The sequence below is a fragment of the Ictidomys tridecemlineatus genome, chromosome X (genome assembly GCF_052094955.1).
Source record: "Ictidomys tridecemlineatus isolate mIctTri1 chromosome X, mIctTri1.hap1, whole genome shotgun sequence".
Lineage (NCBI taxonomy): Eukaryota > Metazoa > Chordata > Mammalia > Rodentia > Sciuridae > Ictidomys > Ictidomys tridecemlineatus.
This window is the reverse complement of record NC_135493.1, coordinates 7,823,871-7,895,959: the sequence shown is the minus strand read 5'-3', so window position 1 is coordinate 7,895,959 and position 72,089 is coordinate 7,823,871. Positions and strand designations below refer to the sequence as shown.

The 72,089-nt window shown below is 36.1% G+C and overlaps 1 long non-coding RNA gene and 1 other non-coding gene across 3 annotated transcripts; both read right to left on the bottom strand.

Annotated features, from left to right (window-relative positions):
* Positions 1-14,980: 14,980 nt before the first annotated feature.
* Positions 14,981-15,054, bottom strand: Trnat-ugu (transfer RNA threonine (anticodon UGU)). Its single transcript has one exon. It is a non-coding gene; the product is annotated as a tRNA-Thr (tRNA).
* Positions 15,055-24,859: 9,805 nt separating this feature from the next.
* Positions 24,860-30,840, bottom strand: LOC144371680 (uncharacterized). Of its 2 annotated transcripts, XR_013431655.1 has the most exons (3): positions 30,116-30,475; positions 27,358-27,425; positions 24,860-25,665 (listed from the first exon to the last, which is right to left on the bottom strand). It is a non-coding gene; the product is annotated as an uncharacterized LOC144371680 (long non-coding RNA). The 2 variants fall into 2 exon arrangements; XR_013431654.1 differs by having other exon boundaries at positions 27,358-30,840.
* Between the last annotated feature and the right edge of the window lie 41,249 nt (positions 30,841-72,089).

Genomic DNA, 72,089 nt, shown 5'->3' with positions numbered 1-72,089 from the left:
CCTTTTGGAAATAGGAACCAATAGCTTCATTGACCATCTACCATAATACCTGCCAGTCCCCCACCTACATGCAAGTCTAGCCAACCCTGGCATTTTCTTATTATATTATTTAAATAAACAACTATGTGTGACCACACATTTGAGGAAAGCCTGCAACATGTCTAAGAAAGACAAACATGAAAGCAGAACAATTTAGGAAGAAACAGAAAATTTGAGCATCATGAAGAACCATAAGAGACTCACTAATTAATATTGAGAGAACATGGTACTTTTAAAGATATGTCCACAAACTTTTGATACCTTTCCTCTTCATTCCACTTCCCATGTATGTGATCTGGATTTAGTAAATCAACTCCTCACCTGGTGCTGTAACACATGCCTGTAATCCAAGCATCTCTGGAAGCTGAGGCAGGACGATTACAAGTTTGAGGCCCACCTTAGCAATTTAAAAAGACCATGTGTCAAAAAGAACTGGGGTTATGGCTCAGTGATAAAGTGCCCCTGGGTTCAATTCCCAGTAAACTCCCCCCACAAAATCAATTCCTCTTCTCAAGCAAACAGAGTATGGAAGAAATGTCAGGAGATCACTTTTCTCTATTTACCCATCTCTGTCTCTTTCTGTCTCTATCTCTCTCTGCCTCCTCCTTCTCGACACTCCTTTAGGGAAGCCAGCTGCCACATTTTTAGCTACTTTAAAAGAAGGAAGCCAGCATGCATGTTGTGAGATAAAGGTCCATGGGGGAGGAACTGAGGCCTGTCAGCAATCACATGAGTAAACATGAAAATGCGTCTTTTGCATTCAATAATACTTCTGTGTGTAATCTTGGAAATGGAACCTCTGTCAGCTAATCCCTAAAATGACTACAGATTTGGCAAATATCTTGATTGCATGCTTGTGAGAGATCCAGAGCTAGAATCACCCAGCTAAGCATCTCCTGGATGCTTGGTTCACAAACAGTGGCAGATAATAGATGCTTATTTTTCTGAACCACCAAATTCAGAGCATTACTACACATTTATAGTACACTGAAACAAGTGACTCAAGAAGAAAGTATATAATTGCACAAGAACAGGATAATATGAACAATTAAGAAATAAGAAAGAGTTCTTGGAAATTAAAACATGTTGCCATATTTGAATTCAATGAAAGGATTAGATATAGGAAAATAGAAAAGATAAATTACAAAAGTAAAAAAAAAAAAAAAAAAACCTCAGAGGCTCAAATCATGAAGTCTGAAATCCAGCTTAAAAGGAAAAGGATCTCTCTAAAAACAAAAGAACAAAATAAGGAAGAAGAAATTAACTTAGAAATAAGACAAGTCAAATGGAGAGGTGAAATTGTTAAATTGAAAGTTAAATTGTGGGAAGGAGAAATTGGGAAGAATGAAAAAAGACTCATGAAATTCAGAACCTCAAAGATAAATCAGTTCCTTGGATCTCTCAGAGAGGAAAAAAACAAGTCTCATGTAAGGAATTAGAACTGTTTTTTTTTTTTAATTTTATTTTTTTTTATCTACAACATTGGACAATAGCAATCAGGGTAATAATGTTTTTTATATTTTTAGTGAACACAATTTCACCATAGCTTTCTATACTCAAATTGTTTCACCTAGGATTAGATGTAACTGTGTCAGAAATCCCAGAATAACAGTGGCTTAAACAAGTTCAATTGTATTTCTTAGCTGCTATGACATTGAGAGACATGGGCTTTTTTTGTATTTTGTTGTTCTATTATGCATGACCTTGATTGTATGGCACAGGCAGCTGTCTAAAAGAAGGAATGATAAGGTAGAATATAGGTGATTCATGTGGGGGGTTTTTTATGGATAATTACAGAAAGCCACCACATTATGTGGCTTCTCATATCTAATTGACCATTCTTACTTGCAAGGGGGAATAGACAATGTCTTTATTCTGGACAACACTGAGACAAGCTAAATATTTTAGTACTATGAAAGAAGGGAGAATAGATAATAGTAGACTATTGATAGTCTTTGTCACCTCAGTTAACGTTTTAATTAAGTGTAAGGGTACAATATAGGCATTTTTCAGAAAGGATCAGAAAAACTCACTTTTGCTCTCTCTCAGGAAAGTTGTGAGGAATTTAAGACACAAAAACAAGGAGGTAAACCAACAAAGAGAATAAATATACAAAAACATTAACTCCAGATTTTGGAAGGAGTAAATAGAAGTTCCAGTATTTCTGTAGTAGATAGAGTTCTAGTAATAAAAACAGCATGGTACTGGCATCAACATTGACATAAAGACCAATGGAATAGAAGACACTGAGACAAACCCACATATGTACAATCATCTGATTCTTGACAAAGGTGCCAAAAATGTATATTGGAGAAAAGACAACCTTTTAACAAATAGTGCTGGGGAAACTAGATATATCCATATGTAGAAGAATGAAATTAGATCCTTATCTTTCACCCTGCACAAAAGTTGAATAAAAATGGATCAAAGACTTAGGAATTACACAAGAAACCATGCAACTGATACAAGAAAGCGTAGGGTAAATACTACATCATCTCAATATAGGCATTGACTTTGTCAACAAAAACCTCCAAAGCTCAAGAAATAAAAGCCAAGAATCAATAAATGGATGCCATCAAACTAAAAAGCTTCTGAACAACAAAGGAAATTATTAAGAAAATGAGGAAAGGGCCTACAGAATGGAATAAAATCTTTGTAAGCCACTCCTCTGACAGGGATTAATAGCCAAACTATGTAAAGAAATCAAAAACTTAATTCCAACTCCCCAAAATGATCCAATTAATAACCGGGCAAAATAAACAAATTTCTCAAAAAAGGAAATACATATGGCCAACAAATATATTAAAAAATGTCCAATATCTCTAGCAGTGAAATGCAAATCAAAACTATACTTTTGCCTCATCCCACTGAAAATGGCAATGATCAAGAATAGAAAAAATAATACTGGAGAGGATGGGGTAAAAGGTACATTCATACATTGCTGGTGGGACTGAAAATTAGTACAAACAGTATGGAAAGCATTGTGAGACTCCTCAAAAAACTAGGAATGGAACTACCATGTGACCCAGGTATCCCATGCTTCAATATTTATCCAAAAGAACTAAAATCAGTGTACTATATTGATTCAGAAACTTCAATGTTTATAACAGCACAATTCACTATAGCCAAATTATGGAACCAACCTAGGTGCCTTTCCACAGATGAATCGATCAAGAAAATGTGGTATATATTCACAATAGAGTCTGACTCAGCCATAGGAAAAAATGAAATGAAGGCATTTGCTGGTAAATGGGTAGAAATGAAGAACATCATGCTAAGTGAAATGAGCCAGACTCAGAAAATCAAGAGTTGAATGAATGTTTTCTCTCATGTGTGGAATCTAGTAAAAAAAAAAAGAGGGAAAGATGGAGGAGATTAGATATCATAAATATATAATGTACATCAGAGTAGGACAAGAACAAGAGGGAGGGAGGAAATAAGAGAATAGGGTAGAAATATGGAATGAATTTACCAAAGGCATGCTATATACATATATAAATGTACTAAAAGTATTTAACTTGTGTGTATGTGTGTACCAATAAAAATAAGGAATGAAAGGATGATCAATAGGGCTGAGGATGTGGCTCAAGCGGTGGCATGCTTGCCTGGCATGCGTGCAGCCCGGGTTTGATCCTCAGCACCACATACAAAGATGTTGGGTCCACAGAAAACTAAAAAAAAATAATAACTATTAAAAAACTTCAAAAAAAAAAGAATGATCAATAGAGAAGAGGAGAGAGAATATGGGGGAGGGAAGAGGGACGCGAAATGGGAAGGGGATAATGGAGATTGAAATCAAGTTCCTTACATGCATTATTTTGTCAGAATGAATCAAATACTGTGGATAATTATAATATTCTGAAAAAAATCTGTAGTAGAACTGGCAGTGTTGGCACATATGGGTAGCCGCAGTGACATGGGAGGCTGAGGCAGAAGAATTACAAGTTTGAGGCCAGTCTGTGGAAACATAGCCAGGATCTAAGAAACTTATTATGACACTGTCTCAAAATAAAAAGGACTAGGGATGTAGCCCAGTGGTAAAGTGCCCCAGGGCTCAATCCCCAGTGCCAAAAGAAAAAAAAAATCCATAGTTGACCTGCAGGGCAATCAGTGCAGATAAGATCAAGAGAATGTAAGAATGGGAAGATAAGCTGGAATTCCAGAAGCTTTGAGGTTACACTGTTTCAAGAGGGGAAGTATTACTCTTGGATTTTGTGGATGGGTGTTCTGGAACTGTCAGAAACACAGATTATCAGGTTCTACTTTTGAGCTATTGAAAGAGAAATTCTGTGGGTAGGGCCTATCAATCTGTTATTAAACTTACTTTTCAGAGAAGCTTTACATGCACAGAAGATAATGAGCACCAGATTTAGATCAATGAACAAAGCAAGGTAAAATAAGGAAAAATAAAAGCCATCATTCAATATGTTCAGTGTTCAGTGGCAGGTGTATACAGGGATATCCACCTATTGATTGCTATGTTATTTCTATCAAATAAATTATCTGAAATAAGAACATTAACTTGCTGCAGTGCTTTATTTCAACATAAGAAATATTATTTCCAAAGAAACAAAGAACCCAGAAAACTCTTCTGGAATGCAGCATCTCATTGAATGGTCCTTGTTTATAGAATATTCACTGGATCTGTGAACCTGGAAATTCATTGGCTACAAATGTTCCACTTCTCCCAAGGTGATATGGGAAACACATTTTGGATACGGAATGGAAAGTATTTGCCTACCTTCATGGGCTTCTCCTTTAAACCTCTTGTAATAGTTAAATTTTCAATTTGGACATTGGTGTTTACCCTTATCATTCTCCTGGGCATGATCAGGAAAATACAACGTCTCTTTCATTTCCACTCCTTTGTAAATATGTAATTGTTCCTGTAAGATATGTTGCTTTTCTCTTCTTAAATTCTGAGGAAGTCCACTATGTGCTGACTCCACAGATGGCCCCCGAAATGCATTCTTTCTAGGGACTGGCTAATTATCTGAATTTCCTACCATGACCCAGTGGGACAGAGAAGATCCAAAGAGCTATATCTTAGCATATCCTTTCAACCAAGCACACAAGATGAGGGAAACCTGCCCATGTCACAGGTGAGCAACCCTGATCTAGAAAATCCCCATCTTTGAGATCCTGGTTAATTGTGCATTAACAACAGTTTAAAGGCCTCCTGCTTCTGTTTAAGTAAGCATTGTAAGTTATCTGCTTTTCAAATTACTTTGGAAACAAACTCAAATAGAAAACATCATCATATCTTGGGTCTAGGGTAGTACATTAGCTTTGCCATTGCCCTGCTGATTTAATTGGCCCAGTAAGCATGCTTGAGGTGTTTGGGATTGTAATTAAAGTTGTGGTGCCTGGAAAATCCTCCGTCTGTTATTATGTTTTTTTTCTAAAATAAACTATCCTAGCTCACCAAACTTGTGGGGCTAATTAGAACCTAATTAAAGTTACTTGTTTCTATTTTAAATTCTGCCCACTGAGAGAGCCGCAAGGCAGGAGGGAACATATTTTTAAAGTGACAGTTCTAAAAATGCTTCTCATCCTGGTCCCTGAGCTGCATTGCTCTGATTCATGCATTGATTTATTTCCAACGAAAATGAGAGCCTGCCTCCTTTTTTCATTGCAGCTTTGTATCATCCCCCCAGCCCCTTCCCATTTAGCTGTGAAAGGATTTGTTTAATGAACAAAAGACCTTTCTTTGTCATTCATCCTCCAGCTGGGGAAGCTGACCACTGCATTCAGAGGGGATGTCATCTAGGAAAGGGCTCATTACAAAATCTGGAGCGGGGAGAACAGGGATTGGTACAGTACTGAATCTAAAAAGAAGTGTGTTTGTTGAGGAATTACTACATGCTATATGTGTTTATGAACAGTTTATACCTTATTTCTACCTTAATATAAATCACAACCTAATAAGCTAAGGTTTTATCTCATAGGTTTTACAGATAAGGGAATAGCAAACATATGTGAATCTGGTTGCCTGATACTACCCAGCTAATAGTGTGGAAACAAAGCAAGTCTGATTCAAAATCTCAGCACTTTTCCTCTTGAAAAGCTACATTTTCCCATCACTAAGTGACTAATTGCCTTTTTGCCTCAGGTTTCTTCCTCTGTAAAATGAAAATAATACAGTACCCAGGTTACCACTTGTCTAGGTTGTGAGGAATCGATAATTTTATGTATAATTTTCTTGTATTTCTTTGCTTTCTTCTTCACCTTTTCATTGTTTAGCCTTAATTGGACTTAGGTGGGATATAATTACATGTGGATTTGAGTTGCTTTGATCTTACATTTGTATGTTTATTTGTACCTTGGTTTTTGTTCTTCCTATTACCCCTTCTTTACTCTTTTCCTAAACTAATAGGCACATTTTTCTGTTCCCTCTTCTTCTCTTTCATTTATTAATTACTTTCATTTTTGAGTATAATATGTTCTTTATGTTTTGGCATTCTAATAAAAAGGAAAGCAAAAAATATGTAATACTAATGATGTGACCAGTCCAAAGTGATTCCTTTTTGCTGTCAACAATATTTTAGAGTCTCTTTTTTATTGGTTGCTTTTTTTTTATTAAACATAACAAGATTCATTTTGATATAACTGTAAAAGCATGAAATGTAATTCATTTCCATTTAGTCCCCAATACTTCCCCTTTCCCTCATCTGCTCCCTGCTTCTCTTCCCTCTACTCTACTAATCATTCTGCTGTTTAGTCTTTTATTTTTAAACTAGTGTCTTGTGGATGTACATGATGGTGATATTCATTGTGGAATGTTCATATATGTATATAAAAAAAGTTAGGTCAAGTTCATTCCATTGTCTTTCCCTTTCGTATCCTCCTCTCTTTCCCAATTCAAAATAATGGAAGGATAAAAATAGAAGAACAATCAGTGGAATAGACTTTCATTCATCCTTTATAGCCATCATCTGCTACCTATCTCCTGCCTCTCCTCTGTTATTTTATTTATTTATTTATCTATTTTTAAATATTTACTTTTTAGTTTTAGTTAGACACAATACCTCTATGCCATTCATTTATTTTTATGTTGTGCTGAGGATTGAACCCAGGGCCCAGCACATGCTAGACGAGCTCTCTACCCCTAAACCACAATCCCAGCCCCTCCTCTGTTATTTAAAAAAAAATCAAACTTTCTTATGTTTTTCTACTCTATTTTCTCTTCACTTAAGAAACTAATCCCACTATCTAACAGAATTATGCAGTTTGTATAATTCTTACATCATTCCCCATAGGTGGAAATAAGTGTTATAGATGTCAAAGTAGGCACTAGACATTTATCTTAAGGCTGTACATCTGTTGATAACACTAGTGCTATTTCTGATTCTTCCCTTCTAAAATGCACTGGAAAGTGAGACACTCTTCAACTTCACTGAGTAACCTATTAACAAAACTAGACAAAGTTCAGTATAACCCTGATTTAAAAAAAAAAAAAAAACGTGCAAAGACACATCTGGGAAAGAAAACTATAGAACAATATTCCTGATGAACATAGATTGCAAAAAATCTTAATAAAATATTAGTAAATTGGGGCTGGGATTGTGGCTTGGCGGAAGAACGCTTGCCTAGCAAGTGCAAGGCCCTGAGTTCGATCCTCAGCACCACATAAAAAAATAAGTAAATAAAATAAACGTGTCCAACTATTTCTAAAAAAAATAAATGTTTAAAAAATATTAGTAAATTGATAAGATACCATTATCAAGTTTGTTTTATCTCACAGATGCAAGTTTGTTTCAACATACACAAAATAATAGATGTAATTCAACACATAAATATAAGAATCATATGATCATCTCAATAAATACAGAAATGAATTTTGAAAAAAATCCAGCAGTGATTTTTGTTAAAAACAGTGGAGAAACTAGGGTAGAAGGAATTTACTTCAACACAATAAAGACTATATGTGACAAACCCAAAGCTAACATCATAATGAAGAAAAACTGAATATTTCCTATACAGTCAGAAGACAAGGATTTCTACTCTCATGACTTCAATATAGTTCTTGAAACTCTGCTGGAGCAATCAGGCAAGAGATGGAAATTAGAGGGCTACAACTAGGAGAAGAAAAATTCAACTGTCACTGTTTGGTAATGACATATATCTACAAGACTCTACCCATGAATCTAGAGCTGATAAATGAATTTAGCTAAGTAGCTGGCTATAAGTTAAACACTCATAATTCAATAGCTTTCCTATACTCCAAAAGTGATTCTGCTGAGAAATCAGGAAAACCATCCCATTCACAATAACCTCAAAAAACAAAGAAAAAAAACTTGGGAACTGATCTAACCAAGGGGGTGAAAGATCTCTACAATGAAATTTATGGAACTCTTTATAAGAAAGAAATTGAGGAAGACCTTAGAAGATGGAAAGACCTCCCATGTTTTTGGATAAGCAGAATTAATATTGTCAAAATGATAATAGTGCCAAAAGCAATATACACTTTCAGTGCAATCCCCATCAAAATACTGATGACATTCTTCAAAGAATTAAAACATACAAACAAAATAGTCCTTAATTCATTTGGAAAAATAAGTGACACAGAATTGCCAAAGCAATTCTGAGCAAGCAAAGTGATGCAGGAGGCATCATAATACCTGATCTGAAATTATACTACACATCTAAAATAAGAAAAACTGGCATGTTATTGACATCAAATTAGTCATAAAGATCAATGGGATAGAATAGAAGTCACAGAGATAAATCCACATATTTACAGTCATCTGATACTTGATAAAGCTTCCAAAAATGTGTGTTGGAGAAAAGATAGCCTTTTTAAAATATAGTGTTTGGGATGCAAGATATCAATATGTAGAAGAATGAAATTAGACCCTATCTTGCACTCTGCACAAAAGTAAAATCAAAATGGACTAAGAAAGACTTGGGAATTATACCAGAAACCATGCAACTGATAGAAGACAATACAGGGTCAAAACACAATGTAGGCACTGACTTCCTTAAGATGCATAAAGCTCAACAAATAAATAATTATCAAATTAAACAGCTTATACACAGTGAAGGAAACCATTGAGAGCATGGAGATAAAGCCTACAGAATGGGAGAAAATCTTTGCCAGCTACTCCTCTGAAAAGGGAAATATTATCCAGAATATATAAAGAACTCAAAAGATTAACACCAAACAAAACAAAACAAACAAAACCACAAATAATAATTGGGCAAAAGAATTAAACAGATATTTCTCAAAAGAAAAAAAATACAGATTGCTAAGAAATATATGAAAATTGTTTAACATCTTTACCCAAAAAAATGCAAATCAAAACTAAGATTTTATCTCACTCTAGTCAGAATGGTAATTATCAAGAAAACAAATAATAATAAATTCTGATGAACATAGGGTAAAGGTACACTCATATATTTTTGGTGAGAATAGAAGTTAGTACTACCACTCTGGAAATAGTATGAGTTATTCCTCAAAAGATGAGGAATGTAACACCCAGATCACCCAGCTCTCCCACTCCTTGGTATATATCCAAAAGTACTAAAATCAGCATACTATATCAATACAGCCACATCAATGTTTATAGGAGCATAATTCACAATAGCCAAATTAAAGGAAGCAGCCCAGGTGTCCATTAATGGATGAATGGATTATGAAAATGTGGTATATGTATATGAGAATAGAAGTTAGTACTACCACTCTGGAAATAGTATGAGTTATTCCTCAAAAGATGAGGAATGTAACACCCAGATCACCCAGCTCTCCCACTCCTTGGTATATATCCAAAAGTACTAAAATCAGCATACTATATCAATACAGCCACATCAATGTTTATAGGAGCATAATTCACAATAGCCAAATTAAAGGAAGCAGCCCAGGTGTCCATTAATGGATGAATGGATTATGAAAATGTGGTATATGTACACAACAGAATGAGTCTTAAGGATGAATGAAATTATAGCATATGCTGGTAAATGGATGGAAGTGGAAAACATAATGCTAAGTGAAATAAGACAGACTCAGAAACTCAATGTTCTAAATGTTTTCTCTCATATGTAGAAGCTATATCAAAGTAAGGGGCAAAGTGGGATTGGACATCATAGAAATATAGAAAAGATCAGTGGGGTAGAAGGAGATCAAGAGGGAGGAAGGATGGGGAAGGGGATGAACTGAGGGATGAATTTAACAAAATCATGTTGTGTGCACATATCAATACACCACAGGGGATTCTACAATTATATAGAAAACACCAATGAAAAATAAATGAGTGCAAGAAGAAGATGAATGGAGTAGGGGAGAGAGAATAGGGGGAGGGAAAAGGAAAAGGAAAACAGGGGAACAGGGACTGAAATGGAGTAAATCAAATTCTATGCATATATGGTTTTGTCAAAATGAATGAAACTATTATGTCTAACTATAATTCTAAAATAATAAAGGAGCTGGATATACTTCAGTGGTAGAGGGACACTGGGTTTAATCCCAAGTATCAAAGGAAAAAAAGACAGAGCCTGCACTTGCATAAGGAAAATGAAATATCTAGGCAGGGCATGAAAGGTAAGGAAGCTGTCACTTTCAGCATAGTGCAAGTGCAGGGTCAGGATCTAAAACTAAGTCCCTCCCTAAATCCTGTGCCCTTGGTGACTCACTTGTTTTACTCTAGAGTCAAAATACAAAAGTCTTCCAGTCATAGGTGCCACATACATCTTGAAACATATTTGTGAACATTTTCTGAGGGTCTGATCCTCATCACAGTGTCTGCTTGTGGTTTTAATTAAATTTGGATATTTATTCCTTGTCTAGATTGTGCCAAGTTTCCATAATATATACTATCCCAGTAGGGAATATAGATTATAAACAAAATAAAAATAGTTTCAATTTATTGATTGCATACTGAAAGGCAGATATGCAATTAGCAACTTTGCAAATCATTTCTAATCATCACAGCTACTCCTACATAAGGGAACTGATGCTCAGAGAGGCTGCATTCAGTTCTGCAAACTCCATATTCATTTCAGACCTACAAAAGATGGTTTGATTGGCTATAGCTAGAGGGAGGTTGATGAAATCCTCAACATCCTCCTTGACCTCTCTGGTTCTTTGAATCATAATTTAGGGATGTTCTAAATGAAGAGTAGGGTTAAGTGCAGGAAAGATTCTCTGTTCACTTGATTAGTAATGGCACTGCAGTTCTTGGTTAAGTTTATGTGTACCTATCTCTACTTTAAACTATGTTAGGAGTGCAACATGAAGTATATTAGTAGAACTACTCAACCTGTTTTTCCTGACTATTCTCTAGTTAAAGGCATTTTACATGAGATAAAGTGAAGTGTCTATGTACACACAATATAGGAATTAATTTTTGTTATGAACTCATTACTACCTATTATTCCTTTCCAATAACTGGAACCCTACAAATTGTGACACAGATTTGATAGACAAACGGTATGGCAAAATATATGATTTTCAGGTGTAGCAAAAAAAAATGTGTAAAGCAAAAGGCTTTGAAAGTATTATTTATATTCTGTCTGCATTGACGTAAAGCTGCAGTATTTATCAGCAATTCACCTGTGTATTTTTCTCTGTTGCCACGGCATAGAAAATTGAGTACTGCAATGGTCACACAAAGAGCTTTTTATGACATGCTGGGTTACAGTGTTAACAGGGTGATTAGACATGGCACTCTACATAGTATTTCTCAGGACTAAGTGGACATAAGAATGTTTTCCCTTCCATCATAGGGACAAACCTAAAAATTGCATTATATTTAATTGCTTTATTTGGACAATAATATTGTGATATCATTAAAACTTTACAAAAAAACTATCATCTTAGATAGCATTTTTATCCTCAATATTTTCTAGGCATTGACCATACATGTACTCTTCTCTCCTTAAGGCAAAATTATATTTCCAGTGAGAGGTAAGAAGGTAATGTTGGGTATGGAACAAGATCACCAGTGCCCAGTATGAGGAGGCTTTGTGTTGAGTGGCAGTGGATATAGAACTGACCTTTCTTATCATTTTCAGCACTGACTTCAGCAGTAATAATGGGGCCATAGTTTTAAGAGAGAGCAGTAATTTGCATGCAACTTTGGTGGACATAAAATGAGCAAGAGCCATTTGTATGTATCTCTGACTAGGAAAGTGGGCAACTCTAGATTGGATACTCTGTTTGATTTCATTCAGTTTCTCAAATCTGGTTGTCACAGTAACTAAGAGCATTGCTGGCAGGTATGGCTTCCTCTTTTCTCACCTTCTCTGCCAGTCAGTGCACAGATTGAATTTAATTACCTATTCGATATTCGAATAGTCATCCAGAGCATGACTGCAAGCCCTGCTCATAATGCAGCATCAAAAAAAAAAAAAATCTGGATCCACTAAAATTCTCTGAAAACTATTTTGTTGTTATATACAATGTTACTACCTCACATTGGTATAATTGTTAGAAAATGTAGTTTCTCCTTTCAGGTCAAATTGCCTATCTAATTAACGTTAGTGAAATTGTGACAACTACATAGATTTTGCAGAAGTGCTGGGGTCACAAAATATAAAAAGACATAATTACATTTATTTTTCCATTATATATATATATATATATATATATATGTATATATAGGTATTATCAATATGTACACATGAAATGAAGGTAAGCTAGCTACAATATTATCTTGAGATCAGAAAGGAGAGGTACTCTTTGTGTTATTATTCTCATAATCTCTGGTAGTAGCAGAAAAGGAGCTATTTGAGGTTGGAATATATAAAACATGTTTTGTCACTTAGACACACACATACACACATATACACAAATTCTAAGGGGCTGAGTAAGTGTAAATTGGAACCAAAACTACTATAACATAGAGAGGATGACTTAGGCATTGTAAAGGTCGGGCGAACGTCGGAGGAAAAGACCACCAAGAGACTGTCTCATGCAACAGCAAAGGGTTTATTGGGGGTCCAGCATGCTGGGGCTCAGAGCTCACTTCAGAGGAGCAGAGAACAAAGAGTCCCGTGAACAGCTTAAACAGAGCTTATATACATTCTTTGGAAAGGGCAGGGACTTCATATACATCATAACAAATCATCACACGCCGCGGGAAAATCAAACAACAACTCTTAACTATGATTAGTACATTCACTGGCGGGAACAAGTAGGGTAGGGGTGATTGGTCAGCACAAAGAAGGGTATACATTCTAACTGATTGGCTTAAGCCCTGAGGTGTATACGTGCTGGACTGCACGGTTTCTTTCTGGGAGGGTGGGTTGTTTTTACAGAACAACCAGATAGGGGAGATTTCAACATAGATTTACTGGTCTCTCCAGGAGTTGTTTTAACTGCCACATGAATTTCAGGTTCCAAATGCAAATTAACAGAACTTAAAAACATTACAGGTCTTGAAACAAACCTTATCCTTTACATTTCAATTTCTTTATCCTTTCAGCATATATAAATAATATATTGGTAAAAATCAGGGTAGATAATTCCCTATTATTAATTATATTAAATGCATTGTGGGGAATGAATAATGGTAAAAATGAATGTTTTAAAATTTGGATGAACAGAGTAAGAGAGATGCCTGTGTCATGTCATCTGTGGGCAACCTAAATAAATAATTGTCCAAGATTATATGTCGGGGCTGGGGATGTGGCTCAAGCAGCAGCGCGCTCGCCTGGCATGCGTGCGGCCCGGGTTCGATCCTCAGCACCACATACAAACAAAGATGTTGTGTCCGCCAAGAACTAAAAAATAAATATTAAAAATTCTCTAAAAAAAAAAAAAAAGATTATATGTATGTGTCAACTTTAATAAGGATAATATGGACTATTACTTCTGTTTTGTTTAAAACCATGGTTTTGAACTATTATTGACATGTAAAAATATGCATATGTAATGTATATAACCCAATATATTGGGTGGTAAGTCGTGAAAAAATAATCATCATTAACGCTTTTGAGAAATCCATCACTTCCCAAAGTTTTCTTCAACCCTCTTTATTATTTTCATTATTTTTGAGTGTAATAAGGATACTTAACATGAAATATACTCTCTTGGAAAATTTTATAATACAATACAGTCTTGTTAGCTCTAGGACTGTGCTTGATATTAGCTCTCCAGAAATTATTTATTTTGCATAACTCAAAATTTGTACCTTTTGGCTGTCACTTCCTCATTTCTTCCTCTCCCACTAGCTGCTGGCAATCACTGTCCCTCTCTGTGCTCTTATAATTTTGACTAGTTTAGATTCTACACATAAGTGAGATCATTAGTATTTGTGTTTTGTGACTGACTTATTTCACTTATCATATTATCTTTCAGTTCCACTCATAGTTGTTGGAAATGACAGGTTTAACTTTTTTAAAAGGTGAATAATATTTCATATATTCACACACATAGATATATATGCATACACACCATAACCATATTTTATTTTTCCATTCAGCTGTCAATGGATATTTAGTTTGTTTCCATATCTTGTCTATTGTGAATAATACTGTAATAAACATGGGACTACAGATGTATATTTGAGATCCTTATCTCAATTTCTTAGGATAAATAAATGTACATTCAATTGCTTAGTGGTATAGTTGTTACATTCATTTTGGGGTGCTGGAGGTAGATTCTAGGGCCTCCAGCATGCTATATCCCCAGCCTATAGTTTTCAATTTTTGAAGACCCCCTCCCGTACTGTTTTCTATAATGCTGTACCAATTTACATTCCAACCAACAATTTAAAATGATTCTTTTTCTCCACATCCTTACAAAACTTGGTCTTTTTAATGAATTCATTATTTAAATTTTTTTAGTTGTAGATGGACATGACACCTTTATTTTATTTGTTTATTTTTGTGAGGTGCTGGGGATTGAACCCAGTGCCTCACACATGCCAGGTGAGTGCTCTACCACTAAGCCACAACCCCAGAACCAATGACTTACCTTTACTCTGTATATTATCCTTTTTTGTGTGTGGTACTGGGGATTGAACCCAGGGCCACATGCATACAAGGCAGGCACTCTACCAACTGAGCTACATCCCCAGTCCTGGTGTCTTTTTAAATACACACAAATACACACACACACACACACACGTATATTTAACAACTATCCTAATATATGATGAAACATGTCATTGTAGCTTTAATTTGAATTTCCTCAGTAATTAGTGATGTTGAACATTTTTTCCTACATTCATTTGCATGCCCTTTTTCAACAAATATATATTGAGATTCTTTGCACATTTTAAAATCTGACTATTTAACTTTTTGCTTTGTTTTCTTTGTTTATACTGTTGTCACAGTTCCTTTTATGTTTTGGGTATTAACTTTGATGAAATATGTGGTTCTTAATTAGCTCAGACTCTGATAACAAAATAACATAAATTGAATGGTTTATAAATAATAAGTTTTTTTTTTCCACTCTTCTGGAGACTGGAAGTCCAAGATCAAGGTGACAGCAAGGTCAAGTTCTGAGGTGGGCATCTTCTGTCTAGATTTTAGACTATCTGCTTTTCCTTGTAGCCTCACATAGTGAAGAGCACAGAGAAGGAGCAAACTCTCATCTTAACCCAAGGACTATAGTTCAGTCTCATTATGTTTTTTCAACATTAGTCATATGTATTTAATCAAGTCTTTAAACAGTATTTATTCATTTACTTATGGATTCATTGATTCAATTAATATTTGGTGAGTAGCTTCTATGTTCTAGGTATTTTAGAGCAGTCAAAACATCTGTCTTCATGCAGCTTATATGATACTAGAAGGAAATATAATAAATAAATAAGTGAATAAGTAAACAATGCAGTACATCAGGTAGGGATAAGTGCTTTGGAAAAACAATATAAGAAAGTGGAGCTGAGGCTGTAGCTCAGTGGTAGAGTGCTCACCTAGCAAATGGGAGGCCCTGCATTCCATCCTCAGCATCACATTAAAGTAAAGAAATAAAATAAAGGTATTGTGTCCATTTACAAACTAAAAATATATATATTTTAAAAACTTTTTTAAAAGGCGGGGCCTGGGGATGTGACTCAAGTGGTAACGCGCTTGCTTGGCACTCGCGGGACTCTGGATTCAATCCTCAGCACCACATAAAAATAAAGATGTTGTGTCCACCGAAAACTAAAAAAAAAAATATTAAAAAATTCTCTCTCTCTCTCTCTCTCTCTCTCTCTCTCTCTCTCTCTCTCTCTCTCTCTCTTTCTCTCTTCTCTCTCTCTTTATAAAAAGGGGGAGGGACTGTTGAATAAGTGTTGATGTTTTATGTAGGTTAGTTAAAGAAAACCTCACTAACAAAGAACCAGTTGACTAGAGACTTGAAGTAGGTGAGGGATTGGACTATGTAGATATCTGGAAGACCAATGAAAACAGAGGAAGAACAAGTGCAAAGACCATGATTATGACTAGGTTTGATGTATTTGAGGAATAGAGGGAGGCAAGGACCCTGAGTAAAGTAAGTAAAGAGGAATATTAAGAACTGAGTTTCGAGAACATACCATGCAGGGCCCCAAATTTCAGTGTAGAGGACACTAGAGGAGGACAAGGCTTGAAACATAGAAACCAATTAAGTGATATTTACAATAATGTGAGTGAGAGTGGTATCATCTCCAATCATTGTGGTTGAAGTGGAACTGGTACTTCTGACTCATTAATGTCTACCTCAAACTATCTTAAGTTTTCCTTTGAAAACCTCCCTAAATTATTTACTCCTGTTAGCATGTTAATCAGCTTTTCATCACTGTGACCAAAATACCTGATAAGCACAACTTAAGAGGAGGAAGACTATATTTTGGACTAATAGTTTCATTGGTTCAGTCCATGGTGGACAACTACACAGCAGAATCATGGTAGAAGGGCATGGCTGAGGAAAGATGCTAATGTCCTAGCAGCCCAGGACAGGGAGAGGTGGGGATGGGCTGGAGCCTAGATAGGTCACTGTTGACATGCTCTTGAAGGACCTATCTCATTCAATTATCAGTGGACTAATCCTGCAAATGGAGTAATCAATTTATGACCTCAAACCCTAATTGCTATAGTGAGAACCATAATTCTTTGTTTTGTTCTTTTTAAAATTTTAATTTGTTATACATTACAACCGAATGCATTTCAATACATATTGCATATATAGAGCACAATTTTTCATATCTCTGGTTGTATACAAAGTATATTCACACCATTTGTGTCTTCATACATGTACTTAGGGTAATGATGTCCATCTCATTCCACCATCTTTCCTACTCCCATGCCCCTTCCCTTCTCCTCCCTCCCCGTTGTTCTATCATCTATTCCTCCCATTCCCCTGCAGCATATTATGAATCAGCAACTTTAAATTAGAGAAAACATTCAGCATTTGTTTTTTTGGGGATTTGCTAACTTCACCTACAATTATCTTCTCTTACTCCATCCATTTACCTGCAAATGCCATGATTTTATTCTCTTTTATTGCTGAGTAAAATTTCATTGTGTATATATGCCACATTTTTTTATCTATCCAAACACATTAGCTTGTGGGGGACATTCTAGATGCAAAGCATAACAGACATGTGTATTTGCATCTGTGTGTGTGTGTGTGTGTGTGTGTGTGTGTGTGTGTGTGTTGTTATATGGAAAAAGAGTCAGAATGTAAAGGCTTTTACATATTCATTCCCAGGTCAGTAATTAGCAGCTGCAGACAAGAGTATTTGTCTCTGCCCTGAAGCCAGATAAGAGATGAAAGCTTTGAGGTGATTACCATACAATAGTTGAATGTGGTACTTGCAAGAACAGAGCAACCTTTTTCCAAAGAGCAATGTGGCATACTGACTCAGTGGATGAGCAGATACAACTTTAATCATTTTGGGAATTGGGGGAAAATTTAAAAATATAAATATTGTTTAGCAAAAATCTAGATATTGTCCACCAATTTTGCAGATAAATTGGGTCATTGTTTCTCTAAAAAATAAGTTGATTTAAGTAGAGTCTTATTTTGAGGGAAAAAACAAAACAAAAGATAATAAAAATAAAACCTGAATTTCACGAATGAGCTCTGTTGGCAGTTCATCTAGGTTATTTTGATTCAATGCTTTTTATCTATTGCCAAAAAAGCTATGGGAAATCTTTTTTGCTTTCAAAACTGTGAAACCCATTACTAAAACCCTTCTTTGATGTTTAAATTACTATATGTCAAAGGTGGAGATCAAACTGTAGCTCTTTCATATTTTAGGGGGAGAGTGAGAAATGGGGAAACTTTGAGACCTTTCTATTGATCATGCAGTCCATTTACATACCCTCTACCAAGCTCTGACTTACCCTCAAGAAAGGCTGTGGGAAGAATTTATCATTGAACTATAGTTATTGAACCCATTTCATCTTTTCTCCTTTGAGTCTATGTTAACTGGGAAGCAAAACAATACAATATAATGAAATAAAAGAAATATTTGCAAGAAGTAGCTGGATAAAAGTAATATAGAAATTCATTTTAGAAAAGTTTTAAAGTGTAATTCTAAAAACAAAGTATATGAGAGTTCAAGATAATCATGATTTTATCTACTGTCTTTAACAACTATTTTTAAAAATGTAATTGGGTTAGTGGTTATAAATGAATGTTTAATACTGGCATGTGATAGGTCTCAACATTTATTTGAATTAAATAGTATCTCATTGTTACGGGGCTATGATCATGTCAAAGATAGATTGTTTTTAAATAGGTCAGCTTCACATGTCATGTATAGACTGAACTGTTATTACTGTGGTAACAAAGTTCACTGAAACCAGAGGGATAAAAACACCTACTTAAATTAACAAGAAATCAATCAATTCCTACTGTGTATTTACCATTGTGCTGGGCATAATAGGATGCACAAAAGTGGTAACCATATTTATAGATATGGCATAATTAACAATATAAAAGCATGACAAATAAGTCCTAAATTGTGTATGGTCAGGAACAAGGATGTTCAAATATTAAGTGCTTTGAGCATTCAAGAGGAGAGAGGAAATCCGCTTTGACATGATTGCTTAGGCATTTTTTTTTTTTTTACCTCAGATTTAACAATTCAGTGTTGATTAACAGTGCACGTGTTGTGTGCTGGGCAGCGAAAATGGTATTGGATATTGAGCTATGACTAAGATCCTATCCCAGTTCTGTAAGACAGCACTGTAGAGGTAAATGTACTGTGAACTACATATCCAATTTTAAATTTCCAGTAACCACATTACAAAAGATAAAAACTAATAGTGTAAGAGTAAAAGAATTTGAAGTTAAAGTGTAAACGACCAGGCATTGTAAAGTTTCCAAGCTGCAAGGCCTGAGTTAAAAAGTGAAGGACCAGGTATTGTTAAATTCCTCCACTACCCCCAAAACCTGGAATTCCTGTAGCTGTTAGGACAATACCCGAACTGTCCAGTAAATATTCCTCCTTATCCTCTGGTTGTTCAATAACTTAGGACCCTGTGTAACCCAGCACGTAGGCATCCAGGCCCCAGAACCAATCAGTTTGAATGTGTACCCCGCTTAGAAGTGACCAATCACCCCTGCCCAGCCTGTTCCCACCAATGAATGTACTAATCAAGTCTAAGAATTATTGTTTGATTTTCCCGCGGTGTATGGTGATTTTTTTAAAGGAGACTATGATGTGTATAAAGTCCCTGCCCTCCCCAAAAAGTGTACTTAAGCACTGCTCAACCCTTGCCCAGGGCTCTGGGCTGCTCTATCTTCCTGAGTGAGCCTGGAGCCTCAGCGCGCTGAATCAGGATCCTCAATAAAAATCCCCTTATGCTTATTGCATGAAGCCGGTCTCTTGTGGTCTCTTCCTCCAACGTTTTGCCAGTCCCTTACAATAGATATGATTGATTAAGATATTTATTAACCAATATTATCAACATGTTATTATTTAATATGCCATAAATATAAAACAAATAATGTGATATGTTGTATTTTTCCCTTTTACATTTTATAAATATTTAAAAAATTATATTTTGAAAATACACTCTGGGTTTTACACAAATGGCACATCTCAATCTGGACTCACCTCATTTCCAGTGCACAGTAAGTATTGTCCAATGGGAGTGGAGGACACAGGTATTTCAGGAAATAAGACTCTTCTTATAGTCACTATGTTGTAAATTGTTTAAATCACAGATAATAGGGGAAAGAAATTATTTCTAAGATCGGCCTCTTTAACTATATGGAAAAAATTATTTAGAACAGTGATATCTATATATAGACCACATTTCTTTATCTCCCATTTATGGCTTTCTTCTTATAACCTATCTTCATTTTCCCCATAAGATCACTGAAGATCTTTTCCAGAACAGGAGTTCTTACCTCTATAATTGCTATGTAACAAAGCCTTTTAAAATTAAATTCACACCAATCACTTGGTAATCTTGCTAAAATGCAGATTTGAATTCAGTAGGTCTGGGATTGAACTTGAGTTTCTGTTCCTAACAAGCTCTCAGATGATGCTGATGTGGCTAGCCCAGGAATGATACTTTGAATAGCACATGTCTGTATGAATCAGAGTTTTATGGTTAATCCAGAAAATAAGTATTTTAGTGGAGGGATAAAACCCTGGGAATTTTATTGTATCATAATAGTTGGAATGGAGCAAACATCAGCAAGGTTGAGGAAATAAGGAAGTACAGTAATTGTAAGAAGCTGTTCTTAGCAACTTGCAGCATCAAAGAAAAATTGTTCAGAAGCCACTGCAAAACTCATGACTGCCATCTGCTCTTGTTTCTTCTTGTATTTTCTCTTCCAAATCCCAATGTACTACTATCAGTATCTGAATTAATTGATTCTACTAGTGAGATTAGCAAATTTATATATTGATGCTATAACAAACATTGTAAACATTGTTTAAAAGGAGTGCTCAAAATAAGAACCTTAAATACCTTCTAGAATATATTAGGGTGCAGTGGGAACAATGTGAGCCTTGGGACAGACAGCCTGGGGATGTATCCTCTTCTGCTCGACTTTAGATAAATCACTTCCCTTTTCTCTGCTGCCTGACCTCCTAATATAAATAAAGTGAGGGGGATAGACTAAACTACCATTTTCCAACCTTTGTACCCTCTCTGTTAACTGATGATTTAACAGTACACATTTCATAGCATGTTTGGATTGGGGACTGAATATATTTTAAAATGACCCACTTAGAAACATCAGTGTTCTCATTCATCTACAAAATATAACAGGTAATTTATTTCACTTTTCTTGTGATAATAAATTAAACAATTGCATTTCCACCATATATATTTTGAAATCATATATTATGGAAAAGGGTGACAAGTCTAATTGCTTCATGAAATTATCAACAGAAGACCAACGATACATTCTTTCTTTTTAAATATATATTTTTTTAAAATATTGATGGACCTTTATTTTATTCATTTATTTGTGGTGCTGAGAATTGAACCCAGTGCCTCACACATGCTAGGCAAGAACTCTACCACTGATCCACAACTCCAGCCTGCAACAATATATTCTTTAAATGGCCAAATAAATTTTATGCAATAATATGGCCTTGCAGTTTTCTCCCAGTTTCAGTTTTCTAGATCACTGATTGAAAAATGCATGTTTAAAAATGTATGCACTCTGTGCTTAATAATTAGTTAATTTTTATACAGTGGAATGATTGCTAAATATTGTCATGAGAGTTTCTGGTTGCTATTTGAAAGGATTTCTCCACAAATAACACCTTTTGGGGGTAGTTTTATTCTTAATAAATGAATATTCAAATAATATATTCAGCCAGGTACTGTGCTAAACATCTGTAATGCCAGGAACTATGGAGGCTGTGGCAGGAGGATTGGATCAAAGCCAACCTCAGCAACTTAGGGAAATACTATCTCAAAAATAAAAAGTTCAAAGCCAACCTCAGCAACTTAGGGAAATACTATCTCAAAAATAAAAAGGGCTAGGGATGTACTCAATGGGTTCAAAGACTGAACACTTGAGAAATGCCTAGGTAAGAGTAAAGTTTTATTTAAAGTGTAGGTAGGACAGAGTCAGAGACTCTTCCATAGAAACAGAGGAAGGGGTTCAAGTTGGAACTTGTTGCCTGAGGAAATAGAGATGTCCTGCCCTTTCTGTATATTTTAGGTTTCTTTTATTTTCATGCCCCATTCTTCACCCAATATCTTCCTGTGTGACCAAAAGGTGGAGTGATCAATAGGTAGAGTGATCCAAGGGCAAGAGTGAAGCCTCCCAGGGATACCAGCAGTTGAGAGGAACAGTTCCCTGGGGGCAGGTAAACTTGCAACAGGTTGGAGGTGGAGGAAGTGTCCTGAAGGTATTAGTATTTTATTTTCTTTCCTTTCAAACTAGCCCCCATCTTCCAGATCTGACTCAATCATTCATTAATATACTCAATGTCCTTTTGCTTCCACCCCTCTTGTGAGAATGTTGATGAGCCTTGAGTCACAGATCAGCAAAGGCAAATTGAAAACTTATTACCATTGTTTTCAGACTCTTAAGTCCCATGCTGCATATCAGCATCAGTTTTAAGTCTTTAGCTGGGTCTACTAAGGGTTAAAACTAAATATAGATGGTACTGTGGAAAACCAGAGTTTTGAGATGAGACTGAAAAACCAGCCTCTATCTCAGAGCAAAGCCTGTCCAAGGAATGGACATGGCCCTTGTCCTTGGAAAAACCCACAGAGCACTCCTAGGCACATTCCCACCCTGCTGAGTTGTTTATCTACAAATAACAGGAGAGATCTGCAGCACCAGGTGTCCCTGACTCAGTCAGGCTAAGTGGGGACCCATAGCAACCCCCTAGCAGCCACCAGTCAGCATGGGACAGGGAAATACCTGGGATGCCAGATGACCCTCCCAGTAGTTTATGGTGGTTGATAACATATTGGGAAAGCATGTAGTTCAGCAGGAACACCCCTCTTGGCCTAAACCAGTCAGTTCAAAAGAATCCCCCTCTTGTAGTAACCAATCACCCCTACCCAACTGGTTCCCGCCAGTGAATGTGCTAATCATGTTTTAGAGTTGTTATTTGATTTTTCCGCGGTGTGCGATGATTTGCTAAGAGATGCTATGATGTATGTGAAGTCCCTGCCTTCTCCAAAGAATGTTTAAAACTGCTGCAAACCCTGGGCTCGGGGCCTCTCAACGTCACCAGTTGCTGTGTGTGTGTGGGCACGCACATGGAGGACCGAGCTAGCTCGCAATAAACACCTCTTTGCTGCTAACATCAATCTTGGGTCTCTGGTGGTCTTTGGGGGTCTCGAATTTGAGCATAACAACAGTAGATTCCTGCTTCACAAGTTTCCTTCTGGATTCTTGTCTCACAAAATTTGAAGAATAAAATCCATAGACAATCATGGAAGGGAAAAGTAAACAGTATAGGATTTGTTTAAGTGAGAAGTGATACAATTCCCATCATGCAGGAGGGGGCCAGATAGCAGAAAAATCCATTTTGGTGTGCCAGTTTAGGAGATTATATGGTTCTAGGTAGAGCATGGAGCAAAATCTATGTTAAACAGGCATTGAAAAGAGCACCAGGGCTAGAGATACAGCTGGGTTGGTAGAATTCTTGTCTTGAATGCACAAAGCCCTGGGTTCAATCCCCAGCACCACACACACACACACACACACACACACACACACACACAAAGCAAACAAAAAACCCCACAAAAAACTAAAAGACCAGCACCAAAGCACCTTCCTATAATTTCCATCTGTTTCATCCTCAGCTTCCCTTCCCACATCTGGGGCAAAGGAGTTTGTTGGAGGCACAGTTGAATTACAATGGCTTTTACATTTGAAATAGGTCTTGACATTTCCCATTAGTATTTCTAGCAGTTAGGGCCAAGTGTGGTTTTGTTACCGCTGTTGACTGGTGAGGAGTCCTTGCTTCCCCAATGTTGAAGAATAACACCAGAGAAGTACTCAGAGGCAAGGTCAGAGTGGAAAATTAGAAGTTTATTAAAGGACAGCAGAAAAGACTTCTCCGGGAGGAAGAAGGGGAGCCAAGAGATGGAATCCTTGGAAGTGTGGTTGTCTCTCCATTTTATAGTCTCTTTCAGTGATGGAATGTAGGTTGGAAGGCGCAGGGGTGGGACACAGGTGGGCCAAAGAAGTAATCTGGGCAGGAAGGATTTCTGAGGCAGCATCTTCAAGTTTGCTGGGGGCTGTTCATTAATACTTCTTTGAGGTGGACTTTGGCCTAGGGCTGTTTCGGACTTCATTATTATCCCTTTATGTTCAAAACTCTAGAAAAACTAGGGATAACAGGAACATACCTCAACATTGTAAAAGCAATCTATGCTAAGCCTCAGGCTAGCATCATTCTGAATGGAGAAAAATTGAGGGCATTCCCTCTAAAATCTGGAACAAGACAGAGATGCCCTCTATCACCACTTCTATTTAACATAGTTCTCGAAACACTGGCCAGAGCAATTAGACGAAAGAAATTAAAGGCATAAAAATAAGAAAATAAAAACTCAAATTATCACTATTTGCAGATGACATGATTCTATACCTAGAAGACCCAAAAGGGTCTACAAAGAAACTATTAGAGCTAATAAATGAATTCAGCAAAGTGGCAGGATATAAAATCAACACACATAAATCAAAGGCATTCCTGTATATCAGCAACAAATCCTCTGAAATGGAAATGAGGACAACCACTCCATTCACAATATCCTCAAAAAAAAAAAATACTTGGGAATCAACCTAACAAAAGAGGTGAAAGACTTATACACTGAAAACTACAGAACCCTAAAGAGAGAAATAGAAGAAGATCTTAGAAGATGGAAAAATATACCCTGTTCATGGATAGGCAGAACTAACATCATCAAAATGGCGATATTTGTTAGACCAGGACGCAAGAAAAGACCACTGACTCCAATAAAATCAAATTAAAGCAAGCTTATTATTTCGACCGGCCGGACTGCCTTTTCCTCCCAAAACGGCAGGAACAAGACAGCCCCCCAGCTTTCCTACAGCCCAGCTTTATAGCCCAGAAAGTTACACAAAAGGGGGGTTACAGATAACAGAACTTTGACAAGCATCACACTAATGGTAGTTTACATTTTTTGCTGGCTCCAACATCAGAATTTATGAAGACCATTAGAGCCTCAGAGAGGGTCGTTGTCTGGCCAGGGAAGGCCAATATTTATGAGGTGTCACTAAAGTTTCAGAGAGGGCTGCTATCTGGTCAGAGAGCCAGGCATGGGTGAGTTCAAGGCACGGGCAGGCATTCCAAGCAGGTTCAGAATTTGCAGTAATTTATAGTAAAGCCGAAATTAGCTTTTCATGGCTTTGTGGTGAGAGGGCTCCCAATTTAATAAAAGATCAGGTTGGGTTTATCATTCCCCCCTTTTCTTATGTGTCCCTTTCAAATCTTTGATAGGGTAGGGGAAGAGCACTGAGGGAATTTTAATCCCTCAGGTAACAGTCTCCAAATTTTTAGAACTCACCCAAAACCGGTCTCCCTGATTTTACCTGACTTAATTAATTACTTATATTGATAATCTATTTATTTTTGGCTCCATTGTTGTAAGAAGACAGGCGTCACTCATTTTGGCTTCTTCTGAGCTGAGAGAGGGTGACGTGAGGGAGCACGGCGTGAGGGACATGAGTTGCCTTTTAGAAGTCAGTTCGGTTTGAAGTCTGGTTGGGGAAGAACAGGTTGTAAAGTCATCTGGGGATGGGTGCTTCTATGAGAGAAATAAAAACCATGAGTACTGAGTAAATGTTGTAGCAGCTGGAACGTGTCACTGTATAGAAGTTCCCTCACCAGGCTTTAACATTTCCAGTTATCAGGCCTGTAAATTTAACATTTAACTTTTAGTGTTACAGATGTCCTTCCCCATAAGATACAGTTTAATAATTTAATGCCATCTGATCTTGCAAAATTTTTTACTAGTATGAGCTCTGTGTCTAATAGAGAAACCTTTAATTCTGTTACTCAGGGCTGGATAATCATACTAGCAAACACGAAGCCTACCTGTGTAGGTTAGGAATAACTGTAGGCCTTAAACTAAAAACTTTTGTCTCTGGCAGCTCCTCTTGATAGTCTCTTTTTATAGTTATCAGACATTTCTGTCTGAGAATCCTTCTTTGTAGCCTCCAGTCTTACTTATTTTGGGAGGCTAACATAAAGTGTATACCTTAAATAATAATAATAATAATTATTATCATCATTATTATTATTTAAAATGCCCAGGAATGGCTGTATTTTGGTTTTAACTGTCTTTGCTAAGTGTTTAAGATGAAGCAGTCAAACTGACTTTTGTTTCTATCTATTGTTAACAGCTGAGCTTTTATGGGAGTCATTCCTGGGGAAACTTCTCAGTTCTGCTAGTGCCATTTGCGCTAGGATGGGTCTAGGTCTTGCTTGACCATGTGGCTTCCCTCGGAAGCACCAGGGATGTCTCCCTTCTCTGATGACCCTCCTCTTCACAGCAAATGCACTGATTGGCTTTCTGTTCTCCAGTGGTCTCATTAGTCTCCCTGATCGGGAGGTTATGTGGCCCAGAGTTGCAAAGCTCTTTAGAGAAGTCCCCTGTTCCCTGGATTCAGACTGACTCAGAGGGCAAGAGCCGAATATTGGTTTTTCTGGCCCTTTTAATTTAACTTTAATTTTAAAACTTAATCTTAAACATCCAGCAAATAAATTTTAACAGCCTTATATTAAGAGTACTGGGCTTTAATGTCTATAACTTTATAATTATTTATCTTTTTATTAATTGGGATCTGTATTATCCTATCTGTCTTGTAGGTGATGGCTTATTATCTCAAACTAACCCATGTTGTGTTTTTAAAGCAACACTTCTGTAAAACACTAACAGGGAATCTTTAGATCACTTATAAGGAAATTACAAAATAAAATTAACAAGAGTAAAAACACTTAGTTCGTGTAACAGCTACCCTGAATTTTTGGCTGAGTTATACATTATATCCCCTGTTTGAGATCCTAGTAATCTTGACAGAAAAAAAAAACAACAAAAAACAAATTTTTGAACATAACTTTAAATGAACTAAAATCTGGCCTACTGTTTTCATAGTCTTTCTCACATGTAGTAAGATGGGACACAGAGCCTCATCTCAGGTAAGGCAGGGCTCTTTATAAATCTTAAGTGTTTTAGTTCTAAAGCTGATCTTTGTATTTTTAATTATCATTTTACAAAGTTTACATAAATTGTTTGAGGTCACATGAACATTAGCTAACACCATTTGATATCACATTTAAAACATGAATTAAAGAAAGGCTGAAAGTTTTAACCTTTACATAGATTAGGCTCTCATTAACTTAAAAATACATTTAAATTGTTCCCCAATGTAAGAAGTAACAAAACTTTACATATCTTATTGATAACAGGTAAATAAATCCCCAATATATTTTTTACCATACAACTTCCGAACACCAGCTTGATATAATGCTCTTTCAAAGTTTCTACCTTACAGACTTGTATACCTGGAAGATATGAGCACATTAATAGCATCACAATTACATTAATGTTTCTACATTAACCAAGCTTAGCTTTTAAAGAAATGGCAGTACAGTGCTCTAAAATAACAGTTCTTATTTAACCAGTTGTTTAATTTTTATGGTTGCTTGCTCTAGAAAAAAGTAAAACTTAATAAACACAATGTTATGGGTAAACTTATATTTTAAGAAATTTTTGTCTCTTTAACACATGACTGATTTTTACAATCTTATACAGACTTTAGTACAAACTTATACAGACCTTAGTAAATCAATCAGATATCTAACAAAAGTACTCATGAATAATCCCATATCAAATTTTTTACTTATTTATCAAAATATTAGACAAATGTATTGAACAGTGTAAACCATTTTTTGTTGAAGGAAAAGTCCTAGAACCAAGGCATATTAGACATTTTATAGACATTAATATTTTATGAGTTTTTTGAACACCTAGAAAAACTTGTAAGTTAAATTTAAAGACATTTATTTTTATCTGTTTATCCAATTTAAATTGAACCATTTAAATCACATGAATTAAAGATCTTTGGATCCATTTTTTTAATTTGTTTTTATGAGCGCTCCTTATATATGTTAATTTGTATATCATATATATGATATACGGACATATGTATATATAGACATACAACACATAACAAAAGTGTGCACACATAACAATAGTAAAGGCCTTAGTAACTTTTCGCAGGTGAAATCTCCATTGCAATGTTTCAAAAACTCCACAGTTGGTCAAAGATAGGACTGATCAGAAAAACATTAACCTAGGTCTGTAGGGTCAAAATCATGAGCTCAAAAAAATACAGAATCTAAGGAAAAAAACAAGAGTCCTAGTAAAAATGACTGGCCAGTAATTAGTAAATACCATACAATTTACTTTTTTTTCCTTAGGTCTCAGATCAGTCTCCTACTGAGCTTGCAGGCTTCTTTCATTTGCATTTCAACATAAGTCCTGGCTGAGGTCTGGAAGGAGCAGGGGAAAACTGCTATTCTGAGCAGACACCTCAGGCCTAAGGCATTTTAACTATAAGTCATAATTTTCAGGTTCCAATGTTGAAAATTATGATACAAGTTTAAGATACAATTCACAAAATTTTATATCTTTACATCTTGTTTTGTCAACAGATGCCATACTATGATTTACTATCCTTGTCCAAATTAATGCACTGGTACACACAGTAACATTTTCCCAGGCTACCCAATTCAAAATTGGTGAAAAAAGACTGAATGATTGGGAAGTTACTTGCCAACTTGGAAGTAGAGTTCTTTAGTTTTCCATCCTAAGTATTTAAGTTCTCTGACATGAATTATCTGAAATCATAAACTAAACAACTACCTAAACCCAACTTTTAACTGCAGCATTGTGCAATGCATCAAAAACCCATTCAGATACCAGATTGTTACAATAAAACATCATCTTTTAGATACACATTCAGCCAAGATCATTGCCAAGAAACAATTTATAATATCAACACACTATTGCACATGTCTTAAAGGGTCAGAAACAAAGACACAGGACAGACAGAGAGGAGCTCCAGACTATGGCTGACAGACAGAAACCTTTTAAAACAGAGCAGATAAGAGAAAAATCTCCTACACCAGTGGCACCATAGATGTCCCCACAAGGGGACCAGATGTTTTCACAGAGGGGCAATCTGAAATATAAAATCAAGGGTCTCCATGGCGACTTTACTGCATTAAGTGTCTCCTTTTTCTTTTTCTCTTTTCAAGAAGACAGAGGTGGCATAATCCTTACAGTGCAGGGAAAGAAGGAGGGAATCCCCGAAGCAACAGGGATTCGGCAGCTGCTGGGAGTCCCTCAGTCCCTCCTTTTACTTACAGGATTCCACCCCAAGCACATTTCATCTCCTAACATTTCAGTAGTCAGTTCTCAAAAAGTTCTGGGGGTGGGGGGGTATCAAAATTTGTAACTGAAAGTTCGGTTCCTGACCTTAGAGCCAATTAATGCCAATTTAATAATGAGGACAGGGTTTTGAGAAAAAGAAAAAGGGAGTTTTATTGTTTTGCTAACAAAGGAGAAACACCGGGGACTCTGCCCAAAGGTTGTGACTCTCTTGATCTGGAGGGATAAGGGGTTTTAAAGGAGTCTCACTTGTTAACCTGGGAGATACTCAGTTCTTAGGTCCCCAGCAGGCATTGCCCTCTGCACTGGAGGTGCTTCAAGCAGCCAGCTAGGGGCTTCTCTCCTCCTGCTTAACAAAGGGGGGTACAGTTCATCACAGTTCCTTAAAACACAGTCCAAAGGGGTGTCAGGCTGACTTGCTTTATTACCCATTTTCACGTCCAATATCCTTAAGTTTTTATCACTGAAATCACACAACAAAACGCACAAAAACAAACAAACAAAAAACATATAGAACACAGAACAAAAACAAGAAAACAGAAACCCCAGAAACCCGGCGCCGAAACAGAAACAGAGGAGCAATGCAACGTCTTGCCAAAGCTCCGGGGTAGGAGTGCGTGCGTGCCCGTCGGCACCTCTCTACCCTTCCAGAGGAATTCCCTACAGAACAGAACAGAAGACAGAACGATTTCTCGTACTGTCCGGACAGGAGTATATGTGAGCCTCGCCAGGCCACCTCTCTGTCATCAGAAGAGATCTCCCTTAACCGGATATCAGATGTTATAAAGGCGCCACTTACCTATGGAGGCCTCCTCCACCAGGTGCTTGCTAATAGTTTTAGTGCGGCAGTTCACTGCAGGGTTCCGGGGACCGAAGGCTCACTCCGAGGCCTTGGAACGTCTCAAGTTGCGCACCCCCTAGAGTGGCTCTCCAGCCCGGAGCCCTGGAGCGAAGGCCGGCTTCAGAATTTCCAGCAGTCTGGTCTTGTGGTCTGGTCGGGCAGGGTCATCTCGCTGGGGAACTCCAAAATGTTAGACCAGGACGCAAGAAAAGACCACTGACTCCAATAAAATCAAATTAAAGCAAGCTTATTATTTCGACCGGCCGGACTGCCTTTTCCTCCCAAAACGGCAGGAACAAGACAGCCCCCCAGCTTTCCTACAGCCCAGCTTTATAGCCCAGAAAGTTACACAAAAGGGGGGTTACAGATAACAGAACTTTGACAAGCATCACACTAATGGTAGTTTACATTTTTTGCTGGCTCCAACATCAGAATTTATGAAGACCATTAGAGCCTCAGAGAGGGTCGTTGTCTGGCCAGGGAAGGCCAATATTTATGAGGTGTCACTAAAGTTTCAGAGAGGGCTGCTATCTGGTCAGAGAGCCAGGCATGGGTGAGTTCAAGGCACGGGCAGGCATTCCAAGCAGGTTCAGAATTTGCAGTAATTTATAGTAAAGCCGAAATTAGCTTTTCATGGCTTTGTGGTGAGAGGGCTCCCAATTTAATAAAAGATCAGGTTGGGTTTATCAATATTACCAAAAGTTCTCTATAGGTTTAATGCAATGCCAATCAAAATCCCAACGGCATTTCTTGTAGAAATAGAGAAAGCAATCATGAAATTCATATGGAAAAATAAAAGACCCAGAATAGCAAAAACAATGCTAAGCAAGAAGTGTGAATCAGGCAGTATAGCCATACCAGACTTCAAACTATACTACAGAGCAATTGTAACAAAAACAGCATGGTACTGGTACCAAAACAGGCGGGTGGACCAATGGTACAGAATAGTGGACACAGAAACCAATCCACAAAACTACAACTATCTTATATTTGATAAAGGGGCTAAAAGCATGCAATGGAGGAAGGATAGCATCTTCAACAAACGGTGCTGGGAAAACTGGAAATCCATATGCAACAAAATGAAACTGAATCCCTTTCTCTCGCCATGCACAAAAGTTAAATCAAAATGGATCAAAGAGCTTGATATCAAATCAGAGACATGGCATCTGATAGAAGAAAAAGTTGGTTACAACCTACATACTGTGGGGTTGGGCTCCAAATTCCTCAATAGGACATCCATACCACAAGAGTTAATAACTAGAATCAACAAATGGGACTTACTCAAACTAAAAAGTTTTTTCTCAGCAAAAGAGACAATAAGAGAGGTAAATAGGGAGCCTATATCCTGGGAACAAATTTTTACTCCTCACACTTCAGATAGAGCCCTAATATCCAGAGTATACAAAGAACTCAAAAAATTAGACAATAAGATAACAAATAACCCAATCAATAAATGGGCCAAGGACCTGAACAGACACTTCTCAGAGGAGGACATACAATCAATCAACAAGTACATGAAAAAATGCTCACCATCTCTAGCAGTCAGAGAAATGCAAATCAAAACCACCATAAGATACCATCTCACTCCAGTAAGATTGGCAGCCATTATGAAGTCAAACAACAACAAGTGATGGCGAGGACGTGGAGAAAAGGGTACACTTGTACATTGCTGGTGGAACTGCAAATTGGTAAGGCCAATTTGGAAAGCAGTATGGAGATTCCTCCGAAAGCTGGGAATGGAACCACTATTTGACCCAGCTATTCCCCTTCTCGGTCTATTCCCTAAAGACCTAAAAAGATCATGCTACAGGGACACTGCTACATCGATGTTCATAGCAGCACAATTCACAATAGCAAGACTGTGGAACTAACCTAGATGCCCTTAAATAGATGAATGAATAAAAAAATGTGGCATCTATATACAATGGAGTACTATGCACCAATAAAAAATGACAAAATCATAGAATTTGCAGGGAAATGGATGGCATTAGAGCAGATTATGCTAAGTAAAGCTAGCCAATCCCTAAAAAACAAATGCCAAATGTCTTCTTTGATATAAGGAGAGTAACTAAGAACAGAGTAGGGACGAAGAGCATGAGAAGAAGATTAACATTAAACAGGGATGAGAGGTGGGAGGGAAAGGGAGAGAGCAGGGAAATTGCATGGAAATGGAAGGAGACCCTCAGGGTTATATAAAGTTACATACAAGAGAGGGGGGATAGTAGAGGATACAAAAGGCAGCAGAATACAACAGACACGAGTATGGCAATATGTAAATCAATGGAAGTGTGACTGATGTGATTCTGCAATCTGTATACGGGGTAAAAATGGGAGTTCATAACCCACTTGAATCAAAGTGTGAAATATGATATATCAAGAACTATGTAATGTTTTGAACAACCAACAATAAAAAAATGAAAAAAAAGAAAACAGTATATACTATCTGCTATATAAATTACATATGTATATATGCATATAGATAGAAAATACTAGCGGAAAATACATCAAAAATGCTTATAATCATCTTCTTTGTTATAATAATTATTTTATACTTTCTGTATTTTCTATAATGAGTATGTTACTGTTAAAATTTTTTAATAATACAAAATTATATTATAGCAAAGATGGGGTAAGATAAAAAGAGAATGTTATCTAATAAATGTACCAAAAGTCAAGATCACTTCATGGTACAAAAATCCCTAGAGATATAAAGACAAATTACAAATTAAAAGAAACAAACAAACAAACAAAAAACCAAACCAAAACAACAACAAAAAAATTCCATGAGTTGTCCCGAGTTAGACTGGATATTAGACCAGATTTACCTAACTACACTGACTACCTAACTTTAAATCTGGCTTCAGTTTCTGCATATGAACAGACCTTAGTAGGGAGGGTGGAACCACCTCTGAATGCTGATGTGGAATAGTATTATTATTATGGGTTGAATGTTTATTTCTTCCCAGAATTTATTTGTTGAAACCTAATCCTCACCATTAATATATTTGGAAGTCAGACTTCTGGAAGATGATTAATGCTCTTAAAAAAGAAGCCTGAGGGAACATGTTGGCTCCTTAATCCATGGGGGGGGGCAGTCTATGATGAAGTAAGTGGGTATTCACCAGACTCTGAATCTTCTAGAACATATTTGACTTCCCAGCCTCCAGAATGGTGAGAAATAAGTTAATCTTATTTATCAGATACTCAACTTCTGTTATAGCATCGTAAACAGACTAAGACATATGATAAGGATAAAAAATAAGTTTCTGTTATGTACAGTCAAAACTCTGAAACCTGATGCTAATAGGTGAAAATGTATCCTGAGCAAGTTGATCTTTTCTGTTAAACTCTTGATTGATACATACTGAAAACAGAAAACAAATGTTGAAATCCTTATTTTATAGTCAACTGATTTTTTTTCAGAGAGAGAGAGAAAGAGAGAGAATTTTTTAATATTTATTTTTTAGTTTTCAGTGGACACCAACATCTTTATTTAAATTTTTATGTGGTGCTGAGGATCGAATCCACCGCCCTGCACATGCCAGGCGAGTGCACTACTGCTTGAGCCCATCCCCAGCCCGTTAACTGATTTTTTAAAAATAAAAATGGAAACAGACAAAATGACCACTATTAGCACTTAACCCTCAAGAGACAGTTGCAGATCTCTGAGTGTTTACAGGAAACACTGACCTGCAGGATCCCTCAGGGCTCTTCCATCTTTTGACATTTTATTTCTATGGGAACAATGACTCTAGGGTTCCATGAACTGGTAGATGCAAATTACTATACCACACAGGATGTCTGGTAGTTATGGTTGTTGTGACTATAAACACTAAATGTTTTAGAACACTTAATCTCAGTTTTCCTGAGAAATAATATGTGTTTTCCATAATGCCATGGCTTGCTGCCTCTCTCATTTCCTCTAGTTTCGGTCAAGCTATTACACTGTATTGAGAAATTCTAGGAGGGGAAGAGCAGTTTTTTAAAAGAAAGCAGGGAGGACATGCTAAATAAAGGAGAAAAGACCAGTTGACATTTCTAAAAGGTAGATTAAGTGTTATAAAAATGTCAACAGGAAGTAATACTTTATCTCATGGTTATTCGATTTCTGTCTTCAATTCAAGGATACCTTTTCCCTCATCTTCACATTCTGAAAAGACAGGATTATATTGAACATTTCACAAGAAATGTCAATTCAGTGGTTATTTTCATTTATATGTTTTAACATAGATAACTTGCAGAAAATGTAAGAAAAATCTTGGCTATTTAACTAAAGTCTCAAAATAAACCTAGCCAGACTGAAACACATAGTAAGTAAATAAGCAGAGACAAAAACATTCTTGACTTCTGTACTTCCTCATGTATCTGTGTTTGTTCTGTGTTAGATTCTGTATTTGTCATTTTGGCATCTATTAATCTCAGGGACAAACTAATGAGCAATGTTGTTTACTTCCCCTTTGCCATTCATTTTTTATGGGTATGTAAAAATCATATTATAAACCTTTTAACCAATCCTAAGTGCATACCCTAGGTTACCTCCTTTAGGTGATTCACAGAACAAACCAATATGTCTCCTGACCTAAATCAACTAGAGCCAGGTGCTAGACAACTAAAAAGCAGCCCTATACCTTGGAGCCCACTGACATTATTAAAACTAGCAATGTCTGAACTGCTTCTCCATTCTGGAAAACACAATAAAGGTTCTGGACCTTGCTTTTCCTTACTCCTATTTCTATCTCTTGACCAAATCTGGTGCTTCCCCATGTGGCCCTAGATGGTGTGGCATAATTTCTCATCTTGGAAAATGTAAGTAATAAAAATTTTTCAAAGGTATTAGTGAACCTCCCTATGTAATTCCTGAGTCACCTCCATAAATAAAATCCTGTGGGAATATTTCAATACAGCCTTGAATTTATTCTAGACAGTGTTATACCCACAACACTCCATTAAAACTGTTCTTGTCAAGGTCACCAAGGACTTCCATGTTGTTGAACCTAATGGTCGTGTTTCCATCCACAATTTACTTGAACATCCAGCAGCATCTGTGCGGGTGCATTATTTCCCTCATAACCTTTTTTCATTAGGACTGGCATCAGGGAGAGACAGATTAGTACTTTACTAAATTCAGGCACAGAATTTCAAGGGCATACCAGAAACTCAATAATCAATGTAAATATTATTCTAATGCAATATTTCAAAAAGTTAAAATCATTTAGAAAAAACTGTGATTAAAATATTAAAATTTTAAATAAAGATGGGCTTGATATTGCTATGCTAAGCCATAATGGAGCCATGGATCCTGAGGCACTGTGTGTGTGTGTGTGTGTGTGTGTGTGTGTGTGTGTGTGTATTTTTATATTTTTGTATTTTATTTTCTGAGCCTTTCCTTGGAGGTATGATTATAAGCATGTCCTCCCATCTTTCCATAGAGGAATAATTTAGGTGCTGGCATTTCCCTAGGCAAACTGAGCTTGGGACAAAATTGAAGGAAATACAGCACCAGAAAAGAATGTCAGTACTAAGACAAGCTAGTTGCATAAATATGGAAGCCAGGTTCTGAAAGTCCTTGTGGATAAGGTTATAAGATGTTTAAAAAATCACAATTGTAAGGATTCTTTCCATGGAGGTGCAAGAGGGAGTAAAAGGAAAACATTCTGTGTGTTTTTAAGTTTTTAAACATTCAGAATCTATTCCTTTCAAGAACCATCCCCCAAATGTTCCCATTTCCCACATGTGCAGCAACCTCCTAACTTCTGTATACATGTGTGCATATACATTTTTTAAAACAAGTACTCTACTGACTAAGCTATATTCTCAGCCCTGATCTGTAATCTTTTTTTAAAAAATATTTTATTTACATTTTAGTTTTCCGCAGACACAACATCTTTGTTTGTATATGGTGCTGAGGATCGAACCCGGGCCGCAACCATGCCAGGAGAGCACGCTACCACTTGAGCCACATCCCCAGCCCCGTGTATATACATTTATATATATTTGTACATTAAATATTTATATGTATGTATACATATATGCATATATAAATATGTATTCACATATGGTGAGAGAAAATATGTGTTACAGGGAATGAGGTCTTCTGCAAAATTGAGAGAGACCTCCTTTAACCCTCATTCTTATGATTAGGCCAGAAAGATTAGGAATGATAGGCATGAGTTTATTAGAAGAAATAGGGAAGAAAAAGAGGAGATACTCTCAAGTTGGACTTCTCAGGAGAGGGACAACATGCTTCTCTTGCCCTCCAATTTTATTGGGTATTCCAGGGAAGTTTCTAGAGAGTCCTTCCCAGATCCACCTCTGGACTTTTGACTGATTACAGGATGACATCAGACTTTCAAGTCCTTATTGTATATGACATTTTTAGGTTACTTTGGCCCATGCTGAGCAGTTCTAATTGGAAACTGTTCTTAAAGATTTTCTGGTTATGGAAAATTATCTTTGTCTTCCGAGTTCTAGAATCTAGTCTGCATAAGGGTTACAGAATTCCCCCTTTTGGGGTAACTTATGTTGTTCTTATCTGCATTTCATTTCAGGCTTGTGTTTTATCTGCAGATAACAGGTAGTTTGCTGAGGAATGTAACATATCCCATTGACTTAAGCCATGCAGGGCTGCAGGCAAATTGATTTTTTTTTAAGAAAAGAAAATATGTAGGAATCAGTACAGTGGGTCCAGTTTATAGAATTATTCCCTTAACCTCATGTTCCCACCCACCACTCACATCTGTTTCCTATCATATGTATTTTTTAAAAAATATTTTTAGTTGTAGATGGACACAATACCTTCATTTTATTTATTCATATTTTATGAGGTGCTGAGAATTGAACCCAGTGCCTCACATGTACAAGGCAAGTGCTCTATCACTGAGCCATAATCCCAGCCCATCATATGCATTTTCATTATGAATGATATAGAGTTTAGAAAAGTAGATAGAGATATATTTTTAGGAAAAGGTATGACTATATTTAGTCCTAAACTGCTTCCAACTCAAATTCCTTAGGCACACTAGCTGATTTACCTATTTTCCTACCAGATTTCCTAAATATACTGATGTCCTTTTTTTTTAAGAGAGAGAGAGAGAGAGAGAGAGAGAGAGAGAGAGAGAGAGAGAGAGAGAGAGAGAGAGAGAATTTTAATATTTATTTTTTAGTTCTTGGCGGACACAATATCTTTGTTGGTATGTGGTGCTGAGGATCGAACCTGGGCCGCACGCATGCCAGGCGAGAGAGCTACTGCTTGAGCCACATCCCCAGCCCCTGATGTCCTTTTGATCTAGTCTTTTATAAGTGAATTTTTATTTAATATATTTTAAACTTTGGCATGACTTCAAGTTTACTGAAAGATTGTCTAAGATAGTCAGCTGTTATATACCCTCACCTGGCTTACCTAATGTAAATATCCTTTTAAAAATATTTTTTCTTAGTGCATTATACTTATACATGATGGAGGGTTCATTTTGACATGTTCATACATGCATATAACATAATTTACTCTGCTGTAATCCTCAGCATTACTATCTTCTCTCTCCTTCTCTTTTCCATGGATCCCTTTCCTCCACATTTTTTGACTTTCTTCTATTAATTTACTTTTAAAGTTGGTGCAGTATAGTTACACATAAAAATGGAATTCATTGGGATATATTAATACATGCACATAGCATAATTTGGTCAATTCCATTTTGCAGTTTCTTCCCTTTTTCATTCTTCCTTCCTCCCCCTTGATACCTTTCCTCTACTTCAAATTGTTCTCTATTCTTTTTTCATTATTAATTCTTGTTAGTTACACATGACAGTAGAATCAATTTTGGTAAAATTATATAAGCATGGAATGCATCCTATTTAATTAGGACCCCATTCTTGGGGCAGGTACAGTGTTCTATATTTATAATATCCCTCCCTTTAAAGTCCTTAATTTTCTCTACCTTCTGCATATGAGAGAAAATATTTGACTCTTCACTTTCTGAGTTTGGCTTATTTTACTTATCATGATGTTCTCCAGTTTCATCCACTTACTGGCAAATTACATAATTTCATTTACTTCATGGATGAACAAAATTCTTTTGTTAATATATACCACACTTTCTTTTTTTAAAAAAATATGTATTTTTGTAGTTGTACTTGAACATAATAACTTTATTTTATCTATTTATTTTCATGTGGTGCTGAGGAATGAACCCAGGGCCTTGCACGTATGAGGCAAGCACTCTACCACTAGGTCACAACCCCAGCTCCTATACCACACTTTCTTTATCCATTCATTTGCTGATGGAAACTTAGGCTGGTTCCATAACTTGAGTATTGTGAATTGTGCTACTATAAACAATGATGTCCCTGTATTACTATAGTAGGCTAATTTTTGTTATTTGGGATAAATACCAAGGAATGAGATAGCTGGGTCATATGAGGTTTTCATTCCTAATATTTTCAGGAATCTCCACACTACTTTCCAAACTGGTTGTACTAGTTTGCAATCCTACCAATAACGCATGAATGTACCTTTCCCCCACATCCCCACCAGTATTTATTGTTATTTTATTCTTGATGATTGCCATTCTAACTTGGTAGGATGAGATCTTAGTTTTGATTTGATTGCTAAGAGTGTTGAACATTTTTTCTATATATTGGTTGGACTTTTATTGTTTTGAAAAATGCCATTTTCCCATTTATTTATTGAATAATTGATTGAATTATTTGTTTTTATTTTGGTGTAAAGTGTTAATATTTCGTGTTAATCTCCTGTTGGAACATTAGCTGGCAAAGATTTTCTCCTGTTCTGTAGGCTCTCTCTTCATGCTCTTGTTTCATATGTGGTACAGAAGCACTTTAATTTGATGTTACTCTACGTATTGATTCTTGGTTTTATTTTTTGAACTTTAGATGTCTTTTTATGGGGGTACTAGGGATCTAACCTAGGGGCACTTAACCACTGAGCCATATCCCTAGCACTTTTCATTTTTTTATTTTGACACAGAGTCTCTTTAAGTTGCTTAGAGCCTCATTAAGTTGCTGAGGCTAGCCTTAAACTTGCAATCCTCCTGCATCAGTCTCCTGAGCTCTTGGGATGGAAGGCATGCGCCCCCTAGTGGGAAAGCTTTAGGAGTCTTTTTAAGGAGATTGATAGTTGCGCCAATATGTTGGAGTGTTGAACCTATATTTTCTTCTAGCATTTACTGCGTTTCTGGTCTAAGTCCTATGTTTTTGATACACTTTGAGTTTATTTTTGTGCAGGGTGAGAGATAGGGATCTAGTTTCATTCTTCAACATGGATATCCACTTTTCCTGTGAGCATCATTCATTAGAAAGACCATCTTTTCTCTAGAATATGGTTTTGCAATCATTTGTCAGGTATCAAATGACTGCATCTATGACAATTTTTTCTTTGTCTTCTATTTTCTCCTTAAGAGAATATTATCAGGTATTATAAAAGTCTATAAAGACAGATATGGCCACATCCAGATATTTCAGGTTATTTAATTGGCACTCTACTGAATAGGATTCTCTTCTTCTCCACTTAGTTTTTTTTCTTATACCCCATGTTGGCTTTAGCTGAGTGTCCTCTGGTTAGAGAAGGTGGCCCACAACAGCTGAAGAAGCAGCCACAGTGGCCATGTACTTTATTTAAGAGAACAAGGGACTTGCTCTCTCCTAGTCATTCCCATCAGTGTATGAGCTTTTGTATACCCTAAACTACAGCGCTTAAATTTCAATGGATTATAGTAAAGGAAATATTGTTCAACATTAGAAGCATTCAAAATATCACAAATAACTCAAATTCAAATTTTCTAGATATTTTTCAAATCAATTAAAAAGAAAAAAAATGTAGTTATACTACAACACTTACATCTAATACTTTCTTTTCCTATTGTGTTTTTCCTTGCATGGGATTTTTTTCTCTGGACTGTCATTTCAATTTCCCAAGAAAAATAGAATGAACAATAATATGATAGCTAGGTGCTATTCAAAGTTTACTGTGCAGACTGGACACCAGAGTATGAGTGGTCAGAAGTAGGGTACTGGGGAACATGCCCATGTTACAGGAGATAGATACTAGGAAAACTATATGCACTGTGGGAACTGGGCACTAGGGTTGGTGCCTACACTAGAGGACCTGGATAGTGGGAAGGTGTAAAGCAGAAGATACCTGTACTATAGGAGTTGCCAAGAGAGCACACAGGAAACAGGAAGCAAAATTCCTTTCTCCTGTGATGTCTTTTCTGCAACCTCTATGGATGAAACTGAACATCATGCCAACGTAGAGGAAAAATAGATAATGGGCTTATCCCCATTTTCATAGGTCAGGCAAAAATGGTCAGTTTGGAACTAAAAGATAATAAGTCCTTAGCCAGCATAAAATCTTACACTTAATATGACCAAAATAAGACTCTTGATTCAATGCTCACAATGTACAATCTCTTTCTATGCCTGGCTTCCACATCTCTGTAAATGTTACTTCTGTTCATTTAGTTGTCAAGCCTGAAAACTCAATTATTTTGTATTCTTGTGTTTTTTTCCACCTTCAATAGACAATCTATCACAAAAGCACTCTCAGGAAAATCTTTGCAACATGGCTTGAATGTAACCACTTTTTTCCAATTCCCCTACTCTTACCTTGTTCTAAACTTCTATGACCTGTCCTATACTTTTGAAACAGTTGCAAAAACTCTTCTCCATACTTCCAGTCTTCCTTCCTCCACCCAACCAACCACTGTCTCCACAGAGGAGAGAGTGATCTTTCCTGTAGTATAAATCAGATCATGCCATTCTCGTAGTGCAAACTCTAATTGGCTTTCATTCCCCAACAGACCAGATGGAAACTTCCAGAAATGACAAAGTCCTACATGATCTGATACAGTGTTCTCTCCTTTTTCCTACTCATTTCTCCATGTCTCACTCTGCTCCTGTCTCATTGTCCTCCCTATATTCTTCAAGAAGCCTAGACTCCTTCCTACTTAAGAGTTTTGCACTTGCTGGTTCCTTTGCCTTGGTATAGCCATCCCCTATTTTGTCACATGGCTCACTTCTTTGTAGCATCCTTGCATACACTCATATATAATCTCTTCAGCTAATCTCAAATAAATCCTACATAGTCATTTATTATCCTCTTATCTGCCTTTATTTTTCTCTATACCACTTATTATGATTTAAACTACTCTATACAATGTACTCTATGTATAACCACATTATATATATATATATATAACCACATTGTATATGTTATTTCTTTATTTGTTGCTTGTCTCCCACCACTACAAAATAAGCTACATGAGAACAGTGTTTTTCTCTATCTTGTTCATAAGATGTATTCATCACATTTAGACTATTGCCTGAAACATGGTAGCTACTCAATAAATATTGACTAAGTAAATGAACAGAACTATAATTTATACCTTTATTTTAATGTCTTCCACATATATAGGCTTTTATAGCAAAGGGGAAACTTCATTAAAATATTCCATCATGATGAAATATTTGGTCAAATGATTTTCACCAAAGAATCATCAAAGCTGACCAAACATGCTTATTCAGAATATTAGAACATAGTATAATTTGTTATCCATGTTCTGGAGCATGTTTGAGATCTCTCTACAACATTACCCATAAGTTATTGTCCAATGTATTCTTGAATACTTCTATTAAGATTTCTATTAATAAGCAACTTACTGCCACACAAGGTAGTCCATTTCACTAATACAAAACTGAGGAATGGAAAGTTATTTCTAATACTCATCTTGGATACCTCTTTCTTCAACTTTCACCAGTTTTGTTGCCATAGTATGAAACTTAGCTCTGATACCTACTACTTTTTATGACATGGTCCAATTTAGTAACCATTTGGAATTTCTGTATTTATCTGTAAAACGTGGGTATTCTTACTACATGAATCATTGGGTAGATTAAATGAGAAAAAAAAACTACAAACATCTAACATGGTACTCAGTTCACAGTAGGCACTGAATAAATGTCACTTGAATGGATCTTTTTCTCTTTTCCAAAATTTATTTCACTCTGTTATGGCAGGTATATTGTACAATATGCCTAGTATGTGCCCACTATCTACCCACTAACATTTGCCTTAAAATGAGGGCATATGTTTCTATTTCAGTGACTATAGCTAATTATACTTTTTAACTAACTGCAGATGGAACAGAAGCATACAAGGCCAAATAAAATAGTAAGTTCCATGAATTTTATCATACCTTCTTTGTTTTATTGATTAAACCAAACATATTAAGAATTTGCTTCCACGTTGCTCATCAAGTAGACAATGCAGTTCCTTTTATTTGAATGTTAGGTGAACAAGAAACATTGGGTTCTTTCTGCTGTTCTCTGACTACAAAAATGAAGAAGGTCTCCTTTTTCCTGGGGGATTATGGGTAGTAAATCCTCAAATATCATTAAGTTATTCTCTGGAGCTTTTTTTAAATATATAACTTTATTATTTATTTATTTCTTATTTTCATGGAGTACCGAGGATCAAACCCAGGGCCTTGCATATGTGAGGCAAGCGCTCTACCGCTGACCATAACCCCAGCCCCCACTCTGGAGTTTTTTATGGTGACTGTCCTGCTAGGAATATCACCAATCTTTCCTTTCCTTTCACAGTGTATGTTAGGAAGCCCAGCTCATATACTTTGTTACGAGATAGATCCTTTATAATCAATAGCATGCTGTATACTTAGAGCTAGGGAAAACTAGACCAGATCTAGTAGACCTGAATAACTTTTACCAGTGCTATGTGTTCCCTGTCCTAATGCAGAGGAGAAGAAGGAAGTCTTTTGGAAAATGACATCTCTGTATACCTCATATTTTTTAAGTCCTACTGCTACTTAAATGATTTAATTTGGGCCAGAATTGATGATATGTGCCTATAATTACAACTACTTGGCAGGGTGAGGCAAGAAAATTGAAAGCTTGGGGTCATCCTGGGCAATATAGTAAGAACCCATCTCAAAACAAACAAACAAACAAAAAACCAAACAACAAGAAAAGAAAGAAAAAACAAGAACTTGAGATGTAGCTCAGAGGTAGAACCTCCTTGGGTTCCATCCCTATAACCATACACACACAAAAAAAAATTAAAAAGGAAAACTTGGAATTATGTGAATAAGAAATGCTCTTCTATGTATGTATCTAAGAGAAATTGAAGCGTATGTATATATTAGAACTTGGAAGTTTATATTATAGCCTCAGTATGTATAATAGTCAAAAAGTGGAAACAATACAAATATCCATGAACTGAGGAATGAAACATACAAAATATGGTATACCAATGCAATGTAATATCATTTATCCATACAAAGGAATGAAATACTGTTGCAACATGAAGTACTTGCTACCTGTATAAACCTTGAAAACATTGTGCCTGCTCTCCTCCCTCTTCACCTTTATCTATCACAGTGACTGTTTTAAAAAAGTCTTTTGCATTTATAACTATCTTAGTATTGGCTTCCTAGAGGACCCAAACAGACACTCTATGGTGAGGCAAAATTGAAATACAAGTCTTCTGATTCTAAGATCCCTCCACAAAGCTGTCTACAACATTTATGCATAGCCCAATGTGATTGACTAGGAGAAATCAGCTTGATAAGTATTTATTGCCTGGGTCTACCATGGTCCAGTACACCTATTGTTCTATATGAATCAGGACAATTTTATTGAAAGAACAGGCTCTTGTGGATGAATCAAATGAAACAGACCAATTTATGCTATGCGACTATATGAATATGCCAAAGTGAATCCCACTGTTATGCATAATCATAATGTACCAATGGAAGGCATTTAAAAAGGCAGTCATTCCTTTGATGAGTGAAATGAGCCAGTAATTAACATGTTGGTTAGTATAACTCTGAATCACTGCTTCCCATGAAGTTTTCCTTGTGAGCTCTCAGTAGATATAAGCAAGGGTCTTTTTTATACCCTTTAAGCCCCCATGGGAACTAACTGAAGATGATTTTTTTTCACTCTCAATTTCCAACTGAGATCAGCTGCCCTGAGAGAATTGGGATTTGCAACAGGATAGAGGTAGTAGTAGGAAAGAGATGATTTTTGGATTGTACAGAGCACACTGGGAGAAGCAAGATGATCTAGAATGAGGTAATTGACTTCAGAGATAGGGAAATGCACAAACAAAGGCCATACAGAACTGTACTGGCTGCTTTGATTTTTGCCTAAAGCCCCTAGACAGCAAGATCTTTTGTTAACTCTTCTGCACCAGCACCCCCAATTTAAAACACAAAGAAACAGAATTTATGGAGTACTTCCTGTAGGCCAAACTCCATGCTAGGAATCTTGAGGGTTCTTAAGCTTACAATCAAGTCATGAGACATATGTGAATACAACCTCTCAATCAAGGTAAGATTCGTGATCAGGACTCTAATAATAATGATGAGAACATACCAAGAGATTGGTTCTCAAATGGACTTTTTAGGAAGGTTTTTGAAGTAAATGAATAAAAGATTGGGTATACAAGGGAGTCAAACTTGAGCAATAACAGGCATTCCAGATGACAATGATAGCATAAAGAATGGCAGCAAGATCAGAGATGACATCTCATTTGCAGTCAACATAAAGGATCATTTAATAATTCAACCAAAGGCAGATAGAAGGAGTGTGTATTGCTGCAGAGGTAGAAGAGGCCAGGTGACACATGGTCTAGTGTACCTAGTTAAGGAACATGTAATTTATCCTGTGGGCACCCAAGAATTAGTGACAAGTTTAAATGTACATGGATAGGAGGGGGAGCAGTAGTATTTATATGATTTTTTTACATTAGTAAGTGTAACTCCAAAAACTGAAATTTCTTGAATACAGAAATGCATATCTGTACACCATAATATATTTACATACTAGAAAGTACATGATCAGTTGGTAGAATGCTTGCCTCATATGTACAAGGCCCTGGGTTCAATCCCCAGCACCACACACACACAATAAAAGAATATAAGACCATGGTAAAACAGTTAAGCCTCTTTAGATTTCAGTTTTCTCATGTGTAAAATTCATATGACCTCTGAGGTTCTTTCTACCGTATACTTCTATGATTCTGTTCTTAAAAACTTGTCTAGACACAACTTAGGTGATAGCTCTGACATGAAAATGAATTTGACTTGGGTCTATACCATTAATATCTAGTAGTTAAGCAATTAGCAATTTAATGTGACAGTGTAGTTGAGGTTCTAAAGTAGATTTATTTAAATTGGGTCAACTATTTGCATTAGATGTGTCTATTATCTGAAAGCCTCACTACTCAGGTTATATATATATATTTTAAACCAGTACTTTGGTTTTGCATTTGAAATCTGATGCCCATTTTGCAGTGGTCCCAATGTCTCAAGAAGCATGGCCTGTCGGGTTTACTGATATTTAAACATGCAGGAAATGCCCCCAGCTAACCCTAGTCATTGTATCTGATGGCTTGTTGGGTCCAGGGAGGCAGGCAGGGCAGGCAGCTGCATAATCAAGTGCTGCACTGGGGATTTTTTTAAAGCACATTTTCAACCAAGTCTTTTCAAGTAACCCATCTCTCTGAATGATGAGTTGATTTCTTCAGTTCATGTTACAAAATTATGAACCTAGAGTTGTAGAGATAAGTGTTTTCTTTGATAAATCATACAAAGAGTTTAGGATTTGGAAGACCCTTAGAGGTCATCTCATCTGAATTCCCCATTTTATAAAAAAGGAAGCTTTTGGGCAGTTTGCTTCTTTCAAATTCACAAATACTAATAGTCACATTTTAGCTTTATTCTTCCTAATCATTGATGGTATTCATGGGTTTTACTTTTCATAAAAATGTGATTTTTTACTAGATTAATGCTCTTGATGATAACTACGTAGTTTAGCTAGAGAATGGAATCTTGTGTGGGTGTCATTAATTGAGCTACTCCTAAAGGTGTGCATTGCTCTTTAACACTGATTCACTTGAACATTTATGTAAATTTATTCAACATTCAGTCAGCATCTTTTATTGAGCTGCTATTGTTCTCCTCTCTAAGATGAGTAAGACATATCCTGTTCTTTGAAGAGCTCATTCCTTTTGTGGGGGGTGGACACTCTAAAAAGCAACTGCAATTTAATGTGACAAGCATTATAAAAGAGAAATATATGTAGGGACAAAAGTGAGGGAGCAATTACTGAGATATTAAATATGGACAGAAAGCAAGTAACACTTGAACTGTCTCTGAGAGGGGAACAAGTGGTGTGGCAGGTGTTTGAGGAGCTCTATATGGGGGAGGACAATGACTCAAAGTTACTGAAGCATGCAAGAGTATAAAATATTCAGGAGATGGCATAGCTGGAGTTTAGAGTGTCTATATGCAGAGGTTCTGATGGGTAGGATTTGGGAGGACCTTGTAAGGCAATTTAATGCATATGGAGTTTGTTGTCTAATCATCTTACTGTACTATAATAAAATAACAGAGATAATCAGCTTATAAAGATAAAAGCTTTATTTTGGATCACGGATTTGGACATTCCAGTTCAAAACTGATTGGCCCTATGCCATGGACCTGTTTAAGGCAGCACATCAGACAAGAAGAGCATGGAGGAGCAAAACCACTCACTTCATGACCAGGGAAGTGGAAGAAAGAGAAGAGGGTATTGACTCTACAATATCATTTGAGGGCATGCCCCCAATGACTCAAAGACCTCCAGAAGGCCCTAACTCTTAAGCTTCTACTACCACCCAATAGCCCCATTCTGGGGATCAAACCTTTAAAACATAGGTCTTTGAAGCACATTCCAATTCCAAACTATAACATTTATCTTATATCAGTTATACTCTAGGTGATAGAACATGATGATTTGTGGAATGTTATATAGTTTAAAAAGACAACCTTGAAGGGGCTGAGGTTGTGGCACAGTGGTACAGTGCTTGCCTAACACACATGAGGTACTGGATTCAATACTCAATACCACATTAAAAAAAGATAGTGTGTTCATCACCATCTAAAAATATTTTTTAAAAAGGCACCCTTGAGCTAGGGCCCAGTGGTAAAGTGCTCACCTGGCACATGTGAGGCACTGTTCTATCCTCAGCACTACATAAAAATGAAATAACAGGTATTATATTCATCTACAACTAAAAAAACTACTATTAAACTATTAAAAAGGTACCCTTGTAGCTTCAATGTATATATTGATAAACTGTATCCAGAAAGTACAATAAAAATCTGACCAAACAAGTATAACTTCCTTTCTCTTAGTGTGTTTGGTTTTACTTGGCATTACCCACTGTCTAGAAGACACTGTGTCTTACTCTGTTTTCTGTTGCTATAACAAAATATCACAGACTTGGTAATTTATAATGAATAGATGTTTATTTTGCTCATTATTGTTGGAGCGAGGAATTCAAAGAGCATGATGTTGGCATTTGGTCAGCATATTGGGTGAGCCTTTCTGCTACATCAAACATGGTAGAGAGTATCAGATGGTGAGACAGAAGAAGCTATTTAGATTGACTTTTTTATTCCTCTTCTTATAAAGCCAATAATGTCACCATGGGGGCTCTAACATCATGACCTCATGTAATCTTAATAATAACGTCCCAAAGTCTTCTCCTCTAGATGCTATTAATGTATCTTTGCAGATTAAGTTTCAATATGAGGTTAAGAAGGTACAAACACCCAGAGCATATTATACTGGTTATCTTTATTATAGTCCTTAGGGTGCAATAACAAAATATCGTTGACTGGGTGACTTAACAACAGAAATATAGAATTTCTTAAAGGTCTTAAGTTCAGAAATCCCAGATTGAGGCATTGTGGCACATTCAGATTTTAGTGTGGCCAGGACTCTCTTCCTAGCTTTTAGATGGCAACTTCTATCCATCCTTTCATGGTGTGTGTGTGTGTGTGTGTGTGTGTGTGTGTGTGTGTGTGTGTTTGTGTGTGTGTACAGAGAAAGAAAGAAAGAAAGAAGGAGAGAGAGAAAGAGAAATTTCTTGGGTGTTCCTTTCCCTCATGTATGGATACAAGTTTTGTCTGATGAGGACCCCACTCCTCTAACCTCACTTAACTATCTCCATAGAAGTCCTCTTGCCAAGTATGGCCACAGGGGAGTTTGAACATGGAACCCTCTGTTTTCAGAAGTGGACAAAATTCAGTATTGAACTGCAGCTGACCCTCCTTGTTCTGCATACAAAGTGATAGAAAGAGCTTTAATGGGCAGAAACTCTATAATATTATCATTTTTACTGATTGTAAATGAATATCTAAGTTCTATCCAATGTTCCCCACATTGTATTTCTTTTTTTTTTTCCTCCTGGTAGATGAATCAGAGACTGCTTTTATTTCCAAGAGTCCATAGCACTAGAACATCTGCTGTGGTAATATTGATCATGCTTTTGGGAAATTTATTGCTTAATCCCAGGTAACCATTACCCAGTCTTCTGATTGGGGAGCCTATTCCTCCCCTATTCTAACATTGTCCTCCATGAATTACTCTCTTTTCATCTTTCCCCATAAAAGCAAGCCAACAAGCAAACACTAGGCTTCTCTATTTCCCCAGGCATTATCCTGTTGCCCTTTATCATCTCTAAATTCTATACCCTCCTAGAAGTCACAAAGTAAGGTCTTGCATCAGAATTGTAGACACAGAGCTTGGTCCTTCAGCCTCAGTATCTTTTTCTGCAACCTGATAATGCATGTGAACTGTGAAAGCCATACCATTCCCAAAGTTCACACCTTAGAGGCTAATTGATTAAATGCCTGATGAATGAATGCCAAGAGTTAAGGTGAATGCAAAAAATGATTGGAACTATAAATAGGAGGAGTTGTTTATGGATTCAGCATGAAACCCTTCATGAAAAATAAAGCTACTATAAAAATTTCAGCAGAATTTTGTAACTCTGCTTTTGATTTTCCAAAAATAGCCTTATATATAATTTTATATAATACACAATTGTTCACTGGGTAACATATATTGGACAAATGCTGTTATTTTTACTTGAAAAATAAGATAAAATACATAGCTGTGATGAAATATTGGGCACAAATGATCACATAATTATACGCTCTATCCTCAGCCTTTATAACAGGGCCTTGATATTTGTAGAATAAATAAAATAGGACATTACATTTAATACAAATTAATTCAACAAAAATATATTGTGTATGTAATTTTTAAGTAATTTGCTAGGGTTGACAGATTTATCAGAAGTAAAATCTGCTTCCATGCCCATGGATCATAGAAAACTCCTTATCCATACCAGGTGGTCTTGCTCCTTGAAGCCACAGTTTTTTTGGGGGGAGATCTACATGGAGAACCAGCTAAATTAGCCTAATCCAGAGATAAACTGTGTCTTTTAAGGGCTAAATATTTCAGACTTTATGGTCTATTCATTCTTATTACAACTACTTTACTCTACCTTTGTATCCTGAAAAAAAAGCCACAGATGATGAATGAGTGGGTCAGGTAGTGCTCTAATAGAATTTTTTTTTTTTTACAAAATCAGATCATATTTGGCTGATGGGCCAGTGTACCAGTCTATGGAACCAATATGGAAGCTTTGGGGTGACAGCCAGATTACTTTTATACATACAAAATTGTAGAATTTGTAAATCCTAACCCTGGTAAATCCAACTCTGCTCTTACCTACTACAGTCTGTGAACATAAATTGAGAAAACAGGATTTTATTGACTGGCTTCCATGTAATTCATGACCACAACTTTCAAATGAGACCATAGTGCTACCAAGAAACCTACATTCATTTACCTACTTCATTCATTATCCCTGTCTCTTAGAAGGCTTTTTATGCCTTCTGTTTCTCACCTGACCTCTAACACATGTGGGACAGTTGTAGAGATGTGTGCCTGGATCTCCTTACAGAAAGGACTTACTATTCAGGTGCAAGGAGTTCCACTGGTTGTTGGATTCCAACCATTAGCTCTTTAGGAAATGTCTCAACTTTCCAGGTGAGGACATGCTCATCCCAGGTAATCATTATCCAATGACTAGAAACACTAGAGGTAAAAGTGTCTGGCTATTTTGTTCAAGGTGGAACTCCTGTAATTCTTCCTCTTTGCTCTGGAACTATTTTGGGTTGCCAATAAGTGTTCAAATCTTAATCATTGTCTAAGGTTTTTTTCTACCCTATGTTGTGTTTCACAACTCTTCCTTTTCACTGGTGTCCAAACCTACAGTCTAGTTTAGACAGAACTATAGTATGTAACATGGACAAACATTAAAAGCTTTTTGTGTGGTCTCAGTATTTGAAACATTTATTATAGCAAAGTATTTTTAAATTCATTTTCATCTAGTTAAAGGAAGCATCTAATCCCCCTGTAGCTAATGGTTATTGTTGCTTAGCTTTGTTTTCTGTTTTCCACTGCACCATAAGTACTGAGCCTTTCTCCCAGGAGACCAAAGCAGCAGTTCCAACACCAAACAGCATCACTGACCAATAGATAACAAGGTGTGACAGGGAGTGACAGTTATTCTTTGACACCATTCAAAATAGTAAGAGAGTCTGTACTTCCCTATAGGGCTTTGAATCCCCAGTGATTATGCCTTGGAAATATATTTATTACATGTTATTCTTCTACCATGGCTCTGTGGTATAAGAAATTAAATTTTGAGAGAGAAGCATAGGGCTCAAATAATTATTTTGGCTCTCTGTTGATTGAATTGGTTTAATATCAACTGGCTGATTTGCATCTAATATTCACACCTCCTGTGTGTATAATGCTTTGCAGTTGAGAGACTTTGCCCTCTACTATTGAATGTGAATCTTCTGATAATCTTGTGAAGGGGCAAGATTGAGTATTATTTTCAGTGTTTTACATGTAGAAAAAGGAAGTTCACAGAGTTAATGTGTTTCTATCAATGTCACAAAGCAAGAAAATACAAATACTGTTACTAGATTTGAAGTGTTCAGGTCTGAAGAAGGTGCATTCCATACTGCATGACAGAGAGATATTTCTCTGACAAAATACAGGAAAGACATCTGTGATTTTAGTCCAAGATTTTATTGAATATGACTTCATTCATAATAACAAAATATACAACATTTATTTCTTTATTCCATTTGCATCAGATGCAAAATAAAATATTCATTAAAGAAAAGAGCTTTTATGTATAATACTTACATGCCCTGCTTAAGTATTAAAAGCTGCCAGTCGTCCATAATCACCAAGACCCCATTTTTTAGCAAAGACTAATTTGACTGTGACTCAGTGAAATTTTAGTGGTTACAGTGAATCAGAAATGGAAACAAACAAACAAACAGGTAAGTTATCCACCACTAGCATTTGGCTACCAACCAGTATTCTGAACTATGGATTAGAATTATCAGTAAGCCATTTGCCATACTGTGACTGTTGAAAACATGTCCAGTGATTTTTATGGCACAGAGAAACATGAATTGTGCAGTTATGCAAGTTTTTTTTTCTTTTGTAGTTCTCCAAGTAAGTGGAATCAATTCATCAGGATTAAAGAGTTGAATTAAGAATAAATAAATGAAACTGGTGAAATTTTTAATTGAGTAATTACACTTATAATATTTAAAAGGACATTAGAGATATAAAGCTTATAGAAATTTGATTTATTCATCCAGGAGAAGGAAACAGGAAGGAAAATAGAGATATCTTAACTTATCTTCATGTAAGCAATGTATAAATATGATCTTGCAGTCAAACATGATTTCAAACAACACAAAATATAAGATAAAAATAGAAAGTATGCCTTTAATTCCCCCTTTGTTTACTAGAAACAGTTTAGTGTATATAATTCTAGCTATGTATTTGTACAAATAAACTTTTATATATAAATTGCACTTTGGTCTGTGTTTTCCCATACACAATTATTTTTATTAAATGATATATATGAGAGATCTTTTTTTTTATCTGTGCACATATCATTGTGTTTAAATGAATCATTTGAATCTACAGTATTGATTTATTTATTGATAATAGCCATTTAAGTTGTCTACCAACAAAGATGTGGTACAAAACTTGTTACATTCTTCTTTGTCCAGAAGGCAAACTATAGGTTTGAAGAATCTGTTCATTTAAAAGATATGTAGTACCATTGGTGGAGGTGCATGCCTGCAATCCCAGTGGCTCAGGAGGATTCCAAGTTCAAAGACAGCCTCAGCAAAAGCGAGGCATTAAGCAACTCAGTGAGACCCTGTGTCTAAATAAAATACAAAATAGGGCTGGGAATGTGGCTCAGTGGTCAAGTGCCCCTGAGTTCAATCCCTGGTACACTTTCCAAAAAATCATGCAGACCCTGACAAATTGCCCTCTTAAAAGTGTAGCCATTTATTTCCAGTAACATATGAGACTAAGTGATCACTCATGATAGTTTATGATATTGTAATTTAAAAATCATGCTGATGTGATGAACAAAACTATTTTATGCTTGTTATGAATTCTAATTTTTATAATTAATAATTATATTGAACATACTTCCAGGTATTTATTTCCCATGTGACCCACCTTGCAATATTTGTATGAGTTTTGTTGAGTTGTTTGCCTGTGCCCTGGGATTATTGTTTTTTTTTTTTTTTGTAGTTGTAGATGTAGTTGTAGATGCCTTTATTTTATTTGCTTATTTTTTTGTATGTGGTGCTGAAGACTGAACCAAGTGTCTCACACGTGCTAGGCAAGTGCTCTGCCACTGAGCCCCAGCCCTGTGCCCTTGGATCATTAAAAGTCTGTATATATTCTGTATATTAATGTTTTGTATATAGTTTATATATTGCATATTTTCTCTCAGCCTGCCACTTGTGTTTTACTTTTCCTTATGGCTTCTGTTATTAAATTTTACATGTACATATTCAAATCTGATGATCTCTTCTTGAAAGCTTCTGGGTTTTATATCTTGTCTAGCAAGTTCTTTCTCACTTTAAAACAATGAAAAGGTTTCTCAATTGTTCCAGTTTATTTTAAATTACATAGATTTTCCTAACAGAACTGTAATTGTATATAATTTAATTCTTGAAATGTCTGTGGAAAGAACAGATAAACAGTTGTCCTAAGACCATTTGATAAATATTTCCTTTGTAGTTTACTGATTTATTAGATGTTATGTTGCTCTATAAACTTGTTTTAGTTTTTCTGTCAATTGATTTAGTTTTCTAGTCTTGTGCCAGTGGTATGCTTTTGATTATTATAGCTTTCTTTATAGGGTGGGGAATCTCCCTCACCACCTTTGTGCTATATAAAGTGGCCCCTCTATTATTTTTTTAAAAATTTTAAAATTTGTTCTAATTAGTTACACATGACATTAGAATGCATTTTGACACATTGTACACAAATGGAGCACAACTTCTCATTCCCCTGGCTGTACATGGAATAGAGTCACATTAGTAGTATAATCATACATGTATATAAGGTAGTAATGTCATCTCATTCCACCATCTTTCCCATCCCTTCATGCCCTCCACTTTCCTCACTCCTCTCTGTGCAATCCAAAATTCCTTCATTATTCCCTACCCTACCCCCATTATGGATTAGCATCCGCTTATCAGAGAAAACATTCAAGCCTTTGGGTTTTTGGGTTTGACTTATTTCACATAGCATGATATTCTCCAGTTCCATCCATTTACCTGCAAATTCCATAATTTCATTCTTCTCTATGGCTGAGTACTATTCCATTATGTATATGTACCATATTTTCTTTATCCATTCATCTTGAAGGGTACCTAGGTTGGTTCCATAGTTCAGATATTGTGAATTGAGCTGGTATAAACACTGATGTGGCTACATCACTGTAGTCTACTGATTTTAAGTCCTTTGGATATATGTAAAGAAGTGGGATAGCTGGGTCAAAGGGTGGCTCCATTCCAAGCTTTCCAAGGAATCTCCATACTGCTTTCCATAGTGGTTGCACTAATTTGCAGTCCCACCAGCAATGTAGGAGTTGCCTTTTTTCCCACATTCTCACCAACAGTTATTATTGCTTGTATTCTTGATATTTGCCATTTTGACTCCTCTCTATTCTTATTTCTTTTTTCAAATAAGCTTTTGAATCAGCCTCTGAAGTTCTAACACAAAATACTAGATTTTTAAAAATTGCGACTGCATTGAATTTATGGATTATCTCTAGTTATGTTCCCTTTCTTATTCCTGAAGTTTTAATTGTTGTGCATTTATTTGGACTTTGCTCTTTCTCCAACCTGGCATTAAGATTTTACAGTGGTTTGTAAAGTGTTATTTATTTTAAAAAGCTGGTGTTTGCATGGGCAACAGAAATAAAAGTAGTTGAATTGGGCTATTTAGATCTTTAAACTTCTGACAACATAAAATTCAGCAGACTAAAAGGATGATCTAGAGAATGGAATAAAATATTTGTAATAGTATATTTGACAAGATGCTAATATCTGAATGTACAAAGAACTCTTCCCATTCAAAGAAAAAAATCACAACCAACCTGATTAAAAGTAGGGAAATGGGCTGGGGATATAGGTCAGTTGGTAGAGTGCGTGCCTCACATGCATAAGGCCCTGGGTTCAATCCTAAGCCCCACAAAAAAGGTGGGGGGACTTTAATAGAAAATTATTTAAGGAAGATATTGTAATAGATGATAATTGCATGAAAAGTTGCTCTACACCACTAATAATTATGAAAATGCAAATCACAACTACAAATAGATATTACTTCGTATCCATTATAATTGCCACAATTAAAAAAGAAAATAAAATCCTCAAATTACGGAAGTTGGCAAGGATGTGAAGAATTTGGAACACTTTTGCACTGTTGGTAGGATTGTAAAATGGCAGAGACACACGATGGAGAATGGTTGTTCCTCAAAAAAATTGAAAATATGGGCTGGGTTGTGGTTCAGTGGTAGAGTGCTCACCTAGCATGCATAAGGCACTGGGTTTGATCCTCAGCACCACATAAAAATAAAATGAAGATATTGTGTCCATCTAAAACTAAAAAATAAATATTAAAAAATAAAAATTAAAAATATATGTTATGATTTAGATATGAGGTATCCCTCAAAAACTCATGGGTGAGACAATGCAAGAGACTTTAGAGGTGAATTATTTAGATTATGAGAGCTCTAATTCAATCCGCACATTAATCTATTTGAATGGATTAACTGGGTGGTAACTGGAGGAAGATAGAGTGTGGCTGGAGGAAGTGAGTCACTGGGGATGTGCCTTTGGGGTATATATTTTGCCTCTAGTGAGTGGAGCTTGGTCTCTCTGATTCCCAATTGCCAAGTCTTGAGCTGTTTTCTTCACCACACTCTTCTACCTTGATGTTCTGCCTCACTTTGAGCCCAGAGCAATGGAATCTGCTGTCTATCAAGTGAGACCTCTGAAACCATTAATGCCAAATTAAATTTTCCTTTTCTAAATTTATTCTTTTCTGGTCTTTTGGTGTCAGTGGTAAAAAAGCTGACTAAAACAATGTAGGTACTCCATTAATATCCACTTCTGAGTATATACTCCACAGATTTGAAAACAGAGTAATGAAGAGATATTTATACACCTATGTTCATAGCAGTATTATTCACAAAAGGCAAAAGATGGAAGAAACTCATGTATCTATTGACAAAGAAATGCATTAAACAAATATGTTATAAACATTCAAAAAATACTATCCACCCCTAAAAAAGAAGGAAAATCTGACAAATATCACCACATAGATGAGCCTTGGGGACATTATTCTAGGTGAAAAAAGACAAATATTTTGATTCTACATATAGGGATAATCTAGAGTAGTCACATTCATAGAATCAAAGAGATGAATTGCCAGGCACTAGGAATTGGGGAAATTGGGGACTAATTTTAATAGGTATAGAGTTTCAACTGCAAGATGAAAAATTTCTGGGGATTGGTTATGAAAAATGTAAATATACTTAATGGTATAAGCTGTAAACTTAAAAAATAATTTATACAATCAGTTTTAGGCAATGTGCATTTTATCATAATTTTAAAAATATAATTTGTGTTTAGTAATCAAGTCTGGCATTTAATGTTTTCCATTTAATGTTTTCCATTTCTTAAATTTGGCTTATATTTTTTTAAATCCTCCCTTTTGCTTTCTTCACATCAATTTTGTTATTATTAAAATTAGTTTTGCAGTAAAATGAGAGGTATGTTACTATTTTTAAACAGGACTGGGAAATGTCAAATTTTCTTGTATTTCTAGATTTATTTATTTATTTATTTAAAAAATATTACTAGGCTCAGAAAGGTTTATGGATTCTATATCTTATAGGCACATTGATCCTTTTCTCAACATTAAAAATTATCCCACAACTCTGTCCAATTTAATCTTCTGTGATTTGAATTTTCTTCTGTATCACGATCAACACACTTGCCTTTCCCCCTAAGCCTTTGGTATATACTTTATTTTCTTCTTTGAGCCCTATGATTTTTAATCATTACTTATTTTATTGACATAGGATCTGCCTCATTACCTCAATTAACATTTTTTAAATAGACTCTGAAAGGTCCTATTATGAAATAGTGGAATTTAATACACACATTGACTCATATTATCAATTCATTCGATCTTATTCCTGCTACCTAATTTTATTTTGTCCACTTATGTCTTTTTCTTTGTTTTTCCCCCATCCTTGTTTCTTGAAATTTATTATAATGATACAAATTTGTTTCATTTTTCCTACTATCACTATTTTATAATACTTTAAAATTGTAATACATATTTAAATTTGTTTTTGTAAAATCCAGAAATAATATTTCTATATCAACTTGAAATAGAAGTAAGTCTATTACTTTCTTAAACTTCCCTAAAATATTGTGTTGAAAGCATGGGCCCAAATATTACAAGGTTCAGAGATGGGACTTCGGAAAGTGTTTGGAACTTGAGGGCTCTGACCTCATCAGTAGTTTAATCCATTGATGGCTGAATGAACTACTGAGAGGTAGGACCTAGTTAGAAGAAGTAGATCACTGTGATATTCCCTGGAAGGGTTTAGCTTTTCCCTGGCCCCTCCCGAGCTAAGCAGCTTTCCTCCACCATGACCTTCCACCATGGTGCTCGGCCTTACTTCAGGCCCAAAGCAGTGATTTGGCTGACCATGGACTGAATCCTCTAAAACTGTGAGTTAAAAGAAAATTTTACTCCTCCAAGTTGTCTGTGTTAAGTATTTTGATCACATCAGAGAAAAGCTAACTAAAACATGAACGCTATAAAAGAATTTTAGAGTGATAAATAATTTTAGAGTGTCTCCTGGGCAATGCTACGTTCCCATACACATACCAACACAATACATACACATATGTGCTTGGTCTGGAGGCCCATCAGTACTGCAAACCTTTTTTCACTCATCTGTCAGATTTTTATACTCTTGTAAGTATAAGAACTCTTACTGTTGTAAGGAGCTATTTTTCAAGCAGATACTTCATTTTTGGTTTTAGCCAAGAGTCAAATACCAGAACTGTATGTAACTTTGTGGTGTGTGTACACATGTGAGTATGCAAATTTGAGTTCTTGGGAAAGAATAACTTTCTCTTATGTTCTAAATAGTCTACATTAATTACTTTGAAAATTGGCCAAGATCCCAATGTGTTTGAGTTTCTAACACTGTAATTCCCTTTGAAATTATTTCTTCTGGCCCATCTTTTAAACTGTGTTTTCTCATTTCTATATTTTAGAATTGTATATTCAATCATATCTATTTCAAGAAACTGTTCATGATTTCCATGTCCTTGGTTGCATTTCCTTTTGGTTTTCAGTGCTTTAAGAATATATGGGGATTTGTTTTAGAATGATTATGTATAGCACACGTGTACAGCATTTCTGGTATTTTAACCATTTGGTCACACATTCAAGTAGACCATGTGATAAGGCTATCTACTTATTATCTATTTAAAAATTATAGCCACTCTTCCCTCAGCATCTGTTTTGTCATTGTTATGCACTTCATCCACATTATTTCTAATGTTCAAAGAACTATTAAAACATAAGCTCCATGTGGATAGGAACCATAGAATTTTTTTACCACTAATGTATTCCTGGTGCCTAGCCCAGAGCCCAACATGCTGTACTTAGTAGCTGTCCATTATTCTTATTGAATGAAAATGAAAATTCTACAAGAAAAGTTGTTTTATTACCATTTAGGTTAACTATTTTGCTATAGATGGTATGTACTAGAGACAGGATTCAAATACAGTTCCATCTGTCCTAAGCTTACTCTCAAATACTACAATACTATCATAAGTGTATTTTTAAGTGAAACTCTAGAAGGAAACATGATCTATTGTAATAGATCTGACTACAGCTCTGTTTTTCTAATGAAGCTGAATATGTAGTTTTGTCCTTGGTATGATGCATAGCAATAATCTCTCCTCTGGAGCAATGGACTTCCTAATTTTAAATAGGAAATATATGGATTTAGAGCAGTTTATATTAATGAGGCCTGAGAGTTTTGATTTACACAGGTTCTAAGTAATTCCACAGTGTGACATGGTCAATGCAAAAGTAAGTTCATTTTAGGGCAATTATAAGGAAGTATGCTCCTCAAACCAAGATCTATTGCATTTTATATTCATTAGCTCTCCCCTGGAGAATTCTGTTTACCTCTGGGACAGTAACAAACCATGTCACATGTGACATAGTGAAGGACCAGGTTATGTTTTAGGCCTTCCAATCTTACACTTTTAAATTTATTTCTGTCCCCTCAGACAATGACTTCATTCACATCCTCACCTTTTTTTTGGTACCAGGGATAAAACTTAGAGGCACACAGCCACTGAGCCACATCCTCAGCCCTATTTTGTATTTTATTTAGAGACAGGTTTTCACTGAGTTGCTTAGCTGTTGCTGAGGCTGACTTTGAACTTGTAATCCTCTTGCATCAGCCTCCCCAGCTGCTGGGATTATAGGCGTGTGCCATGGTGCCTGGCTCTCATCATTCTTTAACATTTCAACAGCCCAATGCTCTATCTCCTTGTCCTCCATAGAGCATCAAGAATGATCTTTCAAAAACAGAAACCAGATGTTTACATCCCTCTTATTGAAGGTCTTTAATGGCTTCCAAAAATTCTAAGAATAAAATAGCATTTGAGGTGATGTCCTTCATGAGCTGGGCCCTTCTACCTTCTCCAGCCTCATCTCTTATCACTTATATCCCTCACACTGGAGTATGTGGCAATGTTCATATGCTTTTGAGGTACAAAATTGTGATGATTTGATAAATTGAGGGAGTGAAATGTTGAAAGAGTAGGAGTATCTTGTTTACTCTCCATGTTTTCCTATGTCATGTAACTGTTTGACATTTTGCTAGGAATTATAGGATATATGTTAGAACCCAATTAGATAAATAAGATCCATATGGTTACTTCTAAGTGCTGACTCATCAAAAGTTGCCAAATTGGCTACTTTAAAAGAAAAACAAACTTAAAAATTAATTGACCTAAGTTACACACATAGTGCACTTTATTTGTATATCCTAGGCAGTGGTTGAGGGTAGGTTAGAAAGTCCAGGTGAAAAACTTTTGGATGCATTAAGCACACTGGTGGTAAGAGAAAGGAGATCAGCCAAGGCAAATGGACCTCAGAATTAATGGGTGGGTTAAGAGTTTATAAATTGTCAGCAAAGAATTTTCCAGTTACCCAACCCAAGAACAAACCTTTGAGTATTTACTGTTGTTTGGCTAATGTGTGATTTGGGTCACTTTGTGCCCTTGCTAGTTTCTTGTAGACAGAAGGAACTCAGGTTTTTCAGATGACTTTTTTCCTTATTTAGCCAACAATGATTAATTAGGCACTCATTCATTTGTCACTTGCTAGGAGACTATGGTATCAGTCAAAATGCTTTTTCTGTAACAAACAACACTGAAATTTCATTCAGTAGCTTAAGTCAATGAATTTTAACTCTTTCTCTGATCATAGTTCTATGTGAACTATGGACAAAAGTGTCTTGAGAGAGAGACACTTTTCTCTGGGCAGTAACCTGGGCTCCTTTCATCTTGAATTTCACTTTCTTCTAGGTCATAGGAAACTTCTCTCATCCACTGGCAGGTGTAGCACATATTACTTACCCTCACATACTGTTACTTATTTTCAGTCTTATGGATGTACCTAAACAGAGGGAAACTGGTACATGGCAATCATTCCATGACTCTAGGAAGAAGAGGACACACAAATATTGGTGAGCACTAGCAGTTTCCACATCTGGAGCTCATAGAGATTTAACATTATAGTAACATTCAGAATAGAGGTCTTAAAGTGACTGCCATGATAGTGTAAAGGAAAGCCACAAGGTAAGTGCCTGGCAAGACACATAATGACATCAACTTTTTTTTTTTTTCTGAGAGAGAAAAGAATGGTCAACTATGTGTCATTGTTGTTGCTGGATTTCCAAATAGTTGGACAAGAGAGTCCATCATTCATACTTTTCAAATGATATTTATGTGGACCCAAAGTAAGGAAGCAATGAAACAAGTCACTTAAGTCAGTTTCCTATTGGCTGAGTATTACTCTTTGCCAGGTCCTGAGTATGCACCAAAGAAACAAAGATGAATGAAGCCAGTTCCTGCTCTCAAGTAGTTCATAGTCACTAGAGAACCTAGGCACATAGGCAGCTAACCATGTATCACTCAAAGCTTCTGATCCAGGGAATGGCTGTCATGTAAGAGGCAAGGTAGGAAGCTATCCTTCCCAAAATAGAGGGTGAGTGATAGCAGAAAGCATGTCATTGAAGACTTGGAGGGTGTGTGGGATTATGACAGGAAAAGGAGTTTTCTAAGGATAATAGAATCAGAGAAAAGTATGAGAAAAGGTACAGGGAGATGAGAGTACATGGTGTCTATAAGGCAATTCTTGGGATCTGGTGGCTTATTTAAAAAGAAATTTAAAAAATTACATCAGTGGTCCTGAAAAACTCTTATGAAAGAACATTTTATCCTAGTAGCAACAATATTAAATAGCAATTTTCTTATTATTTATTACCCAGACAACTACATATGAGATTGTGGTGGTCATTTAAGATATATATTTAATTATCCTACTGGGCAAGAATTGTTTTATCATATAAATATTTGAGCAGTCATAGTATTTGCAAATACATATATTCTTCTTTATTTTATTTTACCTTATGTGACAATTATGATCTGTCAGGCACTCATCTAGGCATTGTATGCATGTTCACCTATTCAATCCATATAATAATTCTATAAGGTAAAACTATCCTTATCTTATTTTACATATAAGGAAACTAAGGCAGAGCTCAAGATCACACAGCCAGTATTTGGCATTAAATAGGTTTCAAACCCACTAGTCTGACTCAAGAATGTGGGGGGCCACTTTCAATCATTTGTTCATATCAAACACTACACAATGAACTTTATTTTCTGAGACCAGCCACAAAAAGATGACACACTTCACATATTGAGCAGAATGAGGTGGTCAAGATGTAAGACACACAAAAAATGTGACTTTGGCAGGGATCCCTGGACTAGACCAGGAAGAGCTGTGAAGAGGATGTGGTAATAGCCTGCTGAGCTGCTGGAGACTGGCTATGACAGGGAGAGGAAAGCAGAGTTACCAACCAGACTGTGCAGAGAAAAAGCAGCAGGCACTGGCAGTAGGTGGCAAGGAGGAGTGAGAGAGAAGCACGACTTTCCGTCAGTGTCCATCTGTTGTCTTGTCGCTTGTCTGCCAGTTGAATTTAACCGATGACTTCTGAAAGCCAACTGCCCTTCACCTTAGAGCGTACTGTTGACAAACAATAATAGCACTTACAATGGAAGTAGAGAAGAGCTGGCTTGATCAATTAGCTGTTCTTGATGGCAATGGAGCAGACAATTTCCTCTTCAGAAACTCTCCAGACACACACTACACTGAAGGTCCCCATTGGGCCTAAACTTTTAATATTAGTGATACTTCTTCTCTTCTGTGGCTTCTCAGAGGACACAGGGGCAGGGGAGATCCATTGCCTGGCAAACCCCCACTTATAATAACTACAGTGATCCCCAGCTTTGCACATGGATACATCTGTACCCTGCAAATGAGTTTTGATGTTGAAATGAATTGCAACTGTATTAAAACTAATATGGTACTTTTATCAACTCATGGGCTCATTTTTTGACAGCAACATTATATGTGTGTTTTGAATTATTTCATTTGTTCTTGCTTTGATCCAAATGCTTCTTCTAGTGTAGCAAGAGAAGGGTATTTGTTAAAGGAATCTTGGCCTGATGGTTAGGACAAAGAGGCCAATTCCTCCCTCCCTGGCACTTTCAAAGCCAGGTTGACTAGCCCTGGGCAAATTGTTAAACTTTCTGGGCCTCTCTGCTGTCTTGTCTGCTTCTCTAAAGCATGCTGAGTTTCCCCAGTGTAAGACCCACTCAAGTACAAAGAGTCAAGATGTGAGCTCCTCCAAGCCTGATGCCTGTTGCTCTCTGCATGCCCTCAATTCTGCCCTTAGGTAATTAGTTCAGAGGAGTGTGCAGACGTATAGTCAGCCAGCTCTCTTAGCCTTTAGGTGAGTGACAAGCCATTCCACCCCAAATCTGTTGGCAGTGCTTGACACAGAGATGGGTAACTATGTGTGAGCTCTTGTTGGAGCTGCAGATCTCTGGGACATTTTCCTTCATTTTGTTTCATACTCGAGGCCCAACTTGTCAAATTAATTATCTGGTCTATCCTGCTGGCTTATTTATTTTTAATTTTATTTTGTTAATTTTTCTCAAAATCTAGAAACACAACAGGAACTGCATTTGCCATTTAGATGGGAAACTACTCTCTCCATTCCAATGTTTCATCCTATCTTAAACAGACAAAAAGCTCATTTCAGTTAGGAATTCATGAGTGCTAATGGTGGCTACAGCATAAGGACAAGTCATAAGAGTTGACAGGTACTGACAGGTACATGGTTTAATTGATTTTGGTCAATTTTAAAGGTCAATACTTCTTTCTTCCTGCTTTCACTCCCCAGGTCGTATCTCCTGTAAACTAATGGGTGATTTTGGTTTTACCAGGTTTCCTTAATCCCCAGGCCAGATGTGTTCAATCTCCCCCAGGTTTCTCTTAACAAAGTGACAGCAGGTTTTAATCTTCCTGTACACACTGCAGCAGCTGTGCAAACATTTCATTAACAAAAGAAAAGTGGGAAGCATTAAACCTGTGGGTAATTTGTGCATAGCATTTGATATCAGTAGACTTTAAGATGCCCCAAAGTAAGGATAAATCTGTGCACCTTAAATTCTACTTTATTTCAAAAAGCTTGGGTAGTCATCACAAAGAAATTAAACTCCATCTAGGGAATTAAAAATGTAAAAAGAATCTTTGAATTAGTATTCTACTACATCAGTCTCTAAAAGCACATGTGGTAGAAATAAAACAAAGCAACTTCCAGGCAGAAATTCACATTCTGAATGGGAAGCTATAAAATGTGAGGCAGGCAAGTGTTTTAAATGAAACACTGCTTAATATAATATTTACATGCTGTCCTTCATAAGTTTTTGAAATTATGTTGACATTTGTTCTCAAGATACAAAATTGTTCAAAGATAGCCAGAAAGTCGATACTAGGATTTTGATTTGTCTTGGTTTTATTACCATTAAGGTGATTTATTATGTTTATTTCATAGTTCTCCTTGCTGAGAATTTCTAATATATTGCTGACATTTTATTAGTTGGAATTTTTTTTTTTACATCAAAGGATCTACCCATGAATTCTATACTTACTGGTGTAAAAAGTAAGGACAAATCTCTTCTGCCATTCTAGCTCATTTTTATTTAAACAAAATGCATAATATGCAATGATAAATATTTATTACCCACCTTCTAGCATAAAGATGCATGCTACTGTACTTTTAGGTATATGCCTCTTCTTCCATGCTGTCCTCTTTAATCCAAGAGTACAAAATCACATCTCTTTCAGCCCTCCCAATTGAACTTTTTATATCTCCTTCATGGTATTTACAATAGTTTTTTCATTATGCCATACTTCTACTGCATAGGTCTTCCTCTTCGATCTAATGCTGCCAGATATTAAGGCTGATCCAAAATCCTATCTAACAACAACCAACACTTGGCATCAAATATCTGCTGAATGAAGCCCCTGGGTGGACTTTCCTCCTATTCAGAATTCTTGTTGTTTCAATGAGTGTAGATTTTATTTTTTTCATTTAATTAACATATAATAATTATACATACTTAGAAGGAACTAGAGGAGTAGACTTTTTAGCTCCAGTTGTATTCTTGGCATGGATAAGGATATGGAGCTTGGTGACTAATAAGTAAGACACAGCCCTATCTCTAAAGAATCTACATTTACAAAGGAAAATCAACAAACAGAATTGGCAGTTTTAATTTTAAAAAATCTTATCATTTTGAATTCAATTAGTCTGTATTACATTTTAAGGAATTCCTTCAAAAGAAAATCTCTTTAAATTGAACAAAAAGACTCAATATCTATAATTCTCCTTTCCTTCTCTGTAGATGATATTGATTTTTATTTCATAGAATTAGTTGAATTCCACCTAGGTAACATGCCTGTGCTTGGAGGACCTGTCTTCAGGGAAACTGTATAAGCCTAATGCTTAAAAAAGTTCTCAGATTTTAGGATCTTAAGAATGATCCTTAAGGATATTTCAGGGACTTAAGACCACAGAATGTGTTCCTGCAGGTCTTGAATTGGGCCCATAAAAGTGCATTGTAAACAATTCCCATACCCCCTCCTCCTAATCCACTTGTATTCAGCACCAGTAGTACCAAATGATTCTTATGCTGATAGTCCACAGACTACAGAGAACAAAACCCTTATCTTAGGCCTTCTGGGCACAATGCCTACATACTACTTCATTTTCAGTGTAGATGCTTCTATTTAGTTCTCAGAACCAATTGCCAGATCTTGTGATAGGTATAGGGAAATGTTTTAGTCAGCTTTTTTTTTTTTTTTCCTGATGCAACTAAAAGACCCAACCAGAACAACTACAGAGGAGGGAAAGTTTATTTAAGGGCTCAGTGTTTCAGAAGTTTCAGTCCACTGACAGCTCCATTCCCTAGGGCTCAAGGTGAGGTTGAACATCATAACAGAAGAGTGTAGCAAAGGGAAGCAGATCATATGATAATCAGAAGCAGAGAGAAAGACTAAGCTAAGGTCACCAAATATATATCCCAAAGCCATGCCCCCAATTACCCACCTCCTCCAACAACACCCTCCCAATCTTTAGCCACCACTCAAGTTAATCCAATCAGTGAGATTAAATTATAGGTTAAGACTCTCATAACCCAATTATTTCTCCTCTAAGCATTGAAGTGTCTCACACATAAATGAGCTTTTGGGGGATATGCTACATCCAAATCATAGCAGGTGAAGATGTTCCTTCCAAAGGTTGTCACATTTGAGCTAGGCCTTAAAGGGTGAGAAGGTTCAGAAAAGCTTCCCAAACAGAGGGAATAAAGCATTATAAATTTTGTGGATAAGAATGGCATGTGTAGCAAGGGAATACCAGGGTCCTCATGTGTTGATGTCAAGGAGTTAGGGAGAGTGGCAAGAGTCCCAGCCTACTACTTACAAACTGAATGACCTTGGAAAGGTGCATAACCTCTTCAAAATTCAATTCCCTCAACTGTAAGAAGGTGATAAAAACACATGCCAAGCTGTAAGAATTAAGCATGTTATATGTAAAGCACATTTCCTAATGTTCAGCATAAAGTAGGTCTTTAGGAAAAGGTAGTTTTTATTATTAATACTATCCACATGGTTGCCACTTTCTAATGGTAAAGTGAGTATGTGAACATAAGGTAAAAATTTAGATTATGAAATTCTGAAAAATACATTTATTCATGAATTATCAAAACAGTTGAGGAAAAATTTAGCTGGGCTTTAATCCATGTATTCACTGAGTTACATCTATGAAGGCTTAATATATGACCAACACTGGATATTCTCTCAGTTCTCTGTTCCTTTTTCAATGTGCAGACACAGCCAGGAGGCAACTTTGTTCTATTTCATCAAAGAATAAAACATCTTAATCCTGAATTCCCAGCCCAGTTATACACATACTCCCACTGCACAAGCAAGATCCTGTTTCTCTGAAAACAGAAAATCCCCATTGCCTAGGGGATGAAGTCCGAGTTCCTTAGTACAACATTGCAGGTTCCCCTGTCTGGATACTGCCTAGTTTCACCACCAACTTGAAGTAATATCACATATTTCAGGAGAATGCAGCTTACTAGTACCTATCTGTTGCTCAAATATCCTCTTTCCCCACAAAGGGTAAAACAATTAGCCAATGCCTAAATCTTAGTCAATATTTATACCATCAAATAAGTTAATTTTTAAGTACTTTGAACAGCATCTGGCTCTTGGAAAGTGCTATCTACAAGCTAGATAAAATTAAACTAAAAATATTTTCAACCTTATAAAGAAGGGGAACTGGGCTGGGGTTGTGGCTCAGTGGTACAGTGCTTGCCTAACATGTGTGAGGCACTGGGTTTGATCCCTAGTGCCACATAAGAAAAAAAAATTAAACAAAAAGTATTAAAAAAGAAGGGGAATAACATTAAATGCTCATTCTCTTAAGTTTTTCTCACCACATCCCCATAATACAAGTAATTTTGTGGGATTTACTTTTTCTTTATGAATTATTTCAAAATATATCTCTTAGGAATATATTTCTTGGAACAGTGATGGGAGCAGTGTGAAGTTGGGTGTTACTGAAGCTGAGAAAGGACGAAGAAAGTGAGCAATATTGAGGAATAAAAATTTGCTTGCTGGTTTGTGGACAAGTATTTGAGAATAAATCTAGGATTCTTAGGGATATGCTTTAGGTGGAGGCTGCATGATGTAAATCTAAGTTCATTATCTCCTCTATTTGTTATCAGAGTCTACAAAGGGGTGAAATTATTCTCTTGTTCCATAGGGTATTCTTTGTCCCTACTTTAACTATTGCAAGGTGTCATAGGTACATATTTGAGCAACACAGGAACAGCCACGATGCAAATAAAGTCCATCATATTGGCAGTGCATATATCTTCAATGAAGAAGAAAGGGGTGGGAAAGTTTATTTCTATTAAGCCCATAACAAAGGAGAGCTGTATGTACTGAAATGTGGCAGGCACACTTACCTCTATGCTTTTATATTAAATGTAAGTTTATAGTTGCAGTCAATTTCAGAGCCCCTTTTGAGGTGATCCTAATTTCTCTTTTCCCTTTACAAGATGCATAGGACCTTTCCATCAGAAAATCATCTCCCTCTCCTCTTCAGTAACTTCTCCAAGACATTTCTATTTCACTTACCTTTATGACTCTAGATTGTGTTTTAAGTTACCCTAGGAGTGTTTTAATTTATACTTTCTACAGATTATAAATGGCCTCCTGTTCTGATGATTTTTGACGTTAGTGAGGCTTCTTGAGTAGACAGAAATCAACATCCATGAGGTCTCTGATCCTTGGCACTTTTTATAGACTCACAGACTAGAGAAAGAGACAAAATATTGAAGAGTATTTAGTTCACTCATGTCAAATTCACTGTTCATTAAGTACTCATTTGCACCAGGCATCATTCCTGGTACTTTTCCTGCAATAAACCCTACAACAATACTGAGAGGTAGAGGCTAATTACACCCATTTTATAGAGAACAAATTGAAGGATGGGAAGGACTTATAAGCATATCCGAATACAACTTTTTTCTCCATTTGATTCACTCTGGTTTTGTTTCGGTTAGGGACACCAAGAGGTAGTATAAATACCCTCAATATCAAGACAACTCCTTATTAGTGAACCATATTTGGTCTTCGGGATATTGCTTGGACTGCTTTTTAGTGAATGTATAAGAATACACTCTTGTAGGGCCTGAGAGTCCCTCCAATCTTTCCAGAGTAAAGAGGACAATACCCTGAGGCTAATTTTGCCATCTTATGAAGTTGGGGATAGTTACCCTTGCTAATTTCTTATTCAAGGTTCTAGGTACATAATGTGTTTTTCTAATTTGAATAGTCCAATGGTCAACTTCACTACTATGGAATCATAGTACCTGGATTCTCACTTCAGCAGGAGGTTCACACTCCTTTTTCTTTTAGTGTATCCTTGGAAACATTACCTACCTTCTGTGTACTTCAGCTTCTTTATTTTGAAATAGGATTTATAAAGTTACCAATCTCCTGTATTTGGTGGAGAAGTTAGAACTTTCCTGACTAGGAGTAGGCACTCAGTAAATGTTACCTGACATAATATCTTACTAAGACATGGCTTCCACTTTTAATTTAACTTCTGTTTATCTTTAGCCCCTACCATTTTGCAGTGGTAACTAGGTTCCATGTGTAACCTTAAATGATGTCTTTTCTATACATCACTGAAGCAACAATGTTTGCCTAATGCAGTTTGCCAACTTCCTTTACATTTTTCCACCATCATATTTGATTTGGATTCACTTACATTTCTGCCATTGAGAAGTCTGTTTGCTTGGTGTATGCAGATGGTACCCAGTTGCTGAGATCACTTAGAGAAAACATCAATTTGAATTGTACATTGCAGTTTTTTCTTTCCAGAATTGAGAATCACTGAAGAATCTTCCACAGAAGGTGCTGTAGAATATGTGAGGAGAAAGTGTATATTGTTGAGTCAGAAGAATCATATAAATATTGTTTATTTGAACATTTTTTGAGAGCATACTGTGTTCCACACTCCCTGCTAGGCACTTGGAATGCAATCATAACAGCAGCAACAACAAAAAATGTCCTTGCCATTTAGAAGTTTGTATTGTAGTTGGAAAAGTCCAAATATACAGCTGATTAAAACACAGTGTGATAATCCTATCATTGAGATAATCAGAGGCATTCTGGGAAGCCAGGAGAAGGACCTCCCCTAGCCTCCTGTTAAAAGCTGTTCAGCTTAGTGAATGGAAAAACCCCTTGCAGAACATATACTGGCCACCCTCACTCCACCCTTGGAATACGGTAGCAGCCTCCCAACTAGTCTTCCTAATTCCACCAACTTTAATTCATTTTTGGCAGAACTGAAGATCAATTTGCCAAAAACAAATAAAACTGATCAAAACCAAACCTGACAAAACATCATATGTGTCAAAACTGAATGTCTCCTATAACTTACACTCTCTCTTTCCCTTAATTCTCTCTCTGTCACATACACATACTTACCTCGTTAAGCTTTGCATAACTGAAGGCAAGTTTGCTCTATTTATATGTCCTTTTATGTACTTCTGGCCATTTTTTTTCTTAGAAATTATTTCTGGTAATATCTGTAAATGAGAAAGTTCTGCAGTTGATAAGTAAGTTTTTGTTGGTAATTTTTATTCATTTTTAATTTAAAAAGTTTAACTCACTTTTAGTCAGTTATATAGCCTCTGCATGTTTTTCAATGTTGCTTGAATTTTAAAACTTTGCCTCTGGCTCTAAATGAGTTGTCAGAAAGTAAAATGGTCAGAAGCAATATTATAGTCACTAGTTCACTTACTAATGACTTTGGTTCATTAACTTAAGGTGATTTTAGAGCATGTTTGATATTCCCAGCAGATTATTGTTATTTTCTAGATAAAATTACTTATCAAATTTGAATAAATTTTTTTCCAATGAGGCTTATTTTATCAATTTGATGTTCTAAAATGTTACAAGTTGATTTTATTATTTATTGTCTTTCATGTGAAAGAAAAAGGAAATATTATAGTAGAAATACGGGGTGGTTGGCTTTAATGTGGATAGTTTTGAAATAGGCAGTATAATTTTAAATGTTTATTTAGCATTCATATCAAAGTATAAAATGAAGAGATGAGAAAGTGGTTCTATAAATCATTTCTCAGTTGTTTATCTCTACAATACCAGTAGACATTTTACAACTTTCACCATTTTTTATTTTATTTTCCACTCTTTTTGATTGGTCAATGGTAGTGAATAAAATAATGTAGACAAGAAAAAACTATTAAATACTAACCATATATTATCTGGAAACATTCATTTCCTGGCAATTCACCATTTCAGCTTATCTGTCATTTCAATAACCAATTATTTTAAGCTCAAATCTCTTTTATCCTTTCTACACTGACCCCATATTCCAGTACTGACAACCTGTCTCTCACCATGATTATTCTTAACTCAAAAACACCTCCTACATCACTTTAGCTGGACAAATTGCAAACTTCTTAGCTTTTTCAGCATGAAGTACTTGAGATATTCAATTACTACTTGTTGATCATAAGAATAATAATATTTGTATTGTGCTTACAATTTACTAAGTGCTGTATTAAGTACTTTCCATGAGTATTACTCTACAGTCCCTCAAAATTATTCTTTTCAGCAGATAATATTATTACCTTCTTTTTCCAGATAAGGAAATTAGAGTTTAGTGATGGTCTCAAGCAAACCCATATTTGAACTCACCTCCGTTGGACTCCAATGCTTTTTATATTGCTTCAGAAATATCACTAATCATATTTACATCATTCTAGATTCTGAAAGTGATTTAAATAAAAGCAATTAGGTAAAATATATACAAGACAAAGTTTTACCATTTTTCAGAGTATAATTCAGTGATATTAAGTATATTCACAGTATTGTGAAACCATCAACATTATCTGAACAAAAACTTTATTCCCCCAAATAGTGTTGTCCTTTTCTTTCCTATGGTCAACCCATGGTTATCTCTTTTCTACTTTCTCTTTCTGGAAATTTACCCATTTTAGGTAACTTGTATAATTGGATTAATAAAATAGTTCTTTGTAAGTTTGGCCTCTTTCACTTAGCATAATATTTTTGAGGTTCATTCATGTTGCAACATGCATCATAATTTATTTCCTTAAAAAGGAAATAATAATAATGAATAATATTGCAGTGTATGTGCAAACTTCATTTTATTCATTCATTCATCTGTTGATGGAAATATGGGTTGTTTTTTACTTTTTGACTATTGTGAATAATGATGCTATGAACATTAATGTTCAACTGTATGTTAAGTATATTCTTTCAATTGTGGGGGCGGGTATACACCTAGTAGTGGAATTGCTGCATCATTTGGTAATTCTATTTTTAATTTTTTGAAGAATTGTCATACAGTTTTCTATTGCAGATGTACCATTTTACAAATGCACAAGGGTTCTAATTTCTCCATATCCTTGTCAACACTTATTCCATTTTTGATGATAGCCATCCTAATGGGTGGGTGAAGTGATATTTCATGGTACTTTTGATTTATATTCCCATAATGACTACTGAGTTTGAGCCTCTTTTCATGTACTTATTAACTATTTTTATAAATTCTTTGGGAGATATGTCTATTCATATCCTTTTCCTGTTTTGAAAATGGTTTGACTTTTGTTGTTGGGTGTTTAATTTTTTATTAAAGGTATTGAAGAGCATTATCTATATATAGGGAAGCTGTGTTAGGCATGGTGAGGGATAAAACATAAGGTAGGTGTGATCCTTAATTAGCAGTAGTACTGGGGTACCTAAGATAAACATATGAAGGTTGAATACATGAAGGTAAAAAGTTCCCAAAGAACCACTCATACATGAAGGCATAAAATATCTTTCAGGTGTTTTGAGAAGTAAACAGATAAGTCTGCATGAAATCAATAGCATTGCAGTTGAACTTTAAATGATGGCTTGGATTTCAACTGGCACAGGCAGGACTGATACTCAGACAGGTATGACATGATGAAACCATGGATGCCAAAAAGTTTTGTACACCAACAACTAGTTCAGTTTGTTCACAAAGGCTGCAAAGGGTTCTGCTGTAGAGGGCACTAAATGTCAGAATAACAGATTTCTAACTACTTTATAATAAGCAGTAGAGAACTTGTGGAAATTTGTGAAGAGGAAAGAGATCTGAAGAAAATTGGATCTTGAATATTTTTCCTATTCTCATGCTTTTGTTGAGCTGTATGTCACATAGCTTCTAGTGGATACTGTGCATATACCAGGCATCCAACAAATGATTGATTGGTAGAACAAAACCGTTTGTACCAGTTCCTTTGGTAGTGTGTCATTTATCTGAATATGTAGAATATCAATGGAATTTTTAACAGTATGAGTC